The 72,089-nt window shown below is 31.7% G+C and overlaps 5 protein-coding genes and 2 pseudogenes across 5 annotated transcripts; 2 read left to right on the top strand and 5 right to left on the bottom strand.

The window, feature by feature from the left end:
* Positions 1 to 1,976: 1,976 nt before the first annotated feature.
* LOC11433653 (uncharacterized) lies at positions 1,977 to 3,436 on the bottom strand. The gene has a single exon (XM_003616194.4). It carries the CDS (start codon positions 3,359 to 3,361, stop codon positions 2,195 to 2,197), a length of 1,167 nt encoding a protein of 388 aa, XP_003616242.1. The 5' UTR covers positions 3,362 to 3,436; the 3' UTR covers positions 1,977 to 2,194.
* A 4,196-nt stretch (positions 3,437 to 7,632) lies between these two features.
* On the top strand, positions 7,633 to 14,267 carry LOC11430098 (DEAD-box ATP-dependent RNA helicase 1). Its single transcript, XM_003616192.4, has 9 exons — positions 7,633 to 7,768; positions 8,221 to 8,340; positions 8,422 to 8,914; positions 9,069 to 9,223; positions 10,022 to 10,199; positions 11,825 to 12,012; positions 12,280 to 12,484; positions 13,470 to 13,575; positions 13,797 to 14,267. The coding sequence occupies exons 2-9, from the start codon at positions 8,228 to 8,230 to the stop codon at positions 13,850 to 13,852; spliced, it is 1,494 nt and encodes a 497-aa protein (XP_003616240.1). The 5' UTR covers positions 7,633 to 7,768; positions 8,221 to 8,227; the 3' UTR covers positions 13,853 to 14,267.
* A 20,116-nt stretch (positions 14,268 to 34,383) lies between these two features.
* On the bottom strand, positions 34,384 to 43,270 carry LOC11435355 (phenylalanine--tRNA ligase beta subunit, cytoplasmic). The gene is made up of 19 exons (XM_039834740.1): positions 43,107 to 43,270; positions 42,968 to 43,023; positions 42,777 to 42,877; positions 41,527 to 41,656; positions 41,327 to 41,442; positions 40,698 to 40,764; positions 40,493 to 40,534; positions 40,301 to 40,342; positions 40,045 to 40,121; positions 39,254 to 39,314; positions 38,438 to 38,566; positions 38,208 to 38,339; positions 37,858 to 37,992; positions 36,957 to 37,031; positions 35,832 to 35,936; positions 35,464 to 35,559; positions 35,262 to 35,345; positions 34,897 to 34,983; positions 34,384 to 34,734 (listed from the first exon to the last, which is right to left on the bottom strand). Exons 1-18 carry the CDS (start codon positions 43,162 to 43,164, stop codon positions 34,915 to 34,917), a joined length of 1,575 nt encoding a protein of 524 aa, XP_039690674.1. The 5' UTR covers positions 43,165 to 43,270; the 3' UTR covers positions 34,384 to 34,734; positions 34,897 to 34,914.
* Positions 43,271 to 44,857: 1,587 nt separating this feature from the next.
* On the bottom strand, positions 44,858 to 47,280 carry LOC11442104 (probable inositol transporter 2; annotated as a pseudogene).
* A 753-nt stretch (positions 47,281 to 48,033) lies between these two features.
* On the bottom strand, positions 48,034 to 52,705 carry LOC11427273 (probable inositol transporter 2; annotated as a pseudogene).
* A 7,807-nt stretch (positions 52,706 to 60,512) lies between these two features.
* On the top strand, positions 60,513 to 60,884 carry LOC120580682 (glutaredoxin-C9). Its single transcript, XM_039834739.1, has one exon. It carries the CDS (start codon positions 60,513 to 60,515, stop codon positions 60,882 to 60,884), a length of 372 nt encoding a protein of 123 aa, XP_039690673.1.
* Positions 60,885 to 65,193: 4,309 nt separating this feature from the next.
* Positions 65,194 to 69,854, bottom strand: LOC11426681 (probable dolichyl pyrophosphate Glc1Man9GlcNAc2 alpha-1,3-glucosyltransferase). The gene is given in 6 exon segments (XM_024784446.2): positions 65,194 to 65,659; positions 66,312 to 66,549; positions 67,452 to 67,658; positions 68,627 to 68,717; positions 68,719 to 69,468; positions 69,685 to 69,854. Coding segments are annotated over 5 exon segments (1,593 nt in total). The 5' UTR covers positions 69,366 to 69,468; positions 69,685 to 69,854; the 3' UTR covers positions 65,194 to 65,249.
* Between the last annotated feature and the right edge of the window lie 2,235 nt (positions 69,855 to 72,089).

The following is a 72,089-nucleotide window of genomic DNA, read 5'->3' as shown; positions in this document are numbered from 1 at the left end:
TAATAAAATAATATTCTTTCTTTTGTCTCTGGTGTTTTTTCCCTGACATACCTTGTGCTAGGGAGAACCTTTTGATGTGATAATATATTTTATTTTAGACTCTTTTAAAAAAATGTAATAGTAATTGGCAGAGTCGGAATAAAATCTAAGGCGGTTCACTAGGTAAACTATAATATATAAATAAAATACGAAAAAAACAATGTATATAAAAAATACTAAAAAATCTTAAAAGTAGACTAATTTTTTCTCTTTTATTTTCTTAGAAAATTGATGTTGTAAGTGAGAAGTAGTTAAATGGAAGACGATCATATGGTTCTAACTTAGATTTTTTAGGTTCCTTGGTATAGGAATTTTATCAAGCAATTGTGAATTATAAGTTTTACTAACACATTTTATGTTTGCAATACATGTACGATAGTTAAATTTTAAATGGAATCTGAATACTTTAATAAAATGAACTATGTATTTACGTTTAGTGACATTAGACGCGTGAAAAAGAAAACTTAATTATAACACACTATATAATAAACTTTTCCCTTTAGCCGTCGCCCTCTTTCTTATTCTTCTTCTTGTTGTTGTCAGAGGGGTGATTTATGGTCAATTTTGACTCAAAAATCACTCCTCCGAATTGTTTTTCCTTCTACCTTAATTGAATAAGTGATTTCACATATTTTCTGTTTTCTTTCGTTTGTTTTTGTGATTTCGTCGTCTCTGAACGACTCTGTTTGTTTTGATTTCCCGTCTTTGTGCAGCGTGTTTTTGATTTCCCGTCTTAGTGCGGTGTTTATTTGATTCAGGTTGAAAGATTAGCTTTGAACAAGAGCAGATCCGATCAATGACAATGACTTTGCGTCGTCAACGTTGCAGATCCGGAGACATGAGGATTCCGGAGACTTGAATATAATCATATTAGTCATATTTGTAGGCATAGATGCCTTACCGTTTTATGCTATTAACATGGATGATGTGAGTTTGTTTACGGATTCATCCCTTTTGTTTTTAGCAAATTTGAATTTGTATTATATCGATGTACTCTGTCAATTTGAATGAATGAATATCGTTTATTTTTGTCAAAAAAAAAATAAACTATGTATTTTGCAACTCCTATAAATTATAAAATTTTAAATTGGATATTTTTTTAACGATACTATTACTAATAAGGTGGAATATTTATTGGTAGGACTATACAAAAGGAGAATAGAAACCCCTATAAAATAGAGGGGGTTGTAAACCTTCGAGAATTTGTGCAAAACTCCGCAAATATAAGTGTGATACATGGAAGACTTAAAAGAAAAGGGGCTTCTACGGTGCAATCAGAAAACCGACTTTTTTGGAAAAATTATTTGTTTAGTCAATAGTATAACTGCCGATGTCATGTCAGCTAGTGTCATGCTGTGGACCACTTTAAAACTAAACTTTACCTTATTACAAATCAGTCTTCATACAAAATATTAAGGAAAATTTCAATCTTAATGCACACATGAGAATTTATGTTTAATTTTGATTTAATCAGGGACACAATTGCAATAAGTAAAGATATAATGGCACACCTTATGGATAAATGTGCAATACACCATATATAATCTGATGTGGCATAGATTAAACACACAAATGTTTAATGATTAGACATTTAACTCCACCGAAAAAATCATTTTCATGACTTCACCATAGAATTTTTCAAAAGGGAGAAAACTCATAATCCACTATGCCGAGGTTTAAAGTCCTCTCTAAACCATACAAAACCCTAGCTAAATTATCATATGAATTTTTACTTTTTGGATTGGTCATCACCCACCTATACTCTTGAGCCACCGGTAATTGTCAAGATTGATTTATTTTATTATTATTGTTATTATATGAATTGTTTTTTTTTTTAAGGAATTATTATATGAATTTTTATTTTTTAGTTTACCATGTTGGACGATTAATTTCATGATGGTCGTCGTGAGTTTAACTCAATTGATAAATGCAGAATATATGCAAAGTCTGGAGTTCGAACCCCGAACACCACAAAAAAATTATAGTTCATCATGTTAACCGTAATTATCATTCAAACTACGACAAAATTGCAATCAAGCCACTCAAGTAATTAACCATAGACAATTCAAATTCACGCGATTGAACTAGCTGATTCGGTTCAATTTTTAAACATTTTTTTTTTTTTTTTGAGAGAGAAATTTGAAAACATTGTTATTCACCAAGAATCCTTGAATGGCTTCTCCAACAAAGCAGAAAGGTACATTTCCTGAAATTGGGGTCCCTTATCAAGCTTCTTCCCAGTAACCCACTTAACTTTCTTAAACCCTACACTCTCAATCATAGGTCCATAAACATTCTCCAATTGATCCCCAACACAAAAGAAATGGTCCAACCAAAACAACCCACCAGGTCTAAGAACCCTATAAACATCAAACAACAAAAAATGAAGCAATGTTTCTGGTATCCAATTACTCAAAACATGCATGGAATGAACTATATCCAAAGTGTTATCAAAAAACGGAAACCGTTGTGAAATACTCATATATAAAGGAAGAACCCCTCTTGAAGCTATGAAGCTATTAAAAGGACCGTTTAAGTTTAACGACGTTGTTATAATTGTAATGTTTCTATCTTTCATTCGAACCGCGAAAGTTGCTACTCCACCACCTATGTCTAAACCGATTCGAACCGAACCGGGTTTACGTGTTTCTAAAACATCGTCGATACTGAAATCTAGACCGTTTGATCTAGGGTTTGTCCAACGGTGCTTCTCACGGCCGTTGAGATCAAAACAGTCTTTACAATCATCAAAGCCTCTCTGCGTGCGGGAACGGTCAATGAGACATGTGTAGGATTTGCATGTGTAAGCGGTCCACACGACTGAGGAGTTTGAGGGTGTGGACCAGAGACTAGAAGGGAAGGGGATAGGCTGTGGGAAATTTGGTGGTGCCGCCGGACGGCAACGGCGGCGAGGGAGAGGCTCGCAGCCTTTTAGGAGGAGTCTTTGAGAGAGAATCTCGTCGTCTGGACATGATCCATTAACGTCGTAGGACATGAAGCTGCGGATATCGTCGGGAAATAGGGTACATGCACTGCCGGCGGGAGGGTGGACGGTGTCAGAGTTGAAGTTTCGGTTGAAACCGAGTGGGAGTTTTTGTGGTGACGTAGAAGCAAAGAATTCCGGTGGGAGGTAACCGTCGCCGGCGCTGTCTTCAGCGGCGGTGGCTGTGGCTGTGGCGGTGGTTGTGAAATTTGGTGTACACGTGGAGGAATGGTAAGTTGAGGAAAGAAAGAGTGTTATGAGGTTTGTGAATAAAAGGAGGGAAATGAAGAGTAAATTGGTGGTTAGGGTTTTTGGATTAGGGTTAATATTAGAACCCATGTTACAAAAATAGGAATGTGTTTATTGGTTTGTTATAGATTGATTTTGAGTTTGATTATGGTTACTAAGCTTCGAAGGTAGCCATTTTTATGTGAAGATTTTAAGCATTTTCTTATTAAGTTATTGTCAAGTGTTAAGGATTCCTTTGGTATAGTATTATATTGTGTGCTAAGCACTAAGTGGAGGTAGATCATGATGAGTTTTGACTTATAATGTGTTTTATAGAAAGTCAACAGTTTGACCAAGATTTTCCACTTGTTATGCTCTTTCGTTTCGGTCTTGAGGTGATGGTGGAAGTTTTATAAGCCTTGAAGAATATTGGGAAGTGTTTGTTATGCAATAAGAATTAGCATTTTATTATATTGTTTGTAGGATTGGAAATTGCATACACAAGACATGCATTACAGATCCCTAGTTCCTTGTGGATTGACAAAGGAGAGGAAAAAACCCGCTTAAGATCCGGCAATAACTCACATGAACATGCATAATGCATATGAATTATGATCATTGACTTCTATATGCAAGTTGCAAGAAGTTAAATAAATATCTTTAAGAGCAATTTTTTTTTTTTTTACAAATTTTTTTAAGACCAATTATCATGTGAACAGTTTTTTTTTTTGAAAAGACAAAAATGAGTGAACACCAAAATTTAAACGCATTATTTGATATTTGATCACACGTACACTTTTAAAAGTGTACATTATTAATAGTTTTAAAAAAGTTGTTCATACACAAATCAATAAAACTATTAAATTTGGCTAATTTTCATAAACAATTTCACATTTTTCGTACTGCCTTGTGTATGAATAGTTTTGGTAAAACAACCAACGTATAATTACAACTACCATTCTACATACCAGTAAAAACCAAAACATAATTCACACAACCAAAAAGATATGTTGTAGCTCACACTCAAACAACGAGTTAGGACCCTTTTCACTTACAATTCTCTTCATTTCTCTCATTTGAAGAGATAAAAATATAAAGAAATTTAAAAATAACATAAATAATTAATGGTGGTGGGATCCATTCATTGGTAGGATTCATTATCTATTTTTTTGAGTTGAAACTTCTCCATTTTCTAAAATAAATGGCAATGTCCATTACTATAGTTTTATATTTGAAATAGATGAAGTAGTAATAATAAAGATTAAATTAATGCAATATATAATACTAATAAAATAATAAATAAGAATTAAAATCTACTTTTGCGGTTCGGTTCGGTTTGGTTCGATTTTGAAAAGGTGATCCGAAATCCGAACTGATCATAACAGTTTTTCCAAAACAACCTCCAAACACATCCAAAAATATTCGGTTTTTTGCGGTTTTTGGTTTTTTTTTTGGATCAGATTGCGGTTTTATTTTGGATCGGTTTGGATTTGAACACCCCTAGAAATGACAACATCGTATAGATAGTTGAGACAACACCTATATTATAAATAGGCTAAAGTGCACTTTTCCCCCCTTAATTTTCAAAAACTTGCAATTTTAGCCCCCTAAGTATAGAAACTACAATTTTGACCCCTTAAGATTTAGCCCATTGCAACTTTAATCCTTTTAGCCAATTTTGACCGGTCAATGCCTACGTGGCACGCCACATGTGTAATTATTGAATTAAAAAAAAAAAAATATTATCATTTTTTAAATTAAATAAATGAAAATGAAATTAAAAAAAAAACCCAAATCTTAATCTTTTATTTCTTCTTCCTCTCAATCTCAAGAACAACCACAATTGACTCTCCATCACCCAGAATAAAGAAAACCTTCAATCTTAAAATTGTATTCATAACAATCTTAAAATTAAAAAAAAATTAATTCAAAAGACACAAAATTGTATTCATTTCCAACTAGCAGCAACATATAATAATGAGTAAATAGTCAATTTCCCTCCTGAAATTGTAAGTTTCGTCAATTACCACCCTCAAAATTAATAAAACTTCAATTACCCCCTGAAATTGCATAACGTTAATCAATTTACCTCTCCGTCAATTTTTTTTGTTAACTGTTTACGGTTATGATCAAATACCCCCCCAGAATTTTTGCACTTATGTGCAAAATGCCCCCTAAACTTAAAAATTTAGATTTTTTTTTCTTACCAAAAATCATACATTTAGTTCTTCAAGTAGTATATTGTACCTATTGTCATAAAAATTCTATTCACAAGAAAATGAATGAATATATGCCAAAGAAATCATGATTTTGTCATGTGCAGCTTTTTCATTCATATTTCATATATATTTATCAACAAGGAGCAAGATTTTTTTTTTTACAAAGAAGGTAAAACTAAAAACCAAACATTAAAAATATATTAAGTTGTTGAAATAAACCAAGACAAGAATGTCATAGTAGCAAAAAATTGATATTTATCACATAACTTTGTACTACAATGTGATATACCGGCTTCATGCAGAAGGTCTATGACATAATCTATTTAACATGATGTAGCTAATAGATATGGCATTTCCTGCATTATAAAAATTATATTATTAATTAAGTTGCAAATTCACAAACATAAGCCTTGTTTCTTCTTCCTTCTGCAGATATTAACCTATGAATTTTCTTTAAGGACACACAATTATCAAAGACTTGTGTACTTTATGACTGCATACTCTAACATAATTACCAACAACTTGTGTAAAAAAAAGTCTTCTATATATGTTTTTATTTAAAACACATGAGAGTAACATACTTTCCATAAAGATTTATATGACCAATAGCTGCATAAACATACATTCCATAAAGATTTATATGATCAATAATTGTTAATTGTTTGCCTTTAATATCTTTTGAGTCAGGATAAAAAAAAAAAAAAATTTTCAAGTTTAGGGGCATTTTGCACATAAGTGCAAAATTTCAGTGGGGTATTTGATCATAATTAACAGAAAAATTTGATGGAGGGGGTAAATTGATTAACATTATGCAATTTTTAAGGGATAATTGAAGTTTTGTTAATTTCAAACGGATAATCTACAATTTTAGAGAAATTGACTATTTACTCGTATAATAATTGTAATCATTTTCCAACTTTCACAACATACATGAATCATCACTGACGGAAAGAGCATAGAAGAAACGGGAATCCACAAACAACCCTGCTGCACATACTAGCAAGAAGACTCGGTTCCATTCTTGACCTTCTATAATTCACAGTTTGCTGCTCTTCCTCCTTCCCGTCATCATCGTCGTCGTCCAGGTAGTTCTCCGGCTCACTGTTCTTAGTTGCATCTTCGTTCGCGGTGTTTTATGTTGTGTCGTCATGTGTGAAGCACGTGGTGTGTCTTGCTATGTTGTTGTGGTGGCCATGGATATAAGAAGAGTGTTAGGCAGTGATTTTTCTTTTAAATCAAATCCAACCCAAATTAGAGTCGTTAATTTGATTATGGATGCCAGGGTTTTGATGAGTCTGCCGAAGTTCCAAGCGTCGTCGGAGAAAACAAATTTGAAGAAATTCATGAGTGAAAAGGAATAAGGATAGATTAGAGTGAGTGGAGTTAGGGCGTGCAGGTTCAGATTAATTTTCTGATTTTTTTTTAATTTTTAATATATAAAATGATTGTGTGGTATTTTTTATTTTTTAATTAATTATTTACACATGTGGCATGCCACGCAGGAGATGACCAAAATGACTATTATTGCAATGGAATCTTAAGGGGTCAAAATTGTAGTTTTTGTACTTAGGGTGTCAAAATTGCAAGTTTTTGAAAGTTAGGGGGAAAAAAATGCACTTTAGCCTTATAAATATTGTGGATAGTTGGTTTAGGTGGTTTGAACGTGTAGAGAGAAAACATGTAGATTCTGTAGTAAGAAGAGTAGATCAAATATAAGATAGTCATGTTACAAGAGGTATAAGAAGACCTAGAAAACCTATAAGAGAAACTACTAAAAAATATTTATAGATTAATGAGTTGGATCAACATATTATTTATAATAGAATAATATAACTTATTTCGATCCACGTAGTCGATCTTATTTCGTGAGATAATTTTTTGTTGTTGTTGTTGTCTTTGTCGTCTTTTAGAAGCATTAACTTATGCTCGACAACAACTATTATTTCATTTCATGATCAACTATCATATTTATTAGATAATCAACTTTTCATGCGTCGCACTTGTCCAAGAGTAACAATATAACATGATGTCGATAAAGAAAACAATATAACATTAAATGTTTTTATTCTTATTCAAAAAATTAATTGTTTTTATTATAAAAAACATTAATTGTTTTAAATTGACTTTTGTTCCTTGCCTTTTTACTGTAGTGACCGTGTAAAATTGTGACTGCAGTGAATCTTTATCCCTAAACCCCCAAGAAACAACAAGAGGAACTAAACCCTCTCTTCATCTCTCGTGCGGCTCGCAAGTCCAGGTCCGTCCGCCCACGCCCAGCTCTTCACCTTCTGAAGTCCAGGTCCGCTCGCAGCTTTCATCAAACCCTATCTCTTCCATTTCTTCCATTATTCCTTTCATTATGTATATCTGCTTGCTTCATTCCCATGTTCAATTTGTATGTATTCAATTATAACTGCATAACATTCACATACAATTCATTTTTAACAGATTCATTGAATAGTTACTATGTTATTTTACATAATTTTAAATGACATGTGATTGCCGAGTTTTTCAATTTTATTTGTATTATGGTGATTGGTGAATTTCTATAACCATTCTGTGATTAATCATGATATTTGCTCCAGCAATTTCAATAGGCGAATAGTAAAAAAATTAATTAATTTTTAAAAATTACTACACTTTATAAGTGCTTTTGTAGTTGTACATTCAAACACTTTTCAATATACACACCCAAATGCGAATAGCTTATTTAGTATAACCTCTCATGCGATATGCTGTTTATCCAAACAGGGACAAAATGGGCGAAGAAAAGCAACAGAGTATTCCTGCTTTGCCATGGATGCGAGACCCTGTCGACGTCACTCTCACTCAGCAACTTCCTCTTCATTCCGTCCCTTCTCTCCACCCTAAGTATTGTACTATTACTATATTGCACTGTTACTTTTGTTTAGTTTATGTTTTTATTTATTTTCAGTCACAATTTTTTATCAGGTTGAAGTCAGCATTGGAGGACATGGGAATCTCAAACCTATTCCCAGTGCAAGTTGCAGTTTGGCACGAAACAGTTGGACCCGGCAATTTTGAGCGTGACATTTGTGTTAACTCGCCCACCGGAAGCGGCAAAACCCTCGCATACGCTCTCCCCTTGGTGCAGATGCTATCAGGCCGTGTCACCAAATGTCTCCGCGCCTTGGTTGTCGTTCCCACTCGCGACCTTGCTTTACAGGTCAAACAAGTCTTTGACGCCGTTGCATCTCCATTAGGCCTGCGTGTCGGATTAGCTGTTGGACAATCATCCTTAGCTGATGAGATTTCTGAGCTCGTTGAAATGCCGGCACGTGATATAGGCACATGCTATGATCCACATTGCATTTCACTTCCTCGCTTTCAGAGTAAAGTTGACATATTGGTAGCAACCCCTGGTAGGCTTATGGATCACATTAATACTACCATAGGCTTCACGCTTGAGCATCTTTATTATCTTGTAAGTCTAAATTCTCATTATTTTTGCTTTTATTTTAACTGTACAATTAATTTTGAAAGCATTTAAATTTGGTTTGTTTTTGTTTGAGCCTTTCCTTTTTTATGGTAGTGATATATTATTGTATATGATATGATAATGAGGGAAATAATGTCAGGTGGTTGATGAAACAGATCGATTGCTTCGTGAGGCATACCAATCATGGCTGCCTACTGTGCTTGAACTGATCCAATCTAATGATGATGGTTTTTCCCTACCGTCTGCTTCTTTTTTCCCCTGTTCTGCTAGTGCATTAAGAACCAGAAGAAGATGGTGAGTTCAAACGCTATTCACTTGTCTTTTGAAACATTCATTTCATGATTAACTAATAGAAGCGAATGCCACTGAATTCTGATCATGTTGGAAAACAAACAGAAGCTTTATTCTTCTGCCTGATCTAGCTATACTCCATTGCTTATCCATGATGCACAAGTTGTTGGTTATTCTTTCAAATGATGTGATTTAAAATGTCACCTCTATGTTCCACACCTAGAAATTATTTTATTATGGTAAAATTGCTATATTGTATATACGGCCAATTCTAAGGTGCACAAGTGAGACAAGTCTTGCATCATGCACAAGCTAGTTTTCACCATTGGATCAATAAATCCCACCATTAAATTAAATGAGAAATGATTTGACTTTTTGATCCGATGGTGAAAAAGTCACTTGTGCATGGTGCAGGACCATTTTGCTTGTGCATGTTAAACAAAGCCGGTCTATACAGATTCAAACTGTATTGATAATGTAAAGCCAATTTTATGGTTTTAAATTTTTATACTTCTTATTGTGGCATTAATAATAGCTCAGTAGGCCATTGAATTCTTGAAAATAGTACTTGGAACACTAATATTGTAACAGCATGTCTCTGATTTCTAGATTTAATCTTTTGGAACTGTCAGTAATGAGATTATAGTTTTGAAACCCAGATGGATCTTTAGTTAGTCTTTTTTATAGTTATTTTTGCCTTTATATTTTCATTTAGAGTAATGAAGGTCTAATACCAATCATACTTTTTATATTAGTGCACATATACATGTTTATTTATCTATATGATATTTATTTCTGAAGTGGAGTTGAGAGGGGGTTCAAGGACAAGCCTTATCCCAGGCTGGCAAAGATGGTTCTATCTGCGACATTAACTCAGGATCCAGGCAGACTTATTCAGCTTAATTTGCACCACCCTTTATTATTGAAAGCTGGACAAATGCGTTATCGGCTCCCAGAAAATTTGGAATCTTATAAACTGGTATGACATCGCATGGGTCTTTTGTCTTGTTTAATATTTAGAAATACTGTAGCTAGACTGCTTTCAATGCCATTTACTTTAATTAGATTTTCTCTTCCGTTCCGATTATAAGCAATAAGTATCCATATTTTGTTTTCTGGTATAAATATAAGCAAATTTTAACTAACTTCACTGTATTTTAATGCTATCATTATCAGAATACCGTTTACGTAACTACAATTTATATTCTATTACTCTTCAATAAATATCATCAATGGTATAATTCTTTCTTAACAATTCTGATTTCCTTCTACCATGTACAACAACTCTGCTACAGTGTAACGGTGTGACCATTGTACATTATCATATTCACTTTGACTAACTACTCCACCGCTCTGTCAAAAAGAAAAAACTACACCGCCACTGCACACATCTTAAACCTTTTTCAACTTTCCATCTATTTATTAAAATCACATAGCAGTGCAATTCAATAGTACATTAGGGTAAGAGGTTTTAAAAGTTTCTATTAGAACATAGACGGTGGTGAAATTGATTTGGAGAGGACTCTTCTGATTTGGACAGCGAGGAGCGGCGGCACACATCAACTTGCATCGATACGCCGCCAATAGTTCTGAAACAACATTTAGGTCTCTGTCTTCACGGAAGAAGCAAATCCCTATGCTAAATTGTAAACTTGAACCTGGGAGTGGCTTCTGCTTGTTGTAGAAACACCGTGACTTTCTTAAGTTTTTGTTGACAGAGCACTAACGACGGTAACTTAAAAGGGAGACCTCAAGGGAGGTCAGTGTAGTTTTCCGTAAATCATAATAGTCAAATACATCATAATGTTTACCTAAAGCCATGCACATCGTTCATTCATATCATGAAATTTATCAATGTATCACACTTTTCATCAATTCTTCTCTTAATACAAATAATCAAACCATTAACTAGAAGTTCATTATCCGGCCTATTTCCAAACAATCTCCATGCCTGAAAATGATCTCTCACCTGCAGCAATTGATATGGAAGAGTCAACCAAATGAGAAGTAAACTATTTTTTTTTGTTTCAAATTCTTGACATAGATTAGAAATTGTTTTCTCTTGTTGAGTAAAGTCATCAGGATATAACACTGTCATTTCAAAAAAAATGTTGTCAGTTCATAAATAATTTCCACACTGAGTGATTTGTGAAGATCTTTTATATGATCACAAAATCTACTATTAAGCTCAGTTGAGTACCAAGTGTAGAAATGAACAAGTCTCGACTCCACTTCCCCCCCTCCTGGAGTATGCTACTATTTGTAGTTTTTTAATTTTTTTTTTTTACTTTCTTTTATGTTATATTTTTATGAATTCAATATATGAGTAACTCATCTAAGCGTACCCACAGAGTGAACTATTTGCAACACGGTCAAATAGTCTTATTGTTTGAACACACTCAAATTGCCATTTAATAGATGGTGGGATGAGCATACTTGGATTCTTCTTTCACCATTAATTATTAATTTGGCATATTATATAATACACACTCACATATATGCATATACACAGACAATGACAACACACATCTGCATTTTCTTTAATTTAAAAATGGATGAATTATAATCTGCAGCTACCTTGTAATTAGATTTATATTTTTGTAGATTTGTGAAAAAAAGGTCAAGCCTTTATATTTAATTGCCCTTTTGAAATCCCTGGGAGAAGAAAAGTGCCTGGTTTTTACAAAATCTGTGGATTCAACACATCGTCTCTGCCAATTGCTAAATTGTTTTGAAGATCTGCGAATTGATATCAAGGAGTATTCTAGTTTACAACATCAACGTGTAAGAAGGTAAGTTTTATTGACACATAATAAATAGTAGATATTTCGAGTGATGTATGCTAAGTGCACTTGTTTAGATTACATACAAAACTTGTTCCCAAAGAACTTCAGGTCTTGGAGGTTAGTGTGTTTGGATTAGCATATCTTTTGACCAAATTAACTTACAGTAAAAAACTTACCAAGAAAGCTTTGAAAGAGAAGTGATAATTTTCCAATGTAAACAGAACATGCGAGGATTAGTCCTTGACCTGAAAAAAAGTTGCTAATTTTCTGCAGCAAGACATTGAACGAATTCCGTAAAGGGGTGTTTCAAGTGCTTCTATCTTCTGATGCATTGACTCGTGGGATGGATGTTGAAGGGGTAAGAAATGTCATTAATTATGACGTGCCCAAATTCATAAAAACTCATGTTCATCGGGCGGGCAGGACTGCAAGAGCTGGCCAGACTGGGCGTTGCTTCACATTGATGTCAGAAGATGAGGTATGAAGTTTTATCATCTCAAACATGTTCCTTGTTTTATGCTAGATCCTCATTTCATAGCGCACTAGAGCCAATAGAAGAAGCTATAATTTGAGCTTTAATTCTTCCATTTTTACATTAAAATTTTATTTATTAATAAAAGTTGTATACTAGTATAAGATTAGGCGAATGACTCCTGCAATTTTTAATGGGGGTCTCTAATAGGAACTTGGTATCTTATTACACAATAAGAGAATCTCCTTCATTACAACACTGTAGAACTTTCAACTTGGTCTTATTGATCTGCAAACATGCCTCTTATTTCTCCTTGAATAAACTGCATTCTTTCTCCTTCAATAAACCAGTGAGGTTTTGGGCCCAATTGAATCACAATCTGGAGTCTGTTCAACTTGTCAGCGTCCTTAGCATTAGAATTTATGATTATACCAATTTGTGTTTTTATTTTTAATTTCTTAATAAAGTTATGTATGATCTGTTATCTTTGTAAAAAAAATAAAATTATATTTAATTGTGTTTGTTCAATAATTGTCGTTCTGTAATTGAGTCTTGGCTATCACTGTTAGAATCTGTTGACAGCGGTGTTATATTAAAAACAACTAAACTTTTTCTCTTAAAGTGAGATTGGATATATGAAATAAAATTAACTGGTATCATAAAACGCCATCATGTATGAAATCTAAAAATCTAAAGATAGACCATTTAGGGATTTACCTCTAAATCTCTCATGATTGTTTGACCTATTTTTCTTGATATCCATTTGCTTCTAACTATTTGATTTATCTCGGTTAACACCCCTTACTGGTTTTTTTACGAGTCTTACTCTATTCATGTCCTTAGACAAGACTCCACCATCTTTTTCCACAATAGGAACTGTCCCAATTTCTCTGTAATGACTGTGAATTATATAATTTGTCAAATACTATACAGATCACAAATATTCTGTCCTAAATCATTCCCGAACTCGTAAAATCTTATTCCATTCCAGGTTCGACGATTTAAGAAGTTAATTGGAAAGGCTGAGGGTGGTTCTTGTCTGGACCATATTGTTCCGTCCAGTCAAATTGAAGCACTCAACACTACCTACGAATCAGGTAAATATTTTGATTGCATTTTAGGGGTATATGCTTACACACCTTTTTCTATGTTCACTACATTTGTCTGCTTGAGAAAATTTCTAAAACAAGATAAATTATATCGTGTATGGACTTGAACTAACTCGACGCTTCTAGATGTTATTTTCCTTTATGTTGTTTTGGGTTTAGATTTGATGTTTTATAAAATCAGTGTCATTTCTATTTATTTTTGTTGGCAGCACTGACAAAATACAAGGAGATAATTTCGAAGACACGAAAGAAACCCAAGAATTAGAATCTTCTTAGCTGAGCACAAGTGAATGGAAAAAAATATATTTAATAGGAATAGCAGCTTATTCACGAACACGTAAGGGAAAAGCATGTTAGCTTCAAAACATCAAAGTAATCCCTTGAAATATTCAACTAACAATGAGAGTTCTAAGTTCTACAATGGAAATGACAGGCTGAAGTATTCAGGGCTTGAACTCGTGTTATCAGGGAATATTCTCAGTGGTGTTCCATTTCTTGTATTTCTTGAGGTCTTTTGTACTAGTTGATTATTTTGTTGACGGGGTAGATGTATGCCATTATATATCAATAACGATGACAAGTGTTCATCCAAATCTGCAGGATTATTTTTTAATTATATTTTTCACATTTTAGTGTAGATACAGTTAAAAGTTTGCATGGAATTATTAGCTTTGTTTTAACTGTGACCATGAAAAATATGAAATTATGGATAATGCTGATAGTATGAGATAGCCGTTTCTTAGTGTTTCAATGGTGTTGTAGTCCAACTAAACATGACTTTATGAAAAATAATTCCATGTCCTTCAAAGTGATGATCACATGATTATTCTGTTGTTGATTCTAAATCAGCTTAAACAAGAGGTTATCTCCTTAGCAGTCCCACTTATTCCAACGATATACGTGCAATGCAATACTAATTTAATTTTTAAACGAGTTCCGTCTTCAACCACCAGTTGTGCATCCTTTGCTATGTTAAAGTGTGTGTGGCTGACTATAATCCACACATAATCTTTCTTGGGATAAGCTCATCATTTATCAACATCAATCAATGAAAGGATTACTCATCTTATTCTTCACTTAGCATATACTTAACCCAACAAGTACAATTATCATTTCAAAGTTATAAGCAAGTAATTATCATCATCACTATCATCAAAATAATTATCATCAAATACATTCACCAAGTGTATAAGCATGAGCAAGTAAGACATGCAATTAGAGCATAATTCTACAACTCTAAAATAATTGAGACAAATGAACCAAAACCAAGTATATAAACTTTAGGGCCTCGACTATGTATACACTTAAATCACATATGAGTGTAGTTGAATATACATGTGCGTTTCACCGGACGACTACGACAAAATCACAAAGTTAGGACAAGTTCGTATCATTCCTTCCATATCGCAAAACCAACTCATTTTCAAAACAAAACCAAGTTAGAATCAAGTTATGATACTCTTAGAAGCTCAATTATAAATTGATTGAACAAGGTTAGGTGTTTGAAATCCATTGACATGCTTAAAAGTACACAAAAACACGAAAAAACGAGGTTTTGGGATTATGCAGAACTGACACGGTCGCGTCATCAGGACACACGGTCGTGTCATCCCTTAATGTCTCATATTTACTCGAGGCCAGGGTGTGTTACAGTGTTGCTTAGATTTGTATGGATTCATATTTACTACCATGATGTGTTAAAAGGATTTGGTGCCCACGCCACATATTTGCACCACCATAATTGATTGACATTTTTTAAATTATAAATACTTCAACAAGTAATATTGTTAGATTGTCAAAGCAGAAAGAGGACATTTACTCATACGCATGCCAGAATTTGTGGTAGTTTTGATTTTTTTTTTTATGAGTAATGATACATAGACACCCTTAGGTGGTAATACACCCTTTGACACCCACACAAAAATTTGACACGTAGTCACGTGGATCCCGCACAAGCACACTTTCTCTTTTCTCTCCTCTTCTCTCTTCCTAATGCATGGGGTGTACAAGGGTGTACGAGAATAAAGGGTGTCTATGTATCATTACTCTTTTTTTATTGATAGAAAATAATAAGCCTTTACATCAAAACAAAATACAGATGCAGGAATCCTTAATGTTACTCTAAGCTCTTAAGTCTTAATTATCCTTGTTCATATAAAAACATTGAACAAGATATCATTACATAAAAGATAAAAGAAGAAGAAATATAGCAGCTTAACATGACTCATGGAAACAGCCACCAAAGATTGTCTTGCATTGTTTTATTGGCTTGCCTCAAAGTTTTAGGTAGTGAAATTACACTATCATGTGAGTTAATTTCCCTATCCTCTTCAGCAATTGTTTCCATCATCTTTGATGTTCTATGCCTCATCACAGAAACATATTGTGGTGGTGCCACCTCCATGAAAAACCTTGCAACGCGAGAACTTGCCATTCTTAATGTGAACTAGTTTCAAGTGTTCAATTGCGAAAAAATGTGTAATCACTAAGAGATAGATTGGAATGAAAATTGAGCTGAAAACGTTTTGTATTTTGATGTGTTTGAAGCATAAGAATAGTTCAATTTATAAAGGGTGGCTAGAAGTAATTAACTAGGCTTAAATTGAGTCAAGGGTCTTAATCTTTGAGGGTCAAATCAGTTTTTATTTGCTGGTGCGGCCTCCAATTTTTGCTATTAAATGTGATACAAACTTATTTCTATTGTGGGACAAACTATTTGGTACGTGTCAACATCTGGATGGAAATTCTAATATCCTCTAAGATATAGTTTTTGTTTGGTACATTAAGTTCCATTTTACACTTTTCATTTGGACATTTTAGTGTAGTAGTAGCAGTTTATTACTCTTCCACGTTTCTACATATAAGGAAATGATATTGACTTAGACGTTGATGGGGTTAATTTCTACTATACATCATTATAATTTTTTCCTCATCTTTTTGCAGCAATTATAGGGAAGTTTCTAAACGTACATTTGCATAAGTTTTGGCCGTTGGGTTTTGGTGATGAGAATGATATTTATAAAACCATTTTAAACAACTTTTAAATAATTTATATTATTTTCGTACTTTTTTTGTTTTGACCAATTAAAAAGAGAAAAATTATCACAAAAATTATTAGTAATAGTTACAAATATTATTACTCTTAAATTGAATGACTTTGACTATTTTCAAGGTGCTTAAGATTTGGTTAAGCATGTTCACATGAATGTTGGAAGTTATTGCCAAGTGTAACATTTGAGTTGAGTTGGTTGTAGGGGAGGTACTTGTGTACTCCACCCACTTGTGTAAATTTCATCCTCACAATGGATGAAATATCTTCCGACTTCAACATGATGGGATGATGTACTGGGGATGACATAGAGGAGAGTTAGCAGGCCACCAAATGCAAATTTCATCTGATATTTACGATTACATGTTCGTTTTTAGTTCCTGTAAATATATTAATTTTTCATTTTAATTTTTTAAAAAAATTTCTTCAACTTTTAGCCTTTATAAAATTTTCAATTGTTAATTTTTGTCATTATTTTTAAGTTAACTTTTGTAATTTTTAATGAAATTGTGCAGAAATGTGTAGAATATTGTAAAAATCTAAAAAAAAAAAAAGAATTTTTTAACAAAACATAAATTAAATATGAATTTTTAACCGTGAAAAAAATATAATTTTTTTGGAAGATTTTTTTATAATATTATAATTTTTTTTGCAATTTTTTATTTAAAAAATATGAATTCTACATGAGCTTCCTTTAAATGAGGGACCAAAAATGAAGATGGAAAACTTTTGGGGGACTAAAAGTTGAATAATTTTTTTAAAGGGACTAAAATGAAAAGTTGTCATATTTATAGGGATTAAAAACATATTTAATCCTTGTTTTTATAATGCGAATAATTATTTTTTTGCTCGTTTCAATGTAAATTCGCTTTTTTAGATTTTTTAACAAATACTCCAAAAACACTCATTAACATTACCCTCATTGTTATATTGTCAAATTTAAGCCATGTAGTACTTCATAGTAAGTGTTTCAATTTAAGTATATATTTTAAATTATATTTCTTGAATTCATTTTGCCTTTGAGAAAAAAGAAATCGTATTTCTCCAATTCTTTTCATTGGCTATCTAACAATTTTGGAGGCGATTAGATTGTTCAATTCTTTTCCTTCAATAATAAGTTTTTTTTTTTTTTTTTTTTTTTTTTTTTTTTTTTTTTTTTTTAGGAATTCTTCAATAGTAAGTTTATGGGTAAATATGAGGTTGAATCAAATTTACAACTTTTTTTGGACGCGATGTGTATTAAGAAAATAGATCTTAGTTCTATTGATTTTAGGAAGCCCTCACACACACTCTTTTTTTTGGTTGAATCAAATTTACATGTCTCATTCAGTTTTATTACTAATTAATTAAAAAAATAATAATTAATTTCATGTCATACCACTCATTTTTTTTAGCGAAATGTTATGATAAAAGAGTTAATTTTTTTTGAAGAGAAAGAAAGAGTTTATTGGACATGCGCTAGTACTTTAAAAACATGTTACACTGAAAAAGATAACTATCAATGTCATGTCATACCACTTTTTTTTTTTAGCGAAATGTTATACCACTCATTTGAGTATGAACGGGAAATTGTTCGAAACTTATTACAAAATGATTTTACAAATATAATTTCTCTTTATATTAGAGAGAGTTTAGATAAAGTTTTTAGAGAGAAAAAGTTTAAAGTTAATGCCAATATTTCAATATATTTTATCCTTTGATTCACAACACGTCTAGTATTTCAATATATTTATCCTTTGATTCACAACATTATGATGAAATAACAAGAAACCAGTTCAAATACAAGTGTTTTAATTTCGATATACTGGAAAAAATTTCTGTACAAGTATTAATATCCTCAAAAAGACAAATTGGCATGCATGCGGTAGTATAACACAAATGTTCTTATACACATCAACAAAGCGGTTTCTGCAATTTCTTAAGAGTGTGTTTGGATGAGGTAGTTGAGAAATTTCAAAGAATTTAGAATCTTAGGCAATTTAAATAATTCAATTAAGTTACTTTCATTTCTCAATATTTTTGTTTGGATGGAGAAATAAAGAATTTCATTGCCATCATTTTTGGGCAACTTTTATAAAATTTGAGGGGTCAATTTGCAATTTTAAAAAAAATTATTGGGGTCAAATTGAAAATTTTGGAAAATTTGAGGACCAAAATGCAAATTTTGAAAAAATATAACAATGAAGAATTTTGAAATTCTTAACTTTTATGTGTCATTTGAAATTCTCTAAATTTAACTTGAACAAAATACTTCATAAATTTCCATCATTTTGAAAATTCTTTAAATTATTATCCAAACAATGGAATTCACCTCAAAGTATTTGAATTCCCTCAAAACATTCCCCCATCCAAACACACTCTAAGATTATTATGTACTATTAAAAATTTCGGAGTTTCCCACCGTTGATAGTTGGCTTCTTCCCTTAGTTTATACTCCAAAACATTCCTTATTTGAATTCCCTCAAAACATTCCCCCATCCAAACACACTCTAAGATTATTATGTACTATTAAAAATTTCGGAGTTTCCCACCGTTGATAGTTGGCTTCCTCCCTTAGTTTATACTCCAATTTGTTCTAAAAAAATAATAATTAGATCATCTAAACATAGTAGTTAGCACTCCTAGACCGTTTTTTAATGACGAATATTAGTATGTTAAATTTTTTCTATTCTTGTCACGACTTGAACCCTAAACCTCAAATTCCTTACACTTAGTTCAAACCAAATGAGCTTACTCAACCTCTCTAAAAACAATACTATATCTAACAAATAATTAAATAGGTGCCTAAGAACAACACTATTTCTAACCAATCATTATCTAGCTTCTCATCCGAGTTGCACGATCCATCCGGTTAATGAATTCATATATTCTAGTTGCTGAATGAAAAATATATGTTTATGGTAATAGGGGTAGCACTTGAATGGCATTAGAGAGAAACATGTCAGACAAGCACTTGAATGTTATATAAATAATTAATAGTTATTGAATGTTATATAAATAAATAATAGTTATAATGACAACTCAAACAATGCATAACAAAACCAAGCTCAAGTTTAAAAGAACAAATTGATAACCATTGCAATTTTTGTAATAAATTTCTCACAACCAATGTGTTACTCTTGGTCACTAGTATCTTGGCCTTGTGAAGGAAAGTGTCTGCAATTTTGTTCAAGAGTAAGTCCTTTTAAATGTTCTGACAAGTAAGGAATCGCATTCTTTAAGTCTTCATCGGTTATAAAATTGCAGTCGTCACCCTGCATTCAAAGTCAAATCGCATTTTTTATAGCCAAATTCTATGGTACACCCAAAAATATGAGTGTATTGGTACACCAAATCATTAAAGATACAAAATACATAACATATATGCATGGTACAAATGGCTTACCTTAGCAAAAAATTTCACACTACCATCTAATGGAATCTCTAGTGTGTCTATCAAACCATCTTTTCCAACATTGACGTGTCTCTTTCCCTTTTTAATGATTTTTGCTTGCTTCAAAACAAACCCTAACAAAGTAAATGAATGCTCATGAGTTTGTAATTATATAATATATACAATACCTAAACATAATAAAGTCATTAAAGTGAATGCTCACGAGTTTGTAATTATACAAAATATAACATATAAAAAAAGATAAAATAAAATTAAGAAAGAAAAAAATTAAGAATTGAATGAGAGAAAAAGAAGTGTACTGAAATTTGCTTCACTCGGTGGTGGTGGTGGCGGCTGCTCCTTGTTGATGTTTTTGAGTTTAACAAGCCTTTCTGTTAAACCGTCCACTTTCGGTGTCAATTTTATTAACAATTTTCTATGTTTTCGGGCTAATTTCTCGAAGGAGCTAACTGTGTTTTCCACAGATGGAGGAGTATTGTTGGGTTTGACAAGTGATTCTTTGACACGATCAAGTTCTGCTTTGAAGTCTAATGAAATTTTTTCATGTTCTCTAGTCTCTTCCTCCAAATCGCGAATTGTGTTTTCCATAGATGGCATTTTGCTCATCATATTGAGTTCAGCAAATAACTCTTTGAAACGATCCACTTTCGCTCTCAACTCCATCGACAGTTTTCCATCTTCTCTGGTTATTTCCTCCAAGGTGCTAATTGTGTTTTCCATTGTCCTCTCCATTGAAGTTGTTAGGTGTGAAACCCTAAACCCTATTTCTAGTGCTGCGCTATTTCTATATGTATTTAGGTTATAGGATGTTCTTCGTATATATATACACTTACTTACTGGGCTTACTTGATTTTTTTTTTTTTTTTTTTTTTGTGAACAAGTTGATTTAGTTTTAGAATTCTGTTCATTACCCAAACAATATCGCTCATTCCTAAAGTAAATGACCGAAATGCCCCTACGCATGTTAACTTGCGTAGGGTGAGTTAACATGCGCTAGTTATAAGGAGAACATAACTTAAGTCACGCTGCGTGACTTAAGTCACGTAGGGCATGTTAACATGCGCTAAGTACAATTTTGGTTCAAAACCCAGCAGACAACCACAAAACTCCATTTTTTTCTTTCCCTCCACCTCCAAAACCCCCAAAAATGCGAAATTTTGGGTGAAAATCTTCATTCCAAATCATTGCAAATCGTCAGAAAACAAGTTTCATATATTGTTAATTATAGGGATTTATAGTTTATATATATATATATATATATATATATATATATATATATATATATATATATATATATATATATATATATATATATTTTCTAGGATGACTTATTTGTTAATGTGTTTTGTTCCTGCAGCGAAAGACGCATAATGCGAGTTATGCTTTTATCAATATGATCTCTCCTCTGGAAATTATCCCCTTTTATCAGGTTTTAATTACATACCTTTTGTTTTTCATTTATGGTTAATGTGATTTGAATGGTGTTGGATCCTTAGTGCTTGAGTTTTTATGTTGTTTGAGTGTTTCAGATATTGAAGTTTATGTTGATGGTATTTACAAAAGAGAGAATTTATAAAAGCACTAAAAGTTCTTTTACGTTTCGTGTGGACTAGATAATTTTTATTAGTGCAAAAAATAAAATAAAAGTTGTAAATTATTCTGATAGTTTCTATTGAATCTATTGCATATGCTTAAATATTAAGAACTTTGTTGTGGAAATATATGAAGGATTTCAATGGGAGGAAATGGGACAAGTTTGATGGCAAAGAGGTTGCTTCACTCGAATATGCAAAAGATGCACATCTAGAGGATTATTATCGCAGGGCTCCAAACTTGATGGAAAGGGACCAGCAGTTTCGCCCAATCGTCTTTTCAAAGGGCCAAGAGCAGGTATTATTTAACTTTGATCTGTTCGATTATGTAATCTTCCGGAATTCCTAATGTTACATTACATTCTCAAGTATTAACTATCCTTTTTCATATAAAACTTTGAACAGGATAATATCATTCCACAAAGAAATATAGCAGCTTTACATGCCTCAAACTTGAGAGTGTTCTATGAACTTCATTCAGAAAGTACCTAGTGTTAATTGTTGCATTGGTAGAAGAAGATGCACATGCAGAAGATAAAGCTGAAATTGCAGATGAACTTTTAGGTTTTGAAATTAGACTAGTTGTTTCAATCATATTTGATGTTCTATGCCTCATCACAGAAACATATTGTGGTGGTGCCACTTTCATGAAAAACCTTATAATCCGAGAATTTGTCTTTTTTCTAAATGTGAATTAATTTCAAGTGTTTAATTGTGGAAAAATGTGTAATTGCCAAGTGATAGTAGATAGTAGATTGGAATGAAGCACAAAAACATGGTTCAATTTATAAGGGGTGGCCAGAAATAATTAACTAGGCTTAAATTCACATATAGTTTCATTACTAATTAATTTTCTTGGCGATGACATAGTTTCAGTACCCTATAAGAATCCCAATATTCTTATAGGAAGTGACAACCAACTACTGTTTTACTTGGGGATGTCATGCCTCTAATGGATCAGCTTTGACAAATATTGATATAATTTTAATTGATTAGGATTCAACAACTACTGTTTTACTTAACTCGGATTCAAACTCAGCACTTAAAATGACAAAGACAAACATTGTTTGTGTTGTCATTATAACTAATAATTATTTATATAACATTCAAGTGCTTGTTTGACATGTTTCTCTCTAATGTCACATAAGTGCTATATTACCATCTATCAACATACATTTTTCATCCAGCAACTAGAATATATGACATTGTAAACCGGATAGATCGTACTTTTTCGGAGAGTTTGAAGGACAATTCGGATGGGAAATTAGAAAATGATTGATTATTGGTTAAATACAATATTTTTGTTAGAGAGATTGGATAGCTCAATTAACTAGTTTGAATTAAATGTTAAGAAGTTGGAGGTCTGGGATACAAGCCGTAATAAGAAGAGAAAAAAATTAACATACTAATATTTTTCATTAAAAAAAATACCAAGTCGTGGAAAGGAGAAAAAAAAAAGTAAAATAACAATTAATCTAGTAATATTTGTCATAAAAAAAAAACCACGGTCTAGGAGTGCTAACTACCACTTTTTAGACGATCGATCATATAGGTGTACCAACTTGATATATAATAATTATTTTTGTAGAACAAATTGGTGCATAAACCAAGCATCACTGTTTATATTGATGAAACATAAAACAACGGACTACAGGTTCCGTGAGTATAACTCAGTTGATAAATTGATAGGACAATGCATTATTATATGCAGGAGTCGAGGTTCGAACCCTAGATATCCCATTTATTCACCTTATAAATTAAATTTTAGCCACTAGGTTATCTGACAAAAAAAAGAACGGACTACTGTGAAAGAGAAGGACGTGAAACTGAGAGGACTAACATTTTCATTTCATCATTTGAAAAGTGAGTGAAATGGAAGTAGTTATACAATTTTTATTCATTTTTTACCCTTATTTAAAAACATTGTTAATAAAACATATTATATATCTTATGAATTTAATTTATATAAATATTTTAAACACGCATTGAATCATAACAGTTATATCATTGAAATAGTTGAACCTTGACTACATATTATCTTTAATTATAATCATTAAAACTTTATATTATATATCGTTTACATAAATTTTATTTTCCATCATTTACTTCGTTATTTTCACCCACTAATAATTCAATGAGGTTCCTTAAAAATTCAATGAAGTTGAACCCATGAATTATATACAAGCAACTAAAAGGAGGAGTTGAGAGCCCCCCAGTAAATTATTGAAATAGTTGAACTTGCATTTTCATTTTCTCTATCATGTTGACATTTTCTCTCCTTTCTATGTATTGTGCAAAAGCAAGCATTTTAATCGGTCAATGCTTTTTTTTGATGAATTCTGAACACTTTCTTTCCCTTTAAATATCACTCCTCACTACGTGATGAAATAAATAGTGGAAGAAAAACTTAATTATAAGATTAAAAGCTCCATTTCATCGTGTACCTCCCAAATTGAGAGGAATGAAAAATGTGAAGAAATGATGGAATGATGAGATGGATCCCATTCATTTTTTTTTTTTTAAATCCAAACAATGAAAACCATAATATTCCACCATATTCCATCAATTCAAAAAAATAGTTTAAGGGAGGAAGCCATATTTATCAACGGTGGGAGACTCCAAAATTTTTAATAGTACACAATACTTTTAAGAAATTGCAGAAACCGATTTGTTGGCGTTTAGAAGAACATTTGTGTTATACGACCGCATGCATGCCAAATTGTCTTTTTGAGAATGTTATTAATACTTGTATGTACAGACAAATTTTCCAATATATCGAAAACACTTGTAATTGAACTGGTTTCATGTTATTTAATCAGAATGTTGTAAATTAAAGGGTAAATATATTGAAATACGGGAGTTTCTTTTCATGTGCTGTTTTTTCCCCCACTCTTCTCCTATATGAATGTGTCATCTTTTTTGAAGGAGTGTTCAAGGTGCAGTTTCGATCGGATTTGAGGAAAAAAACAATTGATACTAAAAAAAAAATATGATATGCGTTCAACTATTGGCTTCATAGCCATTGGGTAGCATTGGCTACCCCAAAATAAGAAGAAAAAAAAACTTGAATAATTGGTATAGGTTTATATGTAGTTATCCCATTAATATATTATTTGGCTACTCCAAACAATTTTATTGGTTTAAAGAGAGATGATATTGCACAAGTATCGATAATATATTTAGTAGTGTCAATTATGGATAAATTTAAGTTCTTACAACTCCATAAAGCTCAAATTTTATAAATAACTATTGTTTAACTTTTATTTTCTTCGTTGTCGTTTCATTAAATATAAGTAAAAATTAATGTAAAATTATTTTATTTATTGATTAAGTTTAATATATTAGTTTTAAAATATATTTGATTTATTCTTCATATTTGGCCCCCTCGTAAAAATTGTGTGAGCTTCGCCGTTGTATGCGGTTCAGTTTGGTTCAAACGATTCATTAAAAGAAACCAATTTAATTTGATTCAATTTCATACAATTGACTTTAGATTGGTTGATGGACATCCAAACACATATAATCATATTTGATATTGTGCGGTTTATGATTTTCTTGGATGAGTTTGCAGTTTTAACTTATATATGTTTGAATTTGAACATTTTAATCATTTAAAATTTAAACACCCTAAACATGTCAAGTGTTAATTGTCCGAGTTATCTTGAAATTCAATAACTACTAATTAATAAATATTGATATATGAGAAAGCTACAAGCAAGTGTTACTCGCAATGAAGTAATGAGAAAAAATAGTGTCACACAAGTGTCGCACGAGTATTCATTCCAGATACACATCTGGTACGATTAACGAAATTATACAACAAAATTTTGTTTGCTACAAACAAGGTTTCCTAGAAAATAGGTTTGGTAATGGTAAATCTTGTAAAAAAGATGCTATTACACATTTGTTATGCATGCCAAAACTTGTGGTAGATTTGAGTTTTTATTGATAGAAAATTATGTACATCATAGCAAAACATTGAACATGAATTCCTAATGTTACATTAGATTCTCAAGTCTTAACTATCCTTGTTCATATAAAACATCGAACATGATAACATAAAAGAGAAGAGAAGAAGAACAATAAAAAGAAATATAGCAGCTTTATATGCCTCAAAGTGGTTCAATTGTTCAAACTTGAGAGTGTTCTATGAACTTCATTCAAAAAGTACCTAGTATTAACTCTTGCATTGGTAGAAGAGGCACATGCTGAAGATGAAGCTGAAATTACAGATGAACTTTTAGGTAGTGAAATTAGATTATCATGTGAGCTAATTTCTCTATCCTCTTCGGTAATTGTTTCCATCATATTTGATGCTCTTTGCCTCATAACAGAAACATATTGTGGTGGTGCCACCTCCATAAAAAATCTTGCAATGCGAGAACTTGCCATTCTTAATGTGAATTAACTTCAAGTGTTCAATTGGACAAAAGGTGTAATTGCTAAGAGATAGATAGGAATGAAAATGTTTTGTATTGAGGATGTGTTTGAAGCATAAGAACATGGTTCAATTTATAAAGGGTGGCTAGAAGTAATTAACTAGGCTTAAATTGAGTCAAGGGTCTTAATCTTTGAGGATTAAATCAATTTTTATTTTTTAGTGCCGCCTCCAGCTTTTGCTATTAAATGGGATGACATACTAACTTACAAGACTTTGTTTCTAATTAATGTGTCAAAACCTGGATGGAAATTATAATATCCTTTTGGATATGGTTTTTGTTTGGTACGTTGAGTTCCAAATTTATACTTTTCATTGATAAATTTTAGTGTAGTAGCCATTTAATACTCTTCCACTTGTGTTTATTTCATCCTCACAATGCATGAAATCTCTCCTCATTTCAAACATGATGAGATTATATCTTGGGGATGACATAAAGCAAATCAACAATATAGTGACTTTTTATTAAATGTTTATGTAAAACTGTTCAATTTATCTTGTTAGTGTCGGTAGAAGTGACAAAAACCATTGAAAAGAAAATGCTATCATAACTAAAGTCCAAAGCTTCCTTCATTTTTATCCAAAAATAGCGTGTCATTCAGGGCATTTGTAGAAGTTGGCCACAACATTCATTGAAAATTATTTTGAGCTAATAATATATAAATGATTACACTTCAAAAAATAATTATTATTTATATTCGTATTAATTTAAAGCACTTTAAATTATTTTGGAGGGAATAATTTACATACTTTCTTGAAAATTTCCATTATGGCATTGTGATTGAGAAGATAATTTTGAACATAATTTGTGTGTAATATAAGTTTTCAATTTTATATAAAGATTTTGAACATAAGTTTCCAATGGTCATTTTGGATTAAGATGCATAACTCCCAAAATAACAAAAAAAAAAAAAACAAAAAAAAAAAAACACACACTCATATGCATTGTTATTTTTCAATGTTCTTAGATATATTCACTCAATTTGCTCTTTCTAATTCTCGATCTGAATTAATTTCAATGTTACTCAAAAAAGCTTTGCACGTATATAGCGATTTGAATTTTCTGTGTTGTTACAAATCCAGGTCCTTTGATTGAAATCATTTCAAATGATAGATGGGCTAATATGAACCGTTTGATTTTAAATCAACGACCGAGATAGCCTATAATATGAACAGTGTGAAACTACTCGATGCGATTCAAGTACCATAGTCCATATATACTTGATAATGTAAAATACTTTGTTGCCCGTATTAGATGTAATGTAATAGTTAGTTAAATTAGACTGATGAGTGTTCTCCATATCTATATAAAACTTGTTGTATCTCTTCATGTAATCAACAGTTATCTCATTAATCAATATATTTTTCTAAATTTTTTCTCATTTACGAGTTGTATAAAAAACTGTAAAAGTCCCATGTATCTGTTAACTAAAATATAGTAACATCTCAAACATTGCTGGTTGCAGCTTATAAGAAAGAATGCTATAGCTACTTATAACCAGACCAGACATGGAAAATTAATGGAGTCATGTTCCCATCCCATGTCAAACGTTGATAAGAAGAAATAATGCCAAACTTTGCATTTATTTCATAATGATAGTCATGCATGCATCTACTTTGTTAGTAAGAAGAAAAATAGCATTCCCTTCTCGATAGAAATGTAAGAAAAATATCTAATAAAAAAATAAATGTATTTGACATAAAATTTAGATCAAATTAATATAATTGATTTTTTAAAACAATTTTTGTTTATATTTCATTTTAGATGGGGTATAAGTTAGTGAATGAAGTTGAGAGCTTCAATAATTGATCCACTCCGAGTCATTGATTTTTATTGATCAAGCATAGAGCAATAAATGGATGAGATTTATAACTTATTGATCGGAGTGGTCTCATATTCAATTCTTACCACCAACAAATACTAAGAAATTAACATACTTAACATTGATTTTCTTTAGGAATTTTTTTTTTGTATGATTAGTATTCCAACTTAACAAAATAAAAATTGGGTAACGTGATACTTCTACACTAAGCCCAAGCTCGGTAATGAACTAAGAATAACAAAGAAAATAACATTAAGGGGAGCCACACATCATTCGATATGAATAACAAAGAAAAAACCATCTCTACGAGAAGAGCTTATTTGATCCACTACAGTTGAGACTTTTAATTTGCTGAGGCATTAGCAAAAATACAATTATTTGCCAAAAGTTAACTTTCTCTTGGTAACACTCGTATGAATAAACTGATTTCTTTTCAAGTTTCTTCTAAATTAATGTTTCACTTTGTGGAGCTTAGTCCCATCTTTAATTAGGCCAGGCTAATAAAATAGGTTGAAATAAGTTTTGGTTGAAATGTGATTTTTCTTCTGTAGTACATTTTTTTTTTCCGAGTGAATAGGCAAAAATCCCTTTGAAAGTGTAACTTTTGTCAAAAAACTCCCTAATTTTTGCAAAACTTCAAAAACTCCCCTGAAATTGTTAAACGTTAGTCAATTACCCCCCTCCATCTGTTTTGGCTGTTACACTCTATGACGTGGCAGTTAACTGTACACGTGGCCCCTCCATGTGTACTGAAAGTTATGCCACATCATAGGGGGTAATTGACTAACGTTTAACAATTTCAGGGTTTTTTTTTTCGTGTCATAAATATCTACATTTTCGTTTATATATTTGGTTTGAGTCAAATTTTGAGCTGAGCAATTTTTCATCGAATTCTATGTTGAGCAATTTTTTTTTTTTTTTTTTTGACGTAAACAAGATTTCATTAAGCAACCAAATTGGCTACAATAAAAGGATATAATTTTAAGTTGTGCAATATTAGTTAATTTTTTTTGGACGGAGTTAAATTTTTATTTAAATGTGGTACATTTCAAAATAAAAATAAAGAGTAGATTTGATAAAATAAATGTGCGATTAAACACAACAAAAAAGCGAAGACAAATATTACTGTGACCGTTTCGACACTACTTTGATATAATAATTAAGAAAATTAAGAAGATTTATGTCAAAAAAGAAAAAACAGTGGGAAAAATTAAATAAAACTCCACATGTAAAGTTGACGCATAAAATAAATCCAATTAAATACTCCCTCCGTCCTTGTATGTAAATCCCCTTTGTTTATAATAAAAGGATGTTTAAATACAAAGACAAAGGGAGTAATATATAGCGATAGATTGACATATTTACGGCAAATTGAGAATTGAGTTGTACACACCATATTTATAATATCCTAATCTACAATGTTTCCTTAAGTCTTTCAACCAAAACAAAAAAAAAGAATGTTTTCTAAAGTCATTTTGCTATTTTTATGCTGCTTCTAGATTGGTCATAAAATGCTTTTCTGTGAAATCTATTTCAGTCCAAACAAAGGTATTTTCAAACACTAAGTTAGGTAAAAAAATAAACATTAATGAGTTGTCACTAATTTCAACCAATGACTCTCATGGCTTCACCAACTAAATATTCACTGCCCCAAAATATATAAATATATGGTTCCATTTCTCTTTTTGCATTGATCCAACCCCAATAACAACTTTAATCAACATTTTTTTAAGGCTTATCGAGTTTCTTTGATCAACAAAAGGGCAAAGGAACAAGGGTTAGTTTTGTCAATTGCAATTTGTGATTAAGATTGATTAATTATATGGTAAGGAAGATGGTGAAGATGAATATGAGAGGTATCCAAAATTGTGGTGAGGTAGCTCCTGCTCTCATCAGAACCCCTAAAAAATGTTCTTCTAAATTTCCAAGGTTGGAGCCTATCATTGAAGAAGGACCTGAGAGCTTCCAAATTATGCCAAAGAGGATGTTATTTCTTGTTCCCACTTTCATTTCTTGTGTCTCATATTTCTTGTTGTACAGATATGTTAATGGCTTAATTAAATTAAGTTGATGACATGTTATTATGAATATGCTAGTGCTTTTGCACACCGAGAAAATGTGTACTTACTAATTATATCATATTAGATTAATTCATATTTAATGAAAAAATTCTTGGTATCAACAGAAACAATTTAGTTTGTTTGTGTTTTTTTTTTTGGCATCATATGCCAATATTCAACTCCGAAAAAGAAAGTAAGCAAAAAAATAAAAAATACCTTTTAGGTAATGACCAAGGAATGATTCCTAATTTGAAATAAACCTCAAACAAGAATCCATAAGGTGATACTTAATTGAAATTGAAATGCTATGAATAATGAATCCTTCGTCTCACTCGATCAAATTTTAAAAAGTTTGTTTGAAAGTTGATTTTATGTCAATGATTCCTTCATCTAAATCAAATTTATCCTCCTGATAAAATTTCAACTATATATACATATTATTTTGTGATCAATTCTTTGTATATAGGTAAGATTATCAACTTCCCCTCAATAAACAAAAACATTTTTTTTTATATATACATAAATTTTATTGAGTTATGTTAGTTTCTAGTTTTTAAGGTTTGAACCTTCTGTTACTAATAATACGATGATAATAAGAACAGAGAATACAATTATAAAAAGAAGACAAATTTTCATTTTCATTTTGAATCAAAATATGTACCCTTTTTGAGATTGCATGAATGATTTTTTTTTTCTTTGCAGACATAGGACCCGTTTGATAGTCAGGATAGGATAGAGGCATAATATGATATAAAGTTGGATAGAGATAAGATATGATAAAGACATGATAACATTAATCCTATCATGTGTTTGATGCGCACATGATAACGCACATGATATCATTATAATTAAATGAAAAAATTGCTCTCATAATTAATTAAATATTATAAAAATTGCATGTTATTAATTATAATAGAAAATACATGCTATCATTATTTTAAAAATGACAATATTTTAAAAATGACAGAATATCAAGATAATAAATAAGGAATGATCTTCTAATTCCATAGGATAATTTCTAACCTAGCCTATACTCATGATAGAAATTACAAAGGAAAGTCAGGATAGGATAGGAAAATGGTTTATTTTATCCTATCCCTTTGGTGCATTAAACATAAGATTTAAGCAGGATATGATTAATTTTTTTATGATTTTTTACATGCATGTTTTTTTTTTTTTTTTTTTGACAAAATGCATGTTTAAAACGTTAAAATATGACTTTCCATATAAAATGAGAATGCTATTACCATAAATAAGTCACAAGGACAGACCATTTCCAATGTCGGAATTTATCTTCCACGACATGTTTTCAACCATGATCAATTATATGTAGCTTTATCAAGAGGAGTTTCTCAAAATTCAAAAAAAGTTTTCATTAAAGAAGGAACAATAGAAGGAGAAGATGGAGACTTTACGAAAAATATACTTTTTAAAGATATTCTTTTATCGCAATCATAACAATGTTTCTTTTACATAACATGTCATTTATACATTTATTTATACTGTTTTTTTTTTTTTTGTAGTGTCTGGGGTTTGGACCCACACCCTTTTCTTATGTTATGCATTGTCCCTACCAACTGAGCTAAGCTCACGAGGACTTATGATGTTTCTTTTACACAACATACACATTTATGTTATGATGTTACTAATTACTATTAGAATAAACAATAAATGATCATTGTTTTAGCTTAATTTTATATGCAGACAAACTAAAATATGTTGAGTTCAAAAATAATTTTGTTATATGCCTTGACAATATTTTCTTTATAAATCAATATATCAATAATTTTCATAATATTTAAAAATTTAAAATTTTTAATCAAAATTATACAAACAAACATAATAAAATAATCACATGCGTCGTACCCGTCTTTCTGCTAGTTAATATAAAGTTATTGATAGTTGATTAGTGAGTCTTATTTAAGAAATTTGTGTGAGATGCTGAGTTTGAGAGATTGAGTGCTTATAAATATTACTATTAAAAATTTATAAATGTGCGGCCAATTTAAATACTAAAAAATAAGTGTTTTTACTGTGGATGCGCAATGTCCTTCATAAAATAGGATATGGAGTACACAATGAGCGCAGCACAAATGAAATTAAATTACGAAACAGCTAGCTCCAATGGGTTTAATAAATAATAAAGCTCAATTTCTTAAGATGGAAACAATATTCTCTTCGTGTTTTGGAGGTGGGGTTAACCCAATTCTCATCCTTTTTTTTTTTGTTGCTGATATCAATTTCTTATCCTTAATAAGGCCAAAATAACATAATTTGTATTTGACCAACAATGTATTGATTTAAGTGATAAGAGACCACGATCAGGACCCCATTGATTTCTCGACAGAAATTAGTCATTGTTAAGCGGTTGTGGAAACTTCCTACCGATATAAAAAAAACTTATATTTGTCAAGCAACAATCTTAAATAGGAAAAATATTAGATATAGTTTGATATAATGTTTCCACCGTTTTCTACTAAAAAAGAATCACATATAGTTTGAATATTTTTTGTGTATGTTGAATTTAATATTTTTAAACAATTTTGTTCAACTTTTTTTTCTTTTATATAAATTTGTTAAACTTTTACCCCTTCATTCGATATTAAATAGTTTAGTTAAACATTTCACAAAGATAAAAGAAAACGTATAAGTAAAAAGGAGAATAATATTTATTAAAGTATCCTGATCAGACTAGTTTTTATATTTTCATATTAGTGATTTGTAATTTAAATCAGTTTCATTGGGTGCCATTGCAAGTATATATTGATCAATAATTTTCTTTATTTAGTCCCCATGTATTAACTTTTTCATAGCCATGCATACAAATGTGTAGCAGTAAGTAAAATACTCTATAGAGTGTTTCATTATACTCTTGAATCTCACTAGCTGGTTGAGTACCATACTCAGAACCAAGAGATACAATCTGTAAAATTAAACCATTCTCAGTCACTTTGATTCCTCCGGGCAACATCGTACGTCTTGGGGATTCATTAAAAAAGGAATTCATTAACTAACTTTCATTTATAAATTTGTCACATTGTTTATTCAAAAACTACTACGATTTTTGAATCTAGCTAGCTAATAGTTGATGATTGATATATTTATTTACCTGTTTGGCGAAGTGAAAGCGTATTCCTTGAAACCTTCATTTGGACCAATATATTTAAAAATTCTTCCATCAGAGGAGCCAACATAAGGTCCTCCACCATTTCTATCAAATGCAAGTGACTCAGGACCCGTCACTGGTGATGGTAGCCGAAGCTTCTTCTGTAATATAGCTACTGATTGAGAACATAATATGAAGATAACAAGAGCTGTAGTGACAACCATTGCCATATTCAACATGATTGTTGATAAGAAGCTTATTTTATTTTATTACTAAATCACATAGAATCATCACGTCCCCGTGAATTTAACTCAGTTGGTACGGACGTTGCATAAGTAAATGTAAGCTGCTAATATTTTTATGTGGGTGTAAATTAACATCTCTCCACATATATAGTAAGAACAAGTCAACATTAGTCGAAGTCTCAAGCAAGGCAATAAGTTAGCACCATTTCTTTTTATTTTGGTGGCCGAGGGTCTTGGTTCCCTAATGAGAGTGATGGTGGACAAAGGGGTTTTCAAAGGTTCCATGGTGGAGGGGTAATTGTATTTCATCTTCAATATGCAAATAATATCCTTTTCAGTTGTAAACCTTGTGTGGAGAATCTTTAGTGTATTAAGGCGATCCTATGTTGGTTTGAATTGGTTTCCAAGTTAAAAGTCATTTTTTTCAAAAGTAAGCACTTTGGGGTTAACATGGGGAGTCCTTTCTTGAAGTTGGCGGCTGATTTTTTGCATTGAAAAGTAAGTTCTCTCTAGTGGATGTTAATCATAGGAAGAAGTCTACATGGGATCCGATGGTGGAGGTGGTGGCGAATAGGTTAAAATCTTAGGTGACCGGGTAGTTTTGATTGATTTGGTTTCAATTCTCTCTCATATTTTACTTATCCTTCGGGGTGGGGCATCCTGTGGGAAGAAAATCCCTTGGGTGACAAATACCCTTTGATAAACACAATGAGAGTTTAAGGGGAATACAAAAAATGTTGAGGTACCAACTAGTTTTAAAACTTCAAACAAGTATCCATATAATCATAACTAAGACAAGGTTCATATGCGTAGGAAAAACGAGACAGTAGTTTTTCATATAGTAAGAAGATCACTAACAAACATCAAGCTCAAACTTTATGGCATCAACACAGATAGAACAAACATAAACATCCTGCAATCTTAAACAAGTACTATAAACTGAAGACATGAGTGTTAGAAATGTCCCTTGCGACAACTCTTTTACAGTTTTACTGTATTGGCAAAAATTTCAGCAGTATCTGGTTGTCCATACTGAACAAACAATTGTTAAAACTATTGATGTTTGATTGTCGTATTAGGGTACCTAACTATACAAGAGTTGTATTATTAATCTGTCTTGGTTTTAAAGACAAAATTGTCTTCAACAAAAGCTCTAAAACTTAAGGTAGAATTATCCCCTACCGTGTAGTTTATGGCTTCTGATGTTCGGAACACAAGAAATTGAATAACTCAAACAAAGAGAATAACAGAACTGTATAATCAACAAAACAACCTTGATCTAGGTCAGATAAGTTACATTCTGCTACCGGAATGTATTTCTAAATCCCAAGAACCAGGTATGAAGCTCAAGGCGATTGAATAGTCACTCAACTAGCTGGGCATCTTGATTCCCAGATTGAATTAATGATAAACTCAAAATATCCAGGAGTCAATGGCAACCTATAAACAAAGTTAACATCAGTCCAACAAAATTTTGACGGAGATGATGCAGTAGTCAGGGAAGAGGGGTGAAAGATACAGAAGAGCAAAAAGCGTGGAAAAGTACAAAGCTGCATCATCACAGGCTGACCATAGGAAATAGTTTAGGATGGGGACACTTGCATTTATTTAAAATAATCCTTACAAGAAACTTTCAATGTTGAGTTCTACAAAGGAGCAGGGATCAGGAATGTCGAAGTTGTTTAATACCTGAAAGAATACACAACAAGCAGAATAATTTGTATATGACTCCAACTACATACAAAGGCATTTGTTTCCAGAGATACAATCTACCCCACGGGAAAATTGAATACTTAAGCAAATGCCCCTTTGGTTATCATTTTAACTCAAAGATTCCATTGCATATGACTCAATTTAAGAAAATATACAGTTACCAGAATATATTAAAAAAACAGGAATGCAAAATTATGTACCAAACAATTGGCCATATTAAATCAAGATGACACAATTTCAGTGATCACAAATACCTCTGGATGAACAATGCCAAAAGTCCCAACTTGCTTTCCCTTGTAAATAATTCTAGCTTGTCTACCAGCAAGAAACTCGGGTTCCTTCAGTACGAGTCGAGTTCATAATTTAGAAGTCAGAAGCAGAATAAGTGTTCCTAACAAAGGGAAGGATAAAATAAAAAAACAGAGGGATCCTATGTAGTAATTAATATACACTTACATCTGACCGCTCAATATAATATCCTGATTTATCACCAGGTGAAACAAAGGAAATCCCATTCTTTTCCATTACTCTGTCCACCAAGCCATGAATTATCTGCATATCATCCATTGATAAATTTAAGTACAATGATCCAATTTATTATTCTCTCATCTAGGTAGAATGTATGCTAACCGTGAGAAGCAGCAATATTTATTTTGAATGACACTTTGTTAAATTATAGCAAGTGTAAATTAAATTCTAAGCTGTTTCGGATAAGAAAAATCTAGGTTCGCTCATTCTTATCTATAATCAATCAAGTGGAGCTAGTGATGTATTCAACGAGCGAAAAACCAAATAAACTGCCATGAAGTCATTATAAACTATACCTCAAATCCTGCATTAGCACCACAGTATAGTGCAGCAAGTTGACGGAGATTTTTTGCACCAACATCATTGTCATCCAAAATAGCTATATCACCCACTTCAAAAATCTGAACCAAAAATTTTCAATTCATATTCATATAAGCTTAAAAAATAGAAGAGTGAAAAAAAAAATGATGAATTGAATTATCTGATGCAGAGGTAGAGTTGATTAATTTTGTCTGACTGAAGTTTAAATCTTTCAAATTTGCACATGCTAACGTATTATCAGGTCATTGGATGATAGCATACTAGCCTTAGTTGTCGATTTCAGAAATAAAGGAAATTTAAGATAAATCAAAATCAACTGATTATACATTTGACAATAGACTTGCAGCGTAAGATACTAATAATATCACAATCTTTTTAAAAAGGAAGTTGGCACCGACCAATAATTAATATAAAGCAAAAAATAAGGACAATAAACATTTTCCTTTGTAGCACTAGTCAAATTCGCAAACTTGATTTTGGCAAGGGGAATTGGAGAACAGGGAGACTTCTAACCAATAGCCAAATGCATGTTCATACATGAGGGATCATATAACCATTTTAACTGTTTTTGGAAATGGATTTCTCTAAAACGACTGACGGAGTAAAAGTCCTATTAGTCAAGCATGGCAGAGGAACATAACGATCGAAGAAAAAATGGCTCCTAAAATCAAGGGTCGTAGCATTGAAAGTGCATAGGCAGTTTTGCAGCCTCGCAACTATAAATTCGCATTTACAGATAACAGAACTGAACTGTCCACACAATCACACCTTAAAATCATCTGAAATCAGGTTATTTTAACTTCTTTTTTTCCAGCCAACTTATCACTTTACTGTTTATTACAAATTTACAAGTCATTTAATGCTTCTTTCTTTGATTCGATGCTTAAGTTTAAGAATCTAAGGTTAATTTCTCCAATACAATACATGATTCATAAATATTACACTGAAAGGACATAAGTTAACTAATGCAAAAGACCCCATACAATATAGTATCAATGGAACTGAGTTTTCATGGGAGTATCACACTTTCATAGAATATAATTACTGCATAGGATCATGATAACAAGATCTAAGACCAAACAGAATAAGTTAAGTAATACCTTTATGGGTTTTGGGTGATCCTTGTTGTGAGCAACAGTTTTCAAAATACCAGGCATAAGACTAGTCCGTACAGCCTGAATATATTAAGTAAAAATATAAATTTAAATTAAAGCAAAAAATTAAACTAAAAAGATCAAATATAAATTTGAACATGGAGAAAAACCACTACATCACTCGTAAATACAATTATCCAGTTATATGCTCTCTCTTTTTTTCAAAAAAAAATTTAAGACTAAAAACAAATACAGATTAGATTATCAACAGATAGAATGGACTGCATCTTAAGTGCTCAGCAAGTGGGGATGGTTAATAGCAATAAACACCATCAACATAGAGGGCCCACCAAAATGTCAGGTCAACACAAATGAGTAGACTGCAGATAAAATAGAAGTGTTTGATCCAGTTGAGAATGTCAATTTCAGATATTAATCCAAAACAGGAAAGTGGGAGCATAACCCATGCAGCAGTACTAATATAAAGGAAAACCATCAGATTTGACAAACTGATTGGTAGATGGTAGCCAGGATGAAGCAGCACAGCTGTCTTGTGATGTATTCCATGACAATTCTTTTTTTGTTTCTATTTTTTGGATGAAAAGTAGCATGAACAGTGTTTCTAGGGGAAAACACTTTTATACATTTGTATACTGTATACAACAGATCATGAAAATAAAGGACGAGTGACTCCACCAAATCAAACATTAAAAAAAAGAAATATTAACAAAAATAAAAGCTATTGAAAGAGCTATGTAAAAGAAACAGTGAATACTATTAGTAGTTTATCCAGCAACTGGAATAACAACCTCAAGAGAATAATGCAAAAAGATCAATACAGAAAGATAAAAAACCATTTTAAGAGATTATGTAGTTATTGCAATTAAAAGAGTTTAAGTGTATGAACCTCGAAGTCTGAAGACCTAGGGTTTCCAATGATAACCGCTTTGGATTTATCATCTTTGCGGTTTAGCATGGAAAAGTTTTCTTTCTTAGAGCAGAGTATGAAGGTCAAAACCTCCGTGAACCCGACCATTGCAACCTGAAAAATAATTGGCAATCAAAGGATTCAGGTAACTAGGCATTTCAAGAAATTAACGATATCATTCAAGAATATTTCAGGTAGTAATTTATTCTGTTGCATTAGTTTTAACAAACACCATAAACTGATTGGCGTATTTTAAAGAAAATCAAAAGCATGCAACTTTAACATGCTTCAATTAAAGGAGACACAAGATCTATATTTTTCTTCTATACCTCTTTTCTGATAAGATCGCTCAGCTCCTGCAGAGGAAGTAGTGTCAAGGAAGCAGCTAATCTCTTAGACCCCTTATTATCGATTATTGCTTGATCCTTAATAGCATTGAATCCATAAGCTATGGCAACATCCTGCAGATAACAGAACCAGAAGAGGCATTGTCTGTAAAACATATATGTAATAGATCCAATATGCATCTGTTAATGATTAAGCGTATCACTGCCAGTACCTCCATAACATCACATGGATGAAGAACATCACTTCTAGTAGGAGGTACAGATACAATAAAGTTGCACTGTTTATTGTCAGATGTAGATTGCTTAGCATGCAATTGCATCCGGTTTAAGAACTTGGTAACCTGAAAAAATTGGGAAAATTATGGCACAAGAATTAAAATATTAATTTCAGTTTCTATCAGAAAGCATAATCATTGAATCTTGCATTAAAGACAATACACTGCCCATAAAAAGCCTAGCAAAATAGAACTGAAGGTAATAGTGAACATCTGAAGAACTCAACCATAGAAGTAAAAAGACCAAACAAAGGAATATGTAGTCACCCTGTATTATGTACAGATCTTAAAAATATTTTTTTCTTGATTGTTTATATACATGCAAACCTTTAGTCCAAGAAATAAATTAACAGGTAAAAAAATTTCATGCTGTAAATTAAAATCTGGAAAGAACACCAGGAGAACACTCTTTTATTTAAAAAAATAAAATGACTGTCAAATATGAAATGCAGAAAAATTAACCAGACCAAAATTCAGTGGAAAAACATCTCATTGAAGAATATTTGACAAGTCTTTTCAGTTTATGCATCTGTAAATGAAATGACTACAATTCACGTGTCAGTTTGTCATGAGTAAAAAATTCAAATGTACAAACGTAGTTAACTTTTTCGTTGTAGAAATTTATTACATCTTTGCAAAATATACAATGAGTATATTATATGCTTTAAATCTGAAATATTTAAAATAAATTAGAATTTCAACCGATAGGGTGTCTTGCGAAAGTGACATTTTATTAGAGAGGAGAAATAATACAACTGGTGAAAGACGAGGATCCCCACTAACGAAACAAATTGGCCCAATCCTCAGGCACTGACTGTGCAAACATGGCTTCATATTAAAGGTAAATCCAAAAAGTCATATTTCTTGTATAGAAACATCATAGTCTCTGCTTTCATAGAAGAAGTAACTCAATCACCTCTGAATTTTCAGTGAAAAATCTCAAGGCGTGAAATCAACCCCTCTACCGTACACATCAATAAGAAGTAGAACAAAATTATGCACAAAGACACGGTTCCTCCCAAAGAAAAGAAGGTACCCTAGGCCTTGTTAGATAATAGACAGATTTGAGTCACCGCCAATGCCGCTATCTTCTAATGCCAAGCAATACCAAAACTAAAAAAATCATATGCAACCAATGGCAATAGGATTTTAGAATAACTAGCATGATTTTTTCTTGTTTAGAAATTAAAAACATAGAACGTGTTTGAAAATAAATTATTAATCACCATGCCATAAATTTTATAATTATACTTTGTTCATACATCCTGAACATTATTTAACAGCCTATAGAATCATAACAAGCATTTACACACCAATGTCTTTTTGTAACATCCATTCACAATTTTATTATTAGTTTAGTGTAATGTAAATTAGCATGCAGCCATGCATTCCCATCCGTACGCAACAATAATAGTACAAATAATAATCATAATATGCTTAAATACAAACAAAGCTTTGTGGTAAACTAGTATTACCAGAATGAGAGCTAAAAGATTTCAAAGTTTTGCAAATTTAAAAATGAGGATACAATGAAAATATAATACCTCTTACTATCATATATAACTGGATAAACAGGAGAGTCCTCAATTATATGCAAGAATTTCTTCAGTTTCAAATCTGACTGTCAAAATTAAATAAAAAGTATTCAGACGCATCTCAAAGGAAGTATGTCCAAACAGGAAAACAGAATAAATGAACACTTTGTTGGGTGCACTAAAATGACTCATAAGCTTACTCGTGCTAGGTTCATAACAACTTATACTATATATAAAGCAAGGAAACAATGTTCAAAAAACTCACTTTGTAAAACTCCATGAGCTCATCAGCCCTGAAGCTCTTTTCCTGCCATGCCAAGAACAGAGGAACGAAAATCATTAAATGTTTGATTTACAGCTTGATTAATAAATTCATAGACCAATTTTTTTTTTTCTTTTTCTAATGTGATTTCAAACATATGCTTTAATAGAAAATGAATGCCACAGATAAAGTTACCTGTTTGAGAGGCGTAAAGTTAATACTCGAAGGTGGTAAAGCCTGGCAAAAGAAAAAACATGAGAGAAAACATTATGTTGATGACCTAGAGAACAAGATATCATCAAATTCGTAAGAAAATGGCAATTAACTATTAAGATCTCTCTTGGTTAAACTGCCTTAAAAGAATTCAAATACGGGGCTCCTGAGTTTGAAAGAAATCAACCTCGTAGGTAAAAGGACCTTCCAGTTTATCCAGATCATGAGTGCCAATGGCAACAAGAGTTCTTCGCCTGAAACAGAATGAAAACAAATTGAACAATCATTCTTAAAGTGCAGTGATATGAGATTACAAAAACATATAAAAATAAACTAATGAAATGATATACATATATACAATATAAACAAAATTCAGCTCAGAGTACGGAAATAACCTTTTATGCACTAAAACATATGTATGATATCAAAAACTCAATAAGGAGAAAATAAAGGCACGCATGACAGCATTCAAACTCACAAGGCTATTTTGGTTTGAAGAATCTAGAGAGAATGAAACAGAGAGAAAGGTGGAGACAAAATTTAGGTGATATATTTGTTTTACAGAAAATTACCCAAACATATGAATTCTGCTAAACTAATTTATACAGCTACAACGGCTTGCTTTGCAAGCTATTCAATCCACAGACACTTACAATACAAAATTATCCTTCACTAGAAGTCTGCTACGGAAGCATATTTGACTAAAGATGGCTCTAAAATGCTTAAGTAAACAGATAGGAGCAAGTACATCACTGATATGAGAAACAGGTAATGTGCAGCATAAAACAAATAAAGTGGCGATTCAAATCACATTACCGACAAATATTTTGGTGAAGCTTGTCTTGGAGATCAATAAAGCTGTTGTATCTCGCTTTATCAAAAGTTAAACCTCTTAATACAGCACAAACAACATATGGACGAATTAGAGATGTCTGCAATGAGACAAAAGAAACAATTCATTTTCCACTTAACAAAGGCTTGTACTAAAAAATTGTGTATATGCACAGCATGCCTACCTCTGGCTTTACATGTATTTTATGCATTGCATCCTTACTAATGTCAGCCAATTTGTAAGTAGGGATTTCCTGGAACCCACAGAAAACTCGGAGGGCTTGAGCCAATCCTTCAAGGCAGAGTAAGTCATATCTGAGCAAAAAGTAAACAGCAATTCAGCGTGACATTTTGCTTTAAAGAAAACTAACACTTTTTCCACATATGATAACAGTGACAATGTGTGATGATTTGCTTCAAATGGTTACATAATTAAGTGAGTTATTGCTTTGAGAAAATGATGTACCACATCATTCATAATGAGTATTCCAACTTTGTTTTCCAACAATATGATAGGAACCTCAAGGATCCTACCAATGAACTAACAAAAGAAGAAACAAATAGTGAATAAAGAAAATAGGGTGGTTTATTGATACGAACGAAAATAGTAAAATAGTAGAAGAGAGATTCTCTAACTACTCCCAGAGCAAAGCTCCGACACTACTCAGAGAGGAATCCTACTCTGGCCCTGAACAGAAAACTCAATCTGTCATACTCTAAACTCCTAAGAATTCCCCTTTATATACAAATAAAGAGAACATTCTAGTATTTAACTCTAATGGGCCTCTTATTATTAAATCCTAATCCTAACGGGCCACTTACTAATAATTACTTAAACCTAACTAACTACCTACTAATTACTTAAAACACCCTCTCATACTAGGTCCTAACACAATAGGGAAGCAAGCACTATCACATCCATTCCAATTTAACCAAGTATCAAGTTTGAATTTTTATCGTCAATATCCACTGATGTACTCAAAAGCTTATTTCAAATACAATATAGATTACGAATCCCAAATCAAAGTAAAAAATTAAGAGGATAACCGAAAAACTTAAACATTAAAAATCTAGATTAGAGTTGCAACATTTACTCAATCATCATGTCATTAACACATTTTGTTGATTCACATCACATCTATAACACAAACATAGAATATAGGTTTAAATATGATTTTAGTCTCTGCAATTATAAGGATTTTGGTATAAGTTCCCGCAAGTTTTTTTGTTTGGGTTCAGTCCTCAGTTGTTTTTGGGTCCCTCACGTCACCTTGATGGGCCACGTGGCTTGATTATATTGTGCCACGTATGACTTCAGGGACTAAAAACAAGTGTTTTAGAATTTGCAAGGACGGAACCCAAACAAAAACACTTACAAGACTAAAACCATAAAAACGGTATAATTGCAGGGACTATAATGATAGGGGGTGGGTACCTATTAGCAGGAATTTCAATTTTATAGATAACTTCTTCATCCTCATCAGCTTCTTCTTGTTCTAAATGCTTCTCTTTTCTTACAATTGCTTTTTCTGTAGTCTAATATACAATGATAGTGTATTAATTAATTAATTAATTAACGAGATTATGATGATAATTAGTTGGAAATTAAAAGGGAAAGTAACTTACAACATCGTCAAGCTCAATTCCAAAACTGAAGCATAGGTCTTCAAATTCCTCTTGTGCTGGAGAAATGGAAATTCATGAAAATAATTGAAGAATGATATTAGAGATTGATTGAAAGGAGAAGAAATGGAAGGTGACTTACTGTAAGTTTTTCCTAGAGCTGCAAACAGACGATCCCGCCCTACACTCACGGTAGGCATGCTGCAAGATCTTCTCAAAATCGCGGTTTCTCACAAGCTGCGACTTCTTAAACAAGTTAGCTAAACCCAAAACCCAAGTTTTGTGTTAGTTTTTTTTTTGGAGGGGATGTTTTAGGTTTTTATATTGGGCGTTATTTTTCTTGTTTTTTTAATCAACCAACACATCATAGGTTTCCCTCAAAAATAAATAAATCATAGGGCTCCAAGGATGTCAATGGGGCGGGGTTGGGACATGATCGCAAGGAATATTTTTCGTCCTTGTGTCCCACCATTCAAATTGTTTCCCGTCATGGGAGTCGAGAGACGATACTCATTCTCATTTCTGCATTATATTTGGGTTTTTTTTTTCTCCCTCATTCTTTTCTTCATGTGCGTAATTTCTTTATGGGATCCACATTTATGGATAATATTAACATCCCTACACATTGACATAAAGTCTGACATGATTTAACTATAAAATTATCATAAGAAATCTAACATCACACATTAGACTTAATAAAGTCTAATTTAAGACGTGAAAGAAAAATTGAGATTTTTTACACTTTATATTTTTAAAGAGTTGATATCCAAAATTTGATCCAAACTAACTACATAAAAAATCAGGTTTGGGTTTGATCGTTTTTTTAAGTCATTTAAACTGAACCGAAGCACAATCCTTTAAATTTTTTGTTTGAATGATTTTTTGTCTCACAACCAATCCAAACCAAACCGTATCGTTTATGAAAATATTGGGGAGATACAATTCTAAAAAGTAACTATATATAGTAATTTTGTCTCAAGAATCATATATTCAAATGTTTAGAAGTTTAAAAATTGCTATTTTCAATATTAAATCTCTACTTTTAATAGAAACCGCCAAGCTTGAGATTTGGGAGACCGTAAAACCTCTTTCATCGAAGCAAGAGAGAAATGGGGAGTGACTTGGTGCTGGAAGAGAAGGAGAGGAAGAAGATATTGCTTGCACCAGCTTCCGTTGCTTAACCTCTTGCTGCAAACAAGCTTTTCAAGAAAACCCTCAAGCTTGTAAAAAGAGGTAGGTATATATCTAACCTCTTTGTATAATAGGACCTTGCAACTGCAGGAGCAACAAAGAGGCCTAAATGTTGTGTTTTAGTGATGACCAGGCCTTTAAAAGGTGAACTATCTCAAGATGTACAAGAAAACAATAGAGAAAAAGATGAATGTGCGTTTGAGATGATAATATTGACGGAATGAATTATACTAACCATCACTTCTTTAGAATTTAAAAGAGTACTCGGCGGTTGGCTATCATTCTGTCAATATTGTCATCTCAAACACACAATTGATCTTTTTTTCTCTCATTTTTTTAAACTTATAACATATTATTTACCCTTAGAATTTAAAAATTCTAAAGGAGAGTATTGGATTTAAATTTATTCCAAGGTAAATTTTTCTGAACAATATTGGATTAAAATTTACATAATTACAAAAAATTTAGTTCCTAAAGGTAAATTTGTTCATAAAAAAGTCCAACCAAAAAGCATATGTTAGTTAACTTGAAGTACACGGTATAAATAAATGAAAGAAGAACATAGAGCAATATGCTGTATTCAACTTGGTACATTATTTAAATTGTACATATATGAAATGGGGTATACACGTACATATATAATGGCCTTGTTCAATTTATTTATTTTTCGATGACATATATAGGACTCGTCACGAGCTTAACTTATGAGCTAGGTTTGTTCCCAAGATCGAAACCAAGTTTTCTTTCTTCAAGTAATTTTTCCATCTCCTCCATTGGAACTCCCTTAGTTTCTGGGACAAAAATAATAACAAAAACAATGGCCATACAACTAATTACTCCAAAAGCCAGGAATGTCCATGCAGTCCCAAGAAGTTCTATGACAGATAAAAAGGATTGAGAAACAATGAGGTTAGAGACCCACACTGTTGTTGATGCTATTCCTCCACATATTCCTCTATACCTTAAAGGGTGTATTTCAGAGTTGATAACCCATGGAACCGTTCCCATTCCTGGTGAAAAGAATATTATGTAGACTGCTAAACCAACTATCGCCAACCATCCTATATTGCTTGGACATCCTTGTGTGTACCAATCTCTGTGTTGTGATGCGCAGCGCTCCTTAGATGCGTCGTCTTGGATTAAGTATGCCCCCGGTTTTAGCTGCAAACCCAACATTTGATACAAGATTATGTATAAGAGCTCTTAACAACGATGAATATATACAAGAGCATAATAAATTTAAACTACTTTGTTTACCTTATCGGTGGAATCACAGAAGCCACAATTTGATTCATCTTTAAGACAAGTCATACAATCCCATTTAGCAGGGTCAATAGCTTTAGAGTAACCAGGGCAAGTGGAATTGAAGTTAGCAGTTTCAGTTGGACTAATAAGTGGTGAGGTAATCGCAGTCTGATGAAAAACAACGGTAAGAAGAATTAGTGATCCTACAACTCCTGTCAAACTTATTAAAGCGAGTTTCTTTCTCCGCTTTTTTCAATCAATTACATGCTTAAAATGGAACCAAATGCATTTAGTCCAGATGTTATGAGTGACAGAAGAAGTGCCGTTTGATTGGATGCAAAACCGGCTAACTGAATAATGGCTGGACTGTAGTATAGTACATGACAGTGTTGATTCCAACAAATTGTTGGAAAATTGCAAGTCCCATTCCTGCATATAAACCTCTCCTTATAGCTTTGGTTTTCATCATTTGTACTATTGTTATGTTGTTTGAAAATTCTGCTTCCTTAATTTCCTTTTCAGTTGATTCACTCAAAACTTTGATCTCAGCTTCAACTTCCTCAGGTGGATAAATCTTCTTCAAAATTGCTATACTTTCCTCTTTCCTTCCCTATTACATATTGGCAAAACCAATCATATTGTATAAATTTTCGCTATTATCAAAGATGAAATAAAGTTAAATTGTTCTCATATTTGTTTTATCATACAGAGCTTAATGAGTGGAAAGCACTTATGTACGTGTCATAAACCATTTTTATAAATTAGCACTTATGTACGATAAGTTTATATAAACTATGGATAAGTTATTCTATAAGCACCTTAATAAGGAAAACAAAATCTTAGAAAATTGATGATGATGATGATGAATGAGCACTAACTTTTCGGTATAGCTAGCCAACGTGGTGATTCTGGGAGTGAAAACATAAGTGCAAGTTGTACAACAGCTGGTACTGCGGCCATTCCTAACATCCATCTCCATGTTCCAGGCAGCTGATAATAGAAAGAAAAAAAAAAGTAACTCAGTTTCTAACCGTTCGAATTTGACGGAATCATTGGAAATTCTGAGGAAATTAGAATTTTATTCTCTTCATTTTTAAAAAGTTGAGGGATCAATTCCATAATATGCATAATAACATCGATTTGCAAAATTTTAAAATTTGTTATGTGGTGATATACATATTTTGGTGGGAAAATGTGCATATATAATGTAAAAACTAACAACTATAGGTGAAAGAAGGAAAAAAGGTTCAAACATCCATAAGAACATGAATGTATTTTATTTTTTATATCCAATTAGAATTGTTGGGTTAGGTGCAATAGCCATGATTACTGATCCAGCAAAGAATAGTCCATCTGCATAAAGGATTGTAATTTTCCTTCCAAACCGATCATGTTGTTGTCTTGTTTTTTTCAACGATTAAGAAAACGTACTTGTTTATACTTCTATACTTATGATACAATACAATATCGATGCCCAAGCCAACTCAAAACAACGTTTGTGCATGAAAATTGAACATAAGTAGAGAATCACAAATCCAGAGAAAATCTTGGAGAATAAATTGATCGAAGCAATGACTAAATAAATTGATGATCTTCAACTTTTGGGACTATAATATTTGGTAAATTAGAGGACCAAATTGTGTCGACTTGTACAATTTTGAAGACTAAAATGACGGTTGGTGCTTCCCACTTTGTCTACATACAAAAGCAAAGATAATAATTCACTTAAATTTATACGTGTCAAATTTTTTTTCCCTATAAAATTGATTAATTAGGGGCCTTCTGTTAAACCCAACCACATATTCTAATATGATATCAAAGCATCCTCCAATATCAGTTGGGTTATTTGTTATCAGGTTTCTATTATCATCATCAATCATTTATATCCACGCACCAAGGCCAATAATGTTGAACGCAAAGGGGTGTTATGAGAAAATCTGAAGTCCCACTTAGAAAATATGACTCTTGATAATAGTGTACATTGAGATGAATTAGGCCAATATAAAAAAATCCTACAATAGTATCATAGTCTTCAGAAGATTCTCGTAGGATCACTTCCTATTAGGATTTCGTTATCGGACTACCAACTATTTATATCTACACACTAAACTCAATAATGATGGACGTGAAAGAGTATTAAAAAATTTCACATTAAATTAGATATAACTTAAATATGTGTTTATAAATAGGTGCAATCTCACTTTACAAATTAGTTTTATGGAGTTGTATTAAACCAAACCACTTATTCTAATAGTTCTATTTCAATCTTGATTGATTCCTTTTCCTCACGAAGTCTCTGTATTTAATTTGTATAATTTTGGAGGGTAATTGCACGGGTATCAAGTAAAGTGTAAAATAAGAGTGACTACATTAATACTCAAGTATAGTAAACACCAAGCAAGAATCCTTGCCATCATTGTGAATAAAGAATATTGAAAACAAAAAGACAAAACGATTAGATATTTGAGATGTGAAACAGTGAAAGCTCTAATTTACCAAATGTTGAGTAGCATAATTTTATATTCACAATGTGGATATTCATTCCACTTATTTTTTAAGCTGGTAATCCAAAAAAGCATAAAATCAAAACACTAAAAATATGAAAACATTATTAATGCAGATCCTAAGAAAATAGTCATAAACTAACTCAAACTGACTCAACCCTTCTGAGAGGCGATTCTCTTATTCCAAAACTTGAATTGCAGAGTCCTTTGTTGAAGCATCTTCTCCACTTCCTCAATTGGAACACCTTTGGTTTCTGGTACGAAAACGAGGACAAAGGAACTTGCTATGACAGCAACAATTCCAAACAACATGAATGTCCATGCAACTCCAATAGCTTGTGTGAGAGATAAAAAGGATTGAGAAACAATAAGGTTTGAGATCCAAACACTTGTTGAAGCCATTCCTCCACAGACTCCTCTATACCTTAAAGGGTAAATCTCAGAGTTTATGACCCATGGAACAGTCCCCATTCCAGGTGAAAAGAACAGTATATAGAGAGCCAATCCAATCAGTGCAAGCCAACCCAATTTGCTAGGACATCCTTGTGTATACCATGATCTGTGTCCTTTTTGACATTGGTTCTTTGTCATGTCATTTGAGATCAAGCATGCACCTGGTAACAGCTGCATATATAATACTCTTGATTAGCTATCATGCAAATTTTATGGAAATGAGTTAAAAATGGCCTATGGAAAGAGGAAGATTGCATATTTACCTTGTGCAGTCCCATCCGCCACGAGAAGGAGTAAAAGCAGGACAGGTGTTGTTGAAATGATAAGTTTCTATTTCACTTATCATTGGAGAATGAGTTTCGGTTTGTCAGAAAGTGACAGTAAGAAGCACAAGTGATAAGACAACTCCAAACAAACTAATCAAAGCTAGCTTCTTTCTCCCGGTTTTATCGATGAAATATATGCTTATAAGAGAACCAAACGCATTCAACCCAGCAGTGATAAGAGACAGAAGCATTGCGGTTTGATTAGATGCAAAACCAGCTAGTTGAACAATAGTTGGGCTGAAGTACATTACGGTATTGATTCCTACAAATTGTTGGAATATTTGAAGGCCCATTCCTGCATACAAACCTCTTCTCACACTTGTAGTTTTTAAAAGTGTGATCATACTTATCTTTTCTGAAGATTCAGCTTCCTTCAATTCCATTGCAACTGATTCCTATAAAGCCTGAATTTCAGCATCAACTTCTTCTGCTGGGTAAATCTTTCTCAGAATTGCTTTTCCTTCCTCCTCTTTACCCTGTAGAGACAAGCAAAATTCTGTCACATAATGATTGTAGCATCCCTAAGACACTGTTTTTGTAGCGGATTTGAACAAACTATTGATTGACAACATTGGACAAAACAATGTAGATGATTTAACTAACCTTTCGAAACAACCAACGAGGTGATTCTGGCAGCCAAAACATTAGTAGCAATTGTAGTATAGCAGGTAATGCTGCTACACCAAGCATCCACCTCCATGTTCCAGGTGCCTAAACAAATCAATAATCAATAATGTTAAGGTAGATAGAAGATTATGAAATGAAATATTTAATGAATGAATCACAAATTTAGTAAAATAAAAAAATGCATGGAACGATCTTGGAATTAGAAATTCTTAATCACAAAAGTTATTTCACGACAATTTCAACCTAAAGGACCTTCCTATTTGAAAATTTTATAATTATGTCAATCATTTTAAAGCTTCATCAATAAAAGTGTCATGATTAACTTATTTTCTTTTTACAAGGCACAAACAACATGATTTCGATATAAGGAGAAAGAAACAAAAATCATGATCTAATATAATAGTTTTCATACCTTAGTGAAGGCCAAGTTGATGAGATAGGAGAGAAATTGTCCCCCAGTGATGAGAAAACCGTTGAGACTTGTGTGTTTGGTTCTGAGGTGTGTAGAATTGATTCTGACAGAATTGATTCTGAAAGAATTGATTTTGACAGAATTGATTTATGTTTGGATACAATAATGCAGAATTGATTAAACAGAATGATTGTTGTTTGGATAGTTTTGATCAAAATTACTTTTGAATGTATAATTACCAAAATAGACATAGTTAAATACAAATAAATAGAAATTACTAAATTAATGAGGGCAGGGATGGAATTAATAGAATTGAGGGTGTAGAATTGATTCTAGGAAAGTAAGAAGCTAGGAATTGTAGCTTCAACTAGAATTGCTTTTGGAGGATAAAAACTATTTTAAAAAGCCAAACCAAACATGTTAAATATTGCAGAATTGCTTTTGAAATGCTCCAGAATTGATTCTGGCTTTGCAAAAGCCAAACCAAACAGAGGCTTACAAGGGCACCTCTCACTTTAGCAGGCGAAGCTTCTGAAATGTACAGTGGAGAAGCCATTGAAGCCATTCCAACACCAAGTCCGACAAAAACACGGCCCACGATGAGAATAGCAGGGCTGGTTGCAGCAGCCATGATAGCAGACCCTATAAAAAAGAGGGTATCTGCAATCATAATTGATCTTTTCCTTCCGAATCGATCATTAATCCAGCCACCAACTGCAGCACCTATTACTGCTCCAGCAAGTAAAGTACTCACTATAGCTGACTGTCAAATTGAAAAATTTAATCATTATTATCACATTTACAATTGTATTTCAACATGCATGATTCTACCTAAACATAGATTATATCATGTATGCATTCAAATTCAAACCATGCCAATCATGAAAATATCCTATGCATGTATTGCATGGAACTTGAAAGAAGATCAAACTTCAAATGTTCTTTATTGTACAAATTATAAATTTCTAAAACATGCTGGTTACTACTTACTTTTTCGTAACTTTTCTAATATATTTAATCATTCCACAATGTTTTGTACTATCAATTTGCAAAAGGTACCTCTTACTAATCACGAAAAGAAAAGTCTACTTTCTTTTTTCACCTTATGGTTTTTATAAAAGAGGAAAAACTACTACCTACTACTACAAGTTACACCTCACGTGCACTTTATTTTAAAAAAAATAACTATACTAATTTATTTGGAATTTTTAAATATGTTTCTGATCTAAACAAAATTTTAATTGAGTCTATTAACTTATAAGTAATTTGTAATTAGGTCTTGTTAAAAGTTTAGAGATCAAACTACACATAAGATATTTTTTCTTTTTTAAAAATGATTTTGATAGCTACTATCTTCATGTTTTGAGTAAAAAAATATTCTTATTTTAAACCATTTTTTAATTTCTTTTTTAGATTATCTTTATTTGAAAGACGATAACAAACGGATAAAAAATTTCTAAGTAAAAGTGATTTTCTCCTTTAAACAAAAGAATATAAAAGTGATTTTCTCCGTGTCAAATAAACCTTTACTCCATGTGCCACCAAAATCTATGGTTTAAAGAGAAAAAAGAAGAAGAAAGAAAAAAAAAAAAAAAAACGAAATAGAATAACAAACAATCAAGTAGTAGCTGCATTTTTCCAATATGATTCTCTCATTCAATTCTCCCACGTATATTCTTAGAGACATACTTACTTATTACAAATACAATTAAAAAAACAAAATTTAAGTACACAAACATAAATGAAAAAAAAAATTAAAAGAAAAAATAATTGAACTTTATGACTTAATTCTTTATCATTTTTTTTATGTGTCCGATTAAGATTTTTATTTCCAACTAGGTATCTCCTATGATATTACTTTTTCGTTATTATTTGTATATCCATCCAAGTTAATATAGTAGGCCACGGGTCCATGTGATAAAGTGCTTGCTACTGTGAATAGATTGATAACGATGCAGCTTGAGATTAATATGTTAGAATTTAGGGAAATAACATGTGTGAATTTATCTGGCATGTTATTGTCTTCAAACCCAAAGGAAGAAAAACCGAAAAACTGATTTTATATTTATCGCAGAAATCAAAAATAATTTTTTAATAATCTTAATAAATAGTTCAAAAACGTAGGAGATATTAAAGTAAAATAAAAATAACTAAAAACTGATTTTGTTTTGATAAAAACATAAATTAAAGAATAAAAACAACAAATATCCCTAAAAATATTCCGGATTATTTAGTTAGGAAGTATTATCCAATAAATAAAAGAGAATCTTCGCATGTTAATCTTGTTAATTAAAATTTTCCGTAACGGTCTTCCCATGATCACCAATAAACAAGAAAAGAAGATAAAGATGATCAATATTTTTACTAAACCGACTATTAAAATTTAATTCCAAAAATATGGTATAGAAAAATTGAACTTGTTTAACAAAAGAGAGAAGCATAGGTTTTTTTTGTTGTTGTACAGAGTGTTAAACAGAAACGTATGTACATAGAAATTAAATTAAAACACATATAAAGAATACACATTCATATCATATGAAAGAAATTTACCTGAAGCCAAACTTTGGTATCAACAGCTTTGAAATCATCTCTGATGTACAAAAGAGCCCCAGATATGACACCTGCATGTTACAAAACAAGTAAAATTAATTATCAACCCATCAAAAATAGTAATATAATTAATTAATGAGAAATTAATATCAATAATAATGAGTATCCTGTGTCAAGGAGACAAAAACAAAACAAAACAAAACATGTTAAATAGACTAATGGTTGATAACATGAGAGATTGAAACATAGGAAAACCAAAAGAAAAAAGGTTGTAGTGTAATTACCAGTGTCGTAGCCAAAGAGAAGGCCACCAATACCAGCAGAAAAAGCAAGACGAAGGACATAAGGATTTTTCCATGAAAGGGAAAGACATTCTCTAAAAGCTGATATATCAGGCTTATGTACTTCACCTTCCATTTTGAAAGAGGTTGAGGTGGTGGTTGTGGTGAATTGGTTCTTTGGAAATTGAGAAACAAACCACCGTTTGGATCATATGCAAAATATTTATATATAATGAGAGAGCGATGAATGATTTCCACAAAGTCAGACAAAACAAAGTGATACTAATGTTGAGAGATTGGGGTCATATTTGCATAGTTTTAAAACTCGGCTCGGTCGTCGATTCGGCAGGGGCACTGAGTTATTGGATTAATGATCGAACTACTGAGTCATTGATTGAACTGCATGACTGAACTGGATTAAACCGTATAACTCGGTTAGATGACTCTGTTTAGGATTAACTTTTTTTAAGTATTTAACTACATTAAATCGGATTGAATCGATGACTCGACCACTTAAAAACTAAAAATATGCAATTTGTATATTAATACTTGTATAACTATATTTTTTTTTTGAGGGAAAAAAAAATACTTAAAAGAGTATAATCTTTTTAAAAAAAAAAAAAAAAAAAAAACAAGAGTATAATCTTTCTTCAAAAAAGAGTATAATCTATATTTCGTTGACAAGAATTTTTTTTTTTTTGAGAAAACTAGAAATATATTTTGATTTTCTTATCTATTAATATTAATATAATACGTAGATTTTATAAAAAAAATTAATCCTAAAAGAAATAAAAACAACAAATAAATTATTATTAAATTGAACATAGCTAAAAAGATGTCGAAAACATATGTTATAAAAAGATGGTCAAATAAAAGATGAAATATGAACAAACTAGCATGCTAAAATAAATAGTAATAATAAGATGAACAAAGCCATGGTTAATCATAAAAAGAGGATTAAATTGACAAAAGAGGACACATGAACAAAGCATGCATAATAATATAACTAGCAACATGCATAATAATAACTAGTAGCAATCAAACATTTAAGATATAGAAATAAGGAAAGCGCATCTGAAATGTGAGATAAGAACAGTGGAAGGCAGAGAGATAAGGTAAGAAGATGTAGAATACAAAGAGACGCGGTGAGAAGAAGGAGAAGAATTAGGGCGGGAGTTATTTCTGATTGTGGAGGAGAGAGAAAGTTGAATTTGAATGAGAATGGCACATGACATTGTCATATGTCACATGACTCACTTAAGTGATAATTTAATCTCAACCATTTAATCTGAAGGCTCATATTCATTCTCATCATTCTCATATAAACATGTCATTCTCATATGATACATTTCTATATATAATTATCATTAAAAAGATATTTAAATTATTTAAAGTTGGTTCATATTTATATAAACTAAAATCGTATGTTGTTTTTTATATAGAAATGGAGATGATTCCGATGAGTCAAAGAAAAAAAACATTTGTTTCTTGGCAGTTTAGATGAAAATAATGGAAATGAAGAAGAGTAAGTACCTGAAGCCATGTCTTTGAAATCATCTCTGATATATAATAGCGCCCCAGATATGACTCCTACATAAATCAAAAAATTAAATAAAACCAAAGACAGAGGAAAACAAGTAATAATAATATGGAACAAAATGAAGTAACTAACTAGTGTCATAACCAAAGAGAAGGCCACCAATACCAGCAGAGAAAGCAAGTCGAAGGACATGAAAGAGACATACATTCTCTAAAAGCTGAGATATCAGCCTCTGGTACTCCACCTTCCATCTTGTTTAATTAATTTTGCTAAAATTGTTGAAGTTGGTGATTTATGAGAGAATCAGGGAAGCATAGCAAAGTGTGATGAGAGTGGCGCAACTAGCAATCAATCCAATCCTATAGGCTCTTTCTCAATTTTCTAATGGATATACTGTCCTTATATTAGACTCTATTTTCAAAAATTATATATATATATTAATATATCCTATCTACAAAATTTACAAAGTGGATATAAATATCTGCTGTTACTTTTTTCTTCTTTCAATTTACTATTATGTAAACTACTTTCTATTGTATTAATTGTATGTTTATTTTATCATATAATATTATACAAATATTATAATTAGAATAATTTAAATGAAGAGTACAATTGAAAGATAAAAAAATCAGTCCAAAACCATGTATCTCTTTTATAAATAAAATGTGAAAATTATTCTTTTTTATTTAATTAAATAATCAAATTTGGATAGCATGTGAATTATCAGGCCGTTGAGGATATGTGGCGTCTTAAATTTAATTCCATGCAACCTCCTCATAATGTGACTCCATGCTCATAGCTACTTCGGTTAGTGGTGCTACAAACATGGAACGTATGTGTTCATAGCTACTTCGGTTAGTGGTGCTACAAACATGGAACACCCATGCTCTTAGCTACTTGATTTAGTGGCGCTACAAACATGAACATGAGTAAAATGTCAAATTGTCAAGTTTTCTGCTAAGTTTTGAGTGATTCTTACATCCCATGACCTTTGTAGACCTAGCAAGATTCGACTAACTCACATTTAATTGACGATGGGTGGTATTGGATATCGTTTTTACAGTGGTCGTTTTCGTGAAGGGGTTTGTTTTAGGTGATGACGTGTATTTTGGTGGGTGTTGTCATAGGGTGTTTTTAAAGTGTTTATTTTCGGGTGTTTCGGCTATACAGCGTCTTTTGTTTGTATTCTCAGTTTCACCAATTTATGTTCGTCTTAAGCAGAGATTTGATTGTTTAATAATATTTGCTGTTAAAAAAAACAAAGAAGTTAAGAACTCACATTACCTTAAATTCGAATATTTGCCTATTTCAGCTAGCAAGTCACTTATTTTGAAGTGTAAACACAATTATAAAGAGTGTAATTATTACTACCATTCAAAACTTCTTGCTTATCTTCCGTTCGAAATTTGAATTACCACGACCTTTTTTCCTATGAAGTCTTAATTATATAGTGTAGTTTGAGATTGGGAATAGTTGTGGATCATCAAAAAACAAAACGATTGAGCGAAATTCAAAAGCATCGTCTCTTATAAAACATAATTTATTTTTAAAACTAATAAAAAGAGTATATATCTTTGGCAGTGCATGTGTATAATGGATCATTCATTCATTACATTAAAAAATGGATCATTCAACTTTGAAGCCTAGCGTTTGTTTTGACATGATTTCTAATTGTCTTACTTTTGAAAGCGACATGGTTGAAAGAGAAGGGAAAATGACATACATGTGTTGATTTCAAACGAATTACAAAATTTCTTATAAAAAAAACTTAAAAAATAATTTATGATTGTTAAGGACAAATAAGGTTACATGTGATTTAATTCAAATAAGGTTGTTTTATATGTATATACTTTTCATCGAAGTGAAAAGCTCAATAAAAATTTAATATAAACCCTCTATTTTGGGGTCCCTATATGAAAGGAAGCCCATCTTTTGCTCAACAAACTCTCTCCGTCTCTCTCTCACCCTACCATTTTTGAAGCCCTAAAAAAACAAACTTAAAGGTGATTTTAATGTACCTAACTCCTAAATTAGAAAAATGCACACCCCTTTTCTTTTCCATCCTCCATAACATGCCAAATTAAAAAAATTCACAGAATTGATACAATAAACCAAATTAACATGTCCTCAACTCAATACAATATTATTTCAATATCACATGACTTATGTTAAAAAAAATGGAAATAGAGATAGAAGAGCTTGAGATAATTTCACGTTCATCACGTTCATTAAGAATTCCAAACAAATCCTCAATAGAAAGAAGACATTCAGATATCAATGACAACTTACATTACATAAGTTTAAAGGACATTATGTGCAATACATCAACAAGATGTTCATTGTATGAAGGAAATGTTTTTGACTCGGACATTGCTATCAAGAACGAATTGGTTAAGCGTGCAGCTTCCGTTTACTTACAATCTACGGCGTTATTGGTGACTAGAAACCAAAATTATATTGTAGTTTTCTGGGAAAAGTTAAAGAGCAAAGTTGATTCATGGTGGAGGCTTTTTGGTGGGAACTCAATCAGGGCTTGTCTTTTGCCTGTTTTTCAGTTTCTTAATCACGTTAGGAGGTTTCATTCATTGCCATGAAATTTGGTAAAGGAAATGCTCTATTTGATCATAAAATAATTTCTAAGGCTTGACCCTTTGAAGTTAAGACGACATTGTATATAACATAACACTATAATTATAATATGATAATCATAATTAGCGATATAATTTTTTTCTACTAAATAGTTAGAATTTATTTAGTTACACCCTTTTTGATGAAAATATATCTAGTTTCTTTTCAAATTTTCAACCATTATCATTTGGCGTATACATAATATATAGTTTTAGTAAAACATGCATATACATGAATTTTTTTTAATTTTTTTTTTGGAGTACTGCATATACATGAATTTAGTTTACACATTTACATGTGAAATTAATTCAGATACATATATGTTAATTCAACTTACGTAAATACATTTCAAATATCTAATTGGATGATTATGTGAACTAACTAAGATAATGTGTTTATATATGTGTGGATTTATAATTCACATATTGTATGTAAACTGAGTCCAGATACGTATCAAAACTATCCTTGACGATACATGAATTGAGTTACGTATGATTCTTAGATGAAAAAACATAAAAAATTTCAGATAAAATAAACAAGTGATTTATATAATCAATATAGAATTAGTTTTATAAATATATATGAGACAAGAACTATTTTAAACCCTTGTTAAATTTAAATAATTTGTGTAAGATGGATGTAACTAGGATGTAGAGGGTGCGACTAACAGAACCAGCTGGGCATTAGCTTTGACTTTTCATCTCCGAAAAGAAACGATTCTCATTGATAATTAAGTAGCCAAATATATACAGCAAGTTCAATTAGTATCTAATTTATCTAAATAATAATATAATCGCTAAAATTTGTAAAATAATAACCTTGTCTCGTAAAATAGAGAAGATCAGTTAATGTAATTTCTCTATCAAATTGTTTCTTTAGCAAACATTCATCAAAACTAATGAAAAACTTAAACATTGTCTCAAATAATCGTCTGTTGCGTCAAGACAAACAAACAAGTATTTTCAAAATTGGGTTGTTGAATTTGGAAGGAAGAAAAAAGACTATATATGGACCATTATTCTTTAATGTTAGAGAATGCATTGCAATTTTTTAAATTTAAGGATTAACATGAAACATTTGTTCAATTCTCGGGCATCAATTCATTTTTTTGTATATATAGGATGTGCAACATCCCAACGAACGTAGTTCAATTGGTATGGACATCTTGTTCTAGGACTCCATTTGTGCACCCTTAAGATTGGAATGTCTCTAATATTGGTCAATCTAATTGTAATACATAAGTCAATTCAACTATTATCTCTCGCTCTTTTTCACATATTTTTATGTTTAAAAAAAATTATTGTCATGTGTCACACTTGAATTGACGAATGTCATATGACATTATGTCACAAAAGTGCAATCCCTCATTTTATATGCAGGGATCGATGTTCGAACGTCGGATTCCTCACTTATTCATCTTAAAAGGTGAATTTTTTAGTCATTAGACTACTTAAAAAAAAAATAGAGTGTGTCATGATTAAAAAGAGAAAACACATACTTATGAACAAGGGTCATGTTAATAAGAGTATATTAGAAAGTTATAAAGTAAAATAAATGAAAAATTTAAGTAGAAAAAGGCATTTTCTGAAGTTTTATGGTGTTGAATGTGATACACTAGTTCTGAGATAAAAATTTTTTTTTAGATTTCTTAACAAATCATTTATAACATTTTCTTATAAGTAATTATGAAAAAGAATTTCCAATTCTATTAATTATGTTCCCCATAATTTAAATTAATAAATAAATAGTAAAAAAATTAATATTATTTTTCAATTTATTTAATATATGTGTATCCGTTTAATCGCCCTTTGTTGTTCAAAATTCATTTTTGTAATTTTCGAATTGTTCCAAAGTTGTATAAATTGAATTAATTAAATTCAATTTTTTTCGTTCTATCTCGGAACAACCATTCACTTGAACTGATTTGCTTCTATGTTTTTTTTTTTAAAGAAGTTAAATTAGTCTACCCAAATTAACACCGGAAAATCGAGCTTAAAACCTTGAGAAGAAACACACTTCGAGACCTCAAATCAATATTATCATACCAACTCAAATGGATTCAAGGATGAGTGTTTTAATAATCACTCTCGCCCCTCCTATCATTTATAGTCCCCACATGCACCACTTTTGTTAAATACATATCACACTTTAATTACGTACAATTTCATTTTAATATTAGGAAAAATAAAAAAAATACTCCTAATTAATTTTTATTTATTGATGTTGAACATTGTTTTTAACTGATGTTGAGTTTCTCATTTCATAAAGAAAAAAAAAATTGATGTTGATTTTCTTATAATAAAAAATTAAGTGTATGGGAATAACGCTTCAAACTAAGACGGTAGTATTTAATGAAGGGGACTACTAATTTGCACCCATCTAAAAACACTAAGGTGCAAGTTAGCAAGCTACACCCACTTGTTATCTACCAAAAACCACATTTTTCATTGTCCAAATCAATTATAAATAGAAGGGTAATTTAGTAAGTTTCAAAACATTACCTAACCGTTTTTAGCTATAAACCATTGTCCCAGGTATAACAAGTTCTATCTACCGTTGTCGTCGAATTAAGGTTACTTTCAAATTCAATATCTATGTTTTACAAATAGATCAAACATTTGGAGTTTGGATTTTCGTTGGCTGTGTTTTTACACCATTTAGCATATAGTCTTTAAAGCTATCATATTTTACTTAATACAAAGCAAACAACAATATATTTTTTCACCTTTTATTTTCAAACAATCATTCGACGCTATTAAATTTTTATATTGACATTAACTCATTCTTGCAAAACCGACTTATAAAGTGAGAAATGTCCATGCTTTATAAATACTAGACATACTATATCTCTATTCAATGTGGGACTGAATACATCCTTTCAAATTCAACACAATGAAAGTGTTGAAGGTTGGAATGAAGACAATTCAAATGTTCAATTAAGAGGCTAGGACCACAATCAAAGTAAAATATCCAACAGATACCACATTTTCTTTCTATCTCTCTCTTTCTATCGGATCATTAATTTATCATATCTATCACAACACTTTATTTATCTCTATCTCTCTCAAAATGTATGCACCTCTAGAGGTGTACACCAAACATTTTCTATAGCAAAGAGCCAATAAATTTTATAATTTGTAGACCTTAATTAATCCAATATTTCAAAATTTAGATAACTATTATTTAATAAATTATTGTTGACCATGACGATATATAAATATTGATGAGACCCGTTTTTTTTTTTTAAAAAAAAATCTTTATGATATGTTAGGTTAGAAAGATTGAATATTTATTAACTAATTATATTAAAAAAAATATAAAATATAATGGAAATACAAATGGCAAGCAATATTGATACAATTTTACTAAAACAGTATGCATGCTCTTTGTAATTTTGAATAATAAAAAATAAAATAAAGCAACTTAAAAATTTTACTATGACATTTTTTTTATTAAATAAAGTTTAGGTGAGTTGAGCTTCGGCGTTCACTAGGATCAGATCACAAAATTCAAAGACCGCTTACAAATATATTTAATAGTCATCTACCAATGAGATCCTCACAAGGACAATGAGAGTTGAACTACGGCATTGCAAATGTGTCAATTTCTTTTCAACTGAGTCAACCTTCATCAATACTAACAATTATGTTAAGAAAATAATTACAATAATTTAAAAAATTTATCCTTCATGATATTATTTTTACACACAAAATAATATTACTTTATTGCATGAACGCCCTATATATACCCCCTCTCTAGTCATCTCTTTGTATCTAATCATTTGTAACAATATGGATATTGAGTCTTCATCAATTTCATCCACAACACCATTCAAGAACATGACTCCTCGAGAGATGGTCACCCACCTTGCCTCCTCTAATGTCGTCGTTGTGTTCAGCTCCACCGACTGCTGTTTTTCCACCGTCGCCAAGAACCTCCTCTTCAGCCTTGCTGTAGGCCCCACTGTCATTGAGCTTGATCGGCATGCTTCCGGCTCCGCCATTCTTGCTGCCCTCTGCCAGCTTTCTGGTGACACCCGCCAGCCACTCCCTGCCGTCTTCGTCTGTGGAAAGTTTCTTGGTGGTGTGGAGATCTTGTTGGCCAAACACATCAATGGTGCACTCATTCCTCTTCTTAAGGAAGCTGGAGCTCTTTGGCTTTGATTAATTTAATTTTATTCATGTGATAAGCTATGCTACATTATTATTTAGGATTTCAGGCAATTAGCATATATGATATATATTTATATATGTAGTTGTGATTGTGTCGATAATGCATGTTACAAAGATTTCACAGAGAGAACTGGGTATTTTGACAAAAGCATATATGCATGGTTATAATTGTTGAATTATATTAGTCCCAATTTATTTTTAATGCTTATTTGATTGTATAAATAATTAATTAAGAGTATCTAGTTTAGTCTTAGATTTCTTCTAATACTTAACCCCAAAATGTTCATCCTTACAACTTTTGGAGTTGGATTATTTGTCTCCACTTTCAAATTTTTGCTTTTAGTCGGAGTTGGTAGAACACATTTGAAGATCTAAGACAAATTGTAATGTGAGGCATTTTGAAAAATATAAATGTACTATTTTATTAAATTTACTAAATTTTGTTGAAGTTTTACTTTTTAGGCGTTTTGAAATACAAAATCATTTATTAAATTAGTTAATGGAATTTTTTAATATTACTTTTTAATTGAAAGTATAGTCAATCAATTTAATATTTGTTTGGAAAATATTAACTTTAGATAAGATTTTATTAATTTTAGTTTAGAAAATTGTAGAATATGAGATTTTTACTAAATTTTAGAAAATTTTAGATAAGATTTTATTTAGATATGCTTTTAACCCATGAATCAGCCTTGATTTTTATGATATATTAAAATTGAGAACATATGGTAGTACTAATGGACGATCTTATGTATTTGCATAGTATATTTGTTTTTCTTCATAAAGAAATTGCATAACAGATACTATGAATTAATATATAAACACACACATTATGTATATCGCAAAAAAATTTAACGTCTTTTCTATTTGTTTTTGGGATACAAATGAGAAAAAAAAATGTCCGGTCGCCGGTGTCAGAGGTTTAGTTTGGCCGGAGAAAAGCCATGAAATTGGCATGCAGCTAATATTGGTCCATATAAGAGGGAGAAATTTAACAGGGTTGTATTTTTAAGTTGGAATCGAATTCATGCCATTTGTTAGAAAAATATCTTGAGTGTGTGTGTGTGACAATTAATGAGTAATGATTGGAATAATTAATTATTTGTGTGTACATTATTGTATGTGATGAACATATGAAGGACATGACATGTTTGGTTACCGTATAGATATGCATATCATGCCATGCGGATTGCAAAGAAAAACCGTTTGGCCTAATCGGGGAGTATCTGTTTTGCTTTTTGTTCTGTTATAAGCCAAAGACTGCACAATGACCTCATATCATGTTAAAATAACATGACTCACAATAAAATAGACTAAATACATCAATTATTTAATAAATTTAAAAATAAAAATTAGAGATAGGTAGCATATATACTTAATTGATTTTAAGATTCAATTATAATAGTTTGTGATATGTTTGAATGATGGATATTCTTATTGAAGTGGAGAGGCAAATTTCTACATGAAATTGTGAGTATTCTCTAAACTAGTCAATGATTTTCACTAATTCGCAAATGCATCTCTAAAATCAAAATGTGTCAATCAAAATGGTTCTTCCCTTAACTTCAATCATCATAGGTTGTGATCATATAATACAATGAACATGTGACATTCTAAGTGATTCTATATTAATGACACATTGACTTTAAAAAGAAAAACAATTTCTAACGCTCAAAATCCTCAAAAATGGAAGAAAAAGAAAACCATAGTAAGGTAACATTTTCGGCAGTTAATTCTTTCTTATTCAATGGTTGGTTGCACTAACCCTGTATTATTTCCAGTATACAATGTGACATTGTAATCAAAACTCAGCCACGCCAAAGCCAAAGCCTGGTTCTAATCAACGGTTGAAACTTGAAAGTACCATAGCTAGCAACTGCTAACATCGTTGTTGACCACCAACTATTGGTATTGACCGTCAGAACTGGTCACCTCCCAATTGGACATCTACGTAATATCATCCCTTATTATAATAGTGTCATCATCATTCCTTGTATTGTATACTACTAGTAGTAGTAGTAGTACTACTCTTTTCCCTCTTACTTTGTACTTTCCATCTTCATCTTCATTCCTTAAAACTAATTGATAACTCCATTTTTATTACTCCCTCCTAGTTTTATGTATAAATAATTAATCAATATCATCAATTTTAAAAATGTGCGTGTTACATCTCTCTTCAAAGCTATGGATCTTTTTTTTAAAAAACTATTACGAGGGGGCCAAATTAATTTATCTTTTTTTTTTTTACAAATTAATTAATTTATCTTAAAAGTTAAAATATTTATTGAAGAGATTGAAAGTGTCAAAATAAAATGAAAATAAATTTAACAATCAATTGATAATGTTTTGATTTTATTGTTTCTACTAATATTTTACCCAAAAAAAAATACTTATTTGAGATAGCAAAATATACATATTACTAGGGTGATCAAATAAAACTTTTACCCAAGGTAATTAAAACCGGACCGGACATCGAACCGATGTAGGTTTGGGTTCAGGGTTTGAAGGTTCGATCGGAGTCGAACCGGGGTTCAACCGGTTTTGTAAAATATACATTTTTATTTAAAATATTATATATAAAGTGTTGATAAATATATAAAAAACTTTTTGTATCCAAACTCTTATTTCATAAATCCAAAAAAATTTATTATACATTTTCCCACATAACATATATATATATATATATATATATATATAGCAGGAATCATGCTTACATTATTTAGTGTTAGATGGATAGATTAGTTGATACCAAAAAAAGGATGAATATATTACTTAAGAAATGATATATCTGTGGAATGAAGTATGTATTTTTTCTAAATGAAGTGGAATGAATATTTTATTTCTTGATCATAGTCTAATTGAAGATAATCAAGAGCCAAAATTATAGTGTGTGTCTGTTTGTGACGTGAATGCATTAGGAAGAGTGAAAAACTACTGATGTTGGATGATGTAAACACAACAACACAATAAGTCCCACATCGAAGAATTTCAAACTAGATTCTTAAACTTTGGTTATAAAAGTAGATTCAGGGCTTCAGGTATAGAGCAAAAGTTCCACCTAGATTGGACGTTTGGAACAGTAGTTTTGCTTGGATATATTTTAAAAAAATATCCTATTTAAAACAAAATAGTTTAAAGTTTTGTTTTTTGTTGCAAAAAAGCAAAGAAATAGTCTGAGCCGGCCAAAACCGTTGGACCTTTGGTTTTTAGTGGTTTTCCCAGTTTTTGTCCGGTTTACCGGTTTTTTGCCAGGGCGGTTTTAGCCGTGACTCGGACCGGACATAGGTCCGGTTCCTGGTCCAATCGGTTGAACTGGCCGGTCCGGTTCAGTTTTGACAACCTTGCTTTTACCTACTTATTAAAACAAAATATATTTTCCCTAAAAAAAAATATATATATTTTTTTCGACCAAAAAATAAAATAAAATAATTTTTTTGGGTACACCCCAATCCTATCCTCCTGACTATAATACTAAGAGACACACCTTCATTGCTATTGTTATTAAAACAAAAAACAAAAACATAAAACATAAAAAACAAACAAGCGTAATTTCTTTTGAGACATAAAATGGTCTTTTGAGAAATTTGAGTCCTTCATTCCAAAATCTCATTCACCTTTAACAAATAGGTGGCGACGGCCATAGAATGTTTTTCAGCGAAGATGCTGTGTATTTCTTTTCTTCATAGAGCAGAGATAATATTGACCGTTCATTCTTGTTGAGAATACAATTTCCAGTTATATCCTTTCAAGAATTATCAAGTGATCATTTTTCCTTATCTGTACATTTTTGTGGTGTCACTCAATTCTACATAGGCTATAATGTGAGGTAGTGCTAACGTATCTCATTATAATTTATAATTTAGGTCAGGATTTTTAACTATGGTTGTTAAATGATAACTTTGCACGATTATAATGCAATGCAATAGATTCATTGACCATTGTCACCTCTGTTAACCTTGTTTCTGTTAAAAATGAAAAATGGAAATACAATAATTTGATTGATTTATTTTAAGATTATCCGCCAACAGATCAAATTCACACAAAAGGTACACTTTCAAGAAAATCTCTCTACAGAAACTACTCATTGTGTGTTTGCATACACATTCCAGACAGAATTGTTGACCCAGCAGAAGGATTCAAACTTATTCAGCTGATATGCAAAGCTTTATCCCGTTTTGCCAGTAATGCCAACATTATAGTAGGAATATAGGCATAACCTAATTATATGTCTAGCTGTAGTATAATTCCATAGAACTTGAGGCAGAGGCAGCATATGATCACAGAAAATTACTTGAAATTCTACTTATAAAAAGTCCATAAATAGAAAATTTAATATGACCACAGACAGACAAAAAGTTAATGAGATTTAACTATGGATCTTAACTGCCATATCCAAGAGTACATGATCCCCAAAGCACAGTATACAGAGATCAACATAAGGGGAAGAAATGCAAGCTTATCACCCAAAAGCAGAGGGTGTAAAACTTGGCCCCATATCTCTACAACTACAAGACCAACCAGATATATCTTCTCTATCAAGCCAATAACAAAACCATTATTCCTCACATCTGCACTTAAACTACCTTTAGATTCAAATTGGCCAGCTTTTTTCTTTGTGTGAGCAGTCGACACTCCTGTTTCGGCACTGTCGTAAAACTGTGCTGAAAAGCCAGACCACATCAAAATGGAGTGAAGAAGCAACAACAGAATTTTGATAGGATACTCCTGTGCCTCAAAGAGTAGCGGAAAAAGAGAATAGCAGGATACTGCACACACAACATATCCAAAAAAAATGATTAGAAACTTCTGCTTCTTTTTTGCATCCATAAACATTCTCACTCATCATAACAAATATTAATCGGCAACTGAAAAGTATTGCTTCTTGGTTTTCTTTAATCTTTTATTATTCTTGATCAATCTACTTTACAGACAAGTTCACTCCGATAGAGTTTTATCCAAGTAAATTATAAGTTATTATCAGGAGTGCAAGATCAGAACCAACTCAAACTCAGACATTACAAAAAGAGATAGTAATTGACCCTCTTCACCAAGCAATCAATATCCCTGTGTGAAGTTCACTTTAATAAGATCATAAGGAAAGATGGTCACATAGCAACCAAATAATAGGAATCATCCGATAAAACTTTAGTAGAAAGATGGTCATAGAGCAACCCAAAAATAAAAATAAGAATCTAACCATAAAAATTGCCAAGTTAAGACTCCAAACTTTATTTTAATAATTTGGTTATGGACCTCATTTTCGATAAAATTATCAATGAAATTACCAATGGGAATAAGAAAGCTTAGGGCATAAATGACATGCTTTTGTTCATGTTACTTTCATATTAAAGAAAAAAAACTGAAGAAAAAGAAAACCTCATAAGTTAGCAAACAAATTAACGAGCATTAACAGCATACCTATTGACAACAAAAAGTAATGCTTTGCATCCTCCGGGGTTTGTGCTGCAACAAAGGCGAGTGGAATTACAAAATGGAGTGATGCCTTCTCATGCACATGCCACCCAAAAAGAAAACCACAGGTATACGCATATGATATCCATCTAGTAATCTTTTGTGGCTGTGGATTCTTCCAAGCCTTGAAAAGACAAGGAGATAAGGCAAGCAGAACCATTATAAATGTCACGGATGGAGTGATCTGCATATTAGTTTACAAGAAAGTGAATATTTTAATGAAACATTTGAATGACAAAAAGCGAAGTGTTAAAACTTAAAACTAAACACAGACATTAACCAGTTATCAAGCTCAGTTGCAGATGTCAATTGAATACATCTGGGAAGTCGCAACAGCTGGCCAAAAATGTGTAAAATGTAAAAGATAATATTATGCATTCTACTACCTATTATAATGTAATATTTAACATAAGCCTGATGTCCATTTTGAGCTACCAAGTTCTGCCTGTCATTTGAACATTTATATTTATAACGTCTCGATTTTGTTGGGTGCAAAATTGAGAGTTTGCTCTTATATTTTTTTATCAATGTTTCTATTTTTGGTCAATATGAACAACCAATGATCAAGCTCAGTAACTAACAACAATTGAACAGCAACATCTCAGGTGTTGCAACGGCTAGCTTAGAGTACGTAAAATGAACTAAAATTATGCGTTCAACTACCACCAATTATAATGTTTCACGAATGTCATACTTTGATGTTGAACTGTAGCTATTTTGAGTTACCAACTTTCGGCTGCGATGTGACAATTTACATTTATAAATCTATATTTCTATTCTTAGAAAATGAGATGAGGGTCAATCTGTAAATCAGTTATACTTTTCAACAAGATAAAAAAATTCAATCTGTATGACATGGTCATGGTGCATGATTACAATCTTGAAGTGATTAAATATAACAACAGCGTTCTCCTAATACTAATGAAAAGCAGGCAGCAAATAAGGCATTCAAATTATGTATTCTATTCTATTGCAAGAATGGGATCAGTTTAACATAGGTGATAATAATCCCTTGTGTGCTTTTTTCTCTATTTAGCAACTAACAAATTTATTCAGAGAACAGAAAAACATGAACGTAAAACTTACCCGAGGTAGAACGCTAAAAGGTGAGGAATCACCTACTAGCCCTGCAGTGAATGAAGCTGCTGGTGTCTGGATATTAAACCCAAGTTTTCTGAGTATAAAGGCGAGTCCTTTGTCTGACATGATGTAGAACACCCAAAAATTTGGGGCCCAGTATGCATGGCAAAGCCCCCTGCCAAATGGAAACAATCGTTGTATGACTTGTTGTATCTGCAATTCATAATTTGAATGATCCAAAAAAATGAGTATATGAAATTATTCACTTTTACTCGGTGAAATGAAGTAATACAAGAATTTAACGAGGGATAAATGTCATTCAATCACACATGAGCATGCAAAGTCGGTTGTTCACAATTGGAAAACTAGAGAAAAGATAGTATAACACTTTGTAATGCACTAATCTTATCTGGATACATAACTCCCAAGGTTATTTAATTTAGGTTTCTTGTTATGGCTAATTGGAAGTGCTTACAGTTATGATTTTACCCCAAACAACTTTCATATCTTCGAACATTTATTTCTGTGGTTAACAATCAAATGTTGTGTTATATCCCAATTCCCACACATTCACAAGAGACCTTAGTGAAAACTGCTGAACTTGCAGGGTTCGAATGCGAAGTAAGTGACCAATAAATGGGAGAAAAATGGATAATGGTAATGAATATGTGATTGATTGGTTTCAATGTAATACAATAGCATAAACTAATATTCCTATTTATACTTGAAATCAGGTCAGGCACTAGTACTGCCAGTACAAACCCAGTCTTATTAATAGAATATGAATATGAATAATTGAGTAATAACATAGTATTTGAACATCAATAAGCCTTATTCCCATTGAGTAGGGCCTGTTTTGGCATGACATAGTCTTGAATCATGTAACTACGAAGTGCCATGATGTAACTTAATGTTCCTTAACATTCATCCACCATATCATTTCCCATAGGGCTTCATTTTTAATTTCAAATTTTGCTCATCAGAACATGCAGAGGTTGTCGTCCTACATACCCGATATCCACAAAACAAAGTATGGTAATCAAGAAAACCACTAAAATTCCTATAAAGCTTATTTCAGATAATAGCCATCAATTTAGCGAACGTATTTACAAGCAAGGGGGGAACAACATCAAATATGAGCACATTAATGAGCAAAGATGAAGTAACCTAAAAATATTTACCTGTCCAAGGTGGAAAAACGGCCCGAATGCAGATGCAAACACCACTGCAACCAAACCTCCCATAATCAAGAGTCGACTAAAGCCTTTTACGATAGTGCCTCAACAAATAAATAAAATACACAGGCGCTGCCACTGCAAATAAATGTTTAAAGCACAGAAGAACAGCAAAAACAAATCCACCTAACAAATCCCTTCCTTCCTCCAAATACGAAAGTGAAATCAACAAAATCCCAATGAGAAATCCATTGTATTGGAAATGCACATGGTCCACAATTAAAAGCATCGGTGACCAAATAACCAATGACCAAATCAACTTTTGCTTTCTCGAATCCAATTTCCTAGTAATTCTATAAACCCCATAAAGAAGACACAAATCAGAAAGTATTACAGTAAATCTTTGGAAATAAACCACTGTATTGGAGCTATAATTCAAACCCTCCTGAAGGTGCACTATTTTAGGATCAACAAGATGAGCAAAAATGGATAGAAAGTGTTCGAAATATGCAAAGAATGGCGGGTAATCTAGAGTCCATGGACTGGTCTCGTCAAAGTACCACTGTGAAAGAGGGAGTGAATGTGTCAATGCCAGCCAATTGCGGTGCACCTCAAAGTCTGTACTACGGTAAGACGGAAAAAGGAGAACTTTTATACAGGCAGCTAACAGAAAAAACCACCAGAGAGTTGTTTTGGGGCCACTAGAGTCGTCGAGTTCTTTGAAGCTTAATTTCTCTTTTCCCATGCTGGAATGTTGTATTTAACGAAGAAACTCAACAATACCGTTTTTATATAGTTAATGAAAAGTTAACCCAATTTGATCCTTCAGAATTTTCTGGGGCACGTCCCTGACAAAAATAAAACTCAAATTGATGTGACATTTTCATACAGAGATAAATTAGTTCTTCATTCATTGTAACAGAAAGATAAATGTTTCGGAACCATTGATTGGAATATGTAAAAGTAAGTAAATTACATGTATTGAGGATTGATTCATATCTATTAGTAACACAATTAGACCATTGATTCGCGCGCTACAGAAGAAAATGTGAAGGAATTCTTACAGTTTCTGGAGGCCGATGACCAACTCCGGCGAAATTTCCGGCGGTTAGTTGAGGTCAGACAGTGTCTCCGATCCAACTTTCGTATAGGAAGGGGCTGACCATTAAACCCCAATTTAAACCCTGATTCAGAAGAGTCTCCGGCGACGGCGAGGGAGGGCGATGGATATCAAAAAAGTTGTGAGAGAGAGAGAGAGAGAGAGAGGCGATGGATGGTGACGGTGAAGTTCTTTGAGGAGGAGGAGGAGAGAGAGAGAGGGAAGTGTATGAAAACTGAAAAAATGATTCTTAGTTGAAAAATTTAATATTGGCATAAAATTAAAAGATTTCAAGAAGGAAGAAAATTTCTATCTAGAAACGGAATTTTGAGTTTTTTTTGTAGCATTCTTAATGTTGTTATGAGTGAAAATAATATAGGTCGGACCAGATTTTGTATGCCTATTATCTATCATATATTCATTTTTTAAATTTTGTCTGACCTTTTTAAAGGTTTGATGAAGCATAAAAGCTTATTTAAAAGTTTATTTTACACTACAGTCTAACAATATCTATAAGCATACTACTAAATAGGTAAAACTCATGAAGGCCTAAACACACATAAATAGGTCTGTTATTAAATAACAAAATCTTACACAACCCTAATCACACTAATACGTATGCTACTAAATAACCAAATCATATGAAGGCTTAGGTTTGAGAAAAAACTTCAACAATGTCAATAATGGAAGTATATTATAGATAAAATGCTTAATAAGTCGGCCAAACGGGTTTAATAGGCTTTTTTGTAAGCTTTAGCCTCGCCTATTTAATTAAATAGACTTCGTAAAAAAGTTTTAGTCTAACCTTTTTATTAAACGAGTTGGGTTGATCTAGGCTTTAAATAGGCTATGTCGTAGGCCATCGTAGGCCTAACTTGTTCCCACCCCTACTTACTATGCCTCGATATATTTTGATTTTTCAACTAAAACATGGAAAATTGAAATTTTATTTCGAGTAAGCATATACTTATGGGTCAAGTTTCATTCTCTAATTTTTTTTTTATCATGTTTATAACATCATAAGGACCTACACCATTAAATTTTAAAGTTTTTAAACGAGAGAAAAATTAATTATGAATTGTTTAATAAATTCATAATTCAATTTTTATGTCGAAATTTTCCATTTTTTTATAGTTTTTTATGCTTTAAAAATTTGTAATTAATTCATCCTTGTCAAGACATACATGGATGGCCCGATATTCCAATCATACCTGGATGGCCCGATATTCCAATTATTCCTGGATGGCCCGACATACTTGAATGGCCGGATACACCAAGTACACCTCCAAATCCTAAAATGTCTAGTCCACCTCAAGAATCACCAAGCTCACCTCCTGAATCACCCACTTTGCCTCCAGCATCACCAAGTTCACCGTCTGAATCGCGAAATTCTCATCCTAGATCGTCCAATTCGCCTCTTGAATCACCAAATTCACCTGCTGAATCGCCTGATTCACCTTCACCTAGCCCATCATCATAGATGTAGCTAAAGTTATTTTTCTAGCAAAAATAATGTTGATTGTATCATTATGTGATTCTTATTTTAACAGAGTAGAAATATATTCAATTTAGTTTAGTTATGAGAGCGACAACGCTTTTACTCCATGCTTGCAAGTGGAAATATATTATATTACCATATCATATATGTTTAATGAGCTCAATTCTCTCATCTGTTATTATTGGGAATAAAACAATTATAAATTACTACATTTCTGGAATCATAATTTGTTTAGTATGGTTATCATCAAATTCATGCTTTAAATTAATCTATTTGTGTATTTTAGTAGGCGGACCCAATTTTTTATTGGTAAGTTGTTCCCTCGAGTGGTTTTTTAATTTGAAAATGTAAGGGAGAAATTTTAGTATTTATTAAAAATTAGAGAGCAATTAAACTTATCGAATTTGACTAGAGTCATTTATAAGATTCAGGTGGCTTACGCATAAACCTACAATTTAGGCTTTAACTGATAAGTATATATCAAAAAAAGAATGAATTTCTAAAGTGTGAAAATAATTTTCTTGAAGATGATAGTTTTTATTACGTTAGGAAATGCGATATTCAATTCCCTAATATGTCATTTTTCAATTAAAATGTATATAGTTTTAGCATTCTGTAATATTTTTTTTACTTAATGAACCCTTAATTTTATATTTTGAGGTCCAAATTTTAAACTTATATTTTGGGGTCTAGGACGATCACCCTCCTACTCTTGCCTCAGATACGATCCTGAATTTGACTCTGGCAAGTCAAAACATTGAGCAAGTAGATCGGTTACCTAGTGCAGCTAATCTCAAAGCCAATACTCTTTAGGAAATTCTTGCAAGCACCCACGTAAACTTAACCATCACTCTTATGATATCTCACTCCTC

The sequence above is a fragment of the Medicago truncatula genome, chromosome 5 (assembly GCF_003473485.1).
Source record: "Medicago truncatula cultivar Jemalong A17 chromosome 5, MtrunA17r5.0-ANR, whole genome shotgun sequence".
Taxonomy (NCBI): Eukaryota; Viridiplantae; Streptophyta; class Magnoliopsida; order Fabales; family Fabaceae; genus Medicago; species Medicago truncatula.
Note: the sequence above shows the minus strand (reverse complement) of the source record. Positions and strands in the feature narration are given on the sequence as shown.

What these genes read in the sequence shown, in the direction of transcription:
- LOC120580682 (XM_039834739.1), top strand. Translation starts at nt 60,513, where the DNA reads ATGGATATTGAGTCTTCATCAATTTCATCCACAACACCATTCAAGAAC.
- LOC11435355 (XM_039834740.1), bottom strand. Translation starts at nt 43,164, where the DNA reads ATGCCTACCGTGAGTGTAGGGCGGGATCGTCTGTTTGCAGCTCTAGGA. An exon ending in AGCTCTAGGAAAAACTTACA is followed by an intron (nt 43,024 to 43,106) that starts GTAAGTCACCTT and finishes CCATTTCTCCAG; the next exon opens with CACAAGAGGAATTTGAAGAC. An exon ending in ATCCTCGTCTTTCACCAGTT is followed by an intron (nt 38,567 to 39,253) that starts GTATTATTTCTC and finishes CAATTTTTTCAG; the next exon opens with GTTACCAAGTTCTTAAACCG.
- LOC11430098 (XM_003616192.4), top strand. Translation starts at nt 8,228, where the DNA reads ATGGGCGAAGAAAAGCAACAGAGTATTCCTGCTTTGCCATGGATGCGA. An exon ending in TTGAGCATCTTTATTATCTT is followed by an intron (nt 8,915 to 9,068) that starts GTAAGTCTAAAT and finishes AAATAATGTCAG; the next exon opens with GTGGTTGATGAAACAGATCG. An exon ending in CAACACTACCTACGAATCAG is followed by an intron (nt 13,576 to 13,796) that starts GTAAATATTTTG and finishes TTTTGTTGGCAG; the next exon opens with CACTGACAAAATACAAGGAG.
- LOC11433653 (XM_003616194.4), bottom strand. Translation starts at nt 3,361, where the DNA reads ATGGGTTCTAATATTAACCCTAATCCAAAAACCCTAACCACCAATTTA.